Source organism: Phyllostomus discolor, chromosome 5 (genome assembly GCF_004126475.2).
Source record: "Phyllostomus discolor isolate MPI-MPIP mPhyDis1 chromosome 5, mPhyDis1.pri.v3, whole genome shotgun sequence".
In the NCBI taxonomy this organism is placed as follows: Eukaryota; Metazoa; Chordata; class Mammalia; order Chiroptera; family Phyllostomidae; genus Phyllostomus; species Phyllostomus discolor.
Window position 1 is genome coordinate 26,578,247 of NC_040907.2, and position 63,727 is coordinate 26,641,973.

At 53.2% G+C, this 63,727-nt stretch overlaps 3 protein-coding genes and 1 long non-coding RNA gene across 9 annotated transcripts in view; 1 reads left to right on the forward strand and 3 right to left on the reverse strand.

Annotated features, from left to right (window-relative positions):
* Positions 1-2,129, forward strand: part of PPIE (peptidylprolyl isomerase E) — a 15,742-nt gene extending 13,613 nt beyond the window's left edge. For all 6 annotated transcript variants that reach the window (XM_028511801.2, XM_028511799.2, XM_036025819.1 and 3 more), the window contains 2 exons: positions 1,390-1,532; positions 1,713-2,129. In XM_028511801.2, coding sequence (XP_028367602.1) covers positions 1,390-1,532; positions 1,713-1,781 — 212 coding nt within the window. In that variant the 3' untranslated portion in view covers positions 1,782-2,129. The remainder of the gene's footprint in view (positions 1-1,389; positions 1,533-1,712) is intronic.
* A 1,895-nt stretch (positions 2,130-4,024) lies between these two features.
* BMP8B (bone morphogenetic protein 8b) lies at positions 4,025-36,620 on the reverse strand. The gene is made up of 7 exons (XM_028513073.2): positions 36,267-36,620; positions 24,163-24,352; positions 23,622-23,770; positions 13,658-13,852; positions 12,748-12,827; positions 11,839-11,949; positions 4,025-7,639 (listed from the first exon to the last, which is right to left on the reverse strand). The coding sequence occupies exons 1-7, from the start codon at positions 36,598-36,600 to the stop codon at positions 7,490-7,492; spliced, it is 1,209 nt and encodes a 402-aa protein (XP_028368874.1). The 5' UTR covers positions 36,601-36,620; the 3' UTR covers positions 4,025-7,489.
* On the reverse strand, positions 19,145-21,590 carry OXCT2 (3-oxoacid CoA-transferase 2). The gene has a single exon (XM_028513072.2). It carries the CDS (start codon positions 21,470-21,472, stop codon positions 19,934-19,936), a length of 1,539 nt encoding a protein of 512 aa, XP_028368873.1. The 5' UTR covers positions 21,473-21,590; the 3' UTR covers positions 19,145-19,933.
* A 15,798-nt stretch (positions 36,621-52,418) lies between the features above and the next one.
* Positions 52,419-54,125, reverse strand: LOC118500429. The gene is made up of 2 exons (XR_004902987.1): positions 54,068-54,125; positions 52,419-52,637 (listed from the first exon to the last, which is right to left on the reverse strand). It is a non-coding gene; the product is annotated as an uncharacterized LOC118500429 (long non-coding RNA).
* Between the last annotated feature and the right edge of the window lie 9,602 nt (positions 54,126-63,727).

Sequence of the window (63,727 nt, forward strand, 5' to 3'; positions counted from 1 at the left end):
GTCTCTGCTGCTCTTCCCACAGTTAGTCTCCCTGTCCTCTCCCCTTGTACCCGCCACGGCTTCACACACCCGACAGCTCGTGCTCTTCACCCCACACTCTTCCTCCCCTCTTGCTGTTTCAGTCAGTGACTCCACCGTCTACCTGGCCTAGGAGTCAGACCTTTGAGACCCACCCTGCGCTCTCCTCCCTGCCAGGGCCCTCCAAGCTCACTTCCGGCTCCGCTCTCGCCTCTCGCCCCTCGTAGTCTAATGTCGAGGTAGCCAGAGCGGTCCTTTCAGATGGAAACCCAGTCCCATCATCTTCCTGGGGCCACATCGCCCATAGGATCAGTTTGAAAGGGCCGACCCACCCGGTCCTGGCACCTCCCCATGCCCGCTAACTCGCAGCTCCATCCTCTGTGTCCCCCTGCAGGCTTGCTGTTCCTCAGACCCACAGCTCTCTCCCCTCGGGGCCTCGGCCAGTGCTGATTCCTCTCTGGAGCGTTCTTCCCCCGGTGTCCGCAGGGCCACCCCTCCCTCCCTTCAGGTGCCACACATGTGTCCTCTTGTCCGAGGGGCCTGCCTTGGTCTCCCTCTCCATTGGGCGTTACTACCATCTCACTTGTCTTTTTGAGTCAGCTTCATTTTTTTGCCACACCCTTACTACCTGCAACTGTAAGGTTATTTTTCTGCTTGTTTTCTGTCTCCCCCTGAGAATGGCAGCCTCATGAGCACAGGACATGGGTATTTCTCACTTGTGTCAGCATCTGACCCACAGCAAACCCAGTTTGACCATCGGACACAGTGCTCACGGGGCTGGTCTGTTCCGTGTCAGACACCCTGCTCTGCAGCCTCGCTGAGCGGGACGGGACACAGCCCCACCCCCAGGGAGCACAGGGTGCCGAGGCCCCGCTGTGCAGAGCAGCTTTCTCACCGCCACAGACAGGCTGCAGCTGCTCCTGCTGCCCCTCAGCCCCCAAACCTGGGCCCTTAGACTAAACTCAGACATGTGTGGCCCCCCCCTTAGAGTCTCCCGTGATGGTGGCACCAGCCCACATGACACACCCAGAGGCCCCTGTGTGACTGCCCCTGCGCTTCCATTCTCTGTGTTGTCTGCCCCTGGCTCCCCTGTCACAGCACGGTTGTCTTTTGAGTGACTTGCTCTAGACTGAGCTCCCCCAGAGGCAGGACCCAGTCCCCAAGGCTCAACAGGGGTGTGGTCGCAGCGCAGGCAGGCAGTATTTATTGAGTGAGTGACACAGAAAGGACAAACCGGTGTAAAGTTGGAGCAACCCTGCTCCCCGTCCCGCGTACTGTCCGTGGAGTGGAGGACAGGCACCTGCATGGTCCGTGCGTCCCAGAGTCGGCTTGGCGTGGGGGAGGGGACTGACCTGCGCGTCCCTCCCCCAGGCCTGCTGTCCATGGCCAACTCCGGCCCCAACACCAACGGCTCCCAGTTCTTCCTGACGTGTGACAAGACGGATTGGCTGGACGGCAAGCACGTGGTATTTGGGGAGATCACGGAAGGCCTGGATGTCCTGCGGAAGATCGAGGTGGGTGACTGACGCCCCGAGGGGCAGCGAGAGTTCGCCCTGCGGCCTGGAGGGAGGGGCGCAGCGGCTCGAGGAGGAGGCTGCGGGGGGGGGGGGGGGGGGGGGGGCTGTGTGTCCCCGAGGCCCCCTTTAATCTTCCCCCTCCCTGCATGCTTTCTCTCTCCTGTTCCGCCCACAAAGGCCCAGGGCAGCAAGGACGGGAAGCCGAAGGAGAAGGTGATCATCTCCGACTGCGGGGAGTACGTGTGAGAGGCGCTTTCCCTGCGCTGTGCCTGCGGGTCCGGGATTCGTTCGCCCCGGGGATCCAGCACATGTTAAGCAGGGGTCCGTGACCTGGCCCCTCTCAGGGTCAGTGTGGAGCAGCTCCCCTGCAGGCCGGCCTGGGCTTCCCCTGGCTCTTTCCCAAGCGTAGCGGTGGCCCGGGAGCCGGCACAGGCGCCCCCATCCCCGCCGTGGGTGGCTGGGCATGGCCTTCGTAGGCCTTTGCCGCCAGGGCCTCTCCTGGGCCCACCGGTGTGGCTGCTGGACGTTTCTTGTGGTAAAATGAAGCATAATTTATTTTGCCAGATATAATAAATCCTCCCCCAAAGCTGGTGACTTCAGTCTTTTTTCTTTTGAGTCCTTCAACTGATTGTATGGGGCCCACCCATGTTATGGAAGATAATCTGCTTTATTTCAACTCTGCTGATTTAAATGTTAACCCCATCTGAAATCTACCTTCACAGCAACATCTGGACTGGTATTTGACCAAAAACGGGATACTGTGACCCAGCCAAGTTGACACATAAATTTAACCAACACAGTCCCAAAAATATTTACTACCTGAACTTTCGTGGAAAGCGTGCTGACCCCTGAATGAGACACATGGTCCCCCTCCTCGTGCTGAGCTCTGGTCCTACCCGACTGTGCGCGGCCCCTGCTGGGAGCCAAGGCGGCCTGGCTTCTCTCCACTCCCTTCCATGTTCTGGTTGGCTGGGGGGCTTTAAAGGTCTTTCACCTACGGAAAGTTCTGAGTGGGGTGGGCCTGCTGCCCTCTGGCCCCGTGCTCCGAGGATGGATGTACCTGCTGAGGGATGGTGGCGCTCTGGCTCTGCCTCTGGCTCCCATATATCCAGTGGACTTCCAGCCTTCGGCTGAGCACCCTCTGCTGCCAGTGGCCAGGTTCCTGTCTCCTTATGGCTGGGATGTACCACACGCTTACCCCTGAGCTCCCAAGAGACCCTCCAAGCAGAGGGCCCGGTCAGTGTACAACACAGCCACTCAGGGCAGGCGTGGCCGTGGGCAGGCCTGGTGAAGTGGGCGGGGGTGTTCGTGGTGACTGCAGGGCCCCTAAAGAACCAGGAAGTGTGTGTGAATTCAGCACAGCTAGCCTCTGGGGAGAGGACTGACTCCTGCGACTGTGACCCTGCCGCTTTCTGCTCTTCCCTGAAGACCTGAGGTTGAGACTGGTTTTCCAAAGTTTGGGGAGCTTGGCAGGTTTGCAGTCACTGGGTGCCACTGCCCCTCCCAGGGGTCTCCTAGGGTGTTCTCTGGTGCCATCTCACTGTGTCCACACTGGAACCTCTACAGAGAGAGAAACCAAGGATCGGGATGTGACTACAAAGGTCACCTGGGACAACGTGGCAGAGCTGTGTCCAGAAGCATGGCCCGACTCCCACCCCCCGTCATAATGACATCCTGGGAGGTTTACTGGGCCCCTGGCTCAGTCCATAGCAGGGGGCCAGGGACCCGGCGTGGCTGGGCAGCAGGAAGGCCCCAGAGCCTGGGGAACAGTAACCTGGCTGCCTACTATGACTACTCAGCAGAGCACTGGCCCTTGTTGCTCAGGGGGCTCTGGCCAGTGAGGAGTGGACACCAGGGCGCTGCGGGGCCTTGGCTACAGTCTGAAGGGCAAAGCTGCTGTCCTAGGACTGCTTGGCTCCCTGTCCATGTCGCTACTGTTCAGGACTGAGGGTGTGGGGCTTGGTTTTGCCAGTTCATTCCCTAACAGCTTTAGGGCCGGGCCCTGGCCTCGGACTGGCCTCTGACGGCTGCACTGAGGGAGAGACCCAGGGCTGTGGCCCCGGGATCGGTCCTGTGGCTGCTGGAGTTCCCTCCAACAGCCTATCTGCCTCCAGGTGCTGCTGGCACGAGGAGTTGTGGGACCTGCTTTTTCAGTGGTGAAAACATTTTCATAGAGTTCAGGTGATAGAAAACTAGAAAGCCATGTTTTCAAAAAATATTTATTAAGGGGGAGATTTTCACCATATAAGAAAGTGGGAAAAGCGTATCTTGAAGTAGTTAATGCATGATACCAATCTTGTAAAAATACCTACCTATAATACGTGAACCTCTATATGTTTATCCTAAGAGGAAAAAAAACTAGAAATAAATTCACAAAATATTAAGTGTTTATCTGAGTCTTAGAACTATGGAGACTTGAGTTGTATTTTTTTGTTTTAAATTTCTTTCCAAAACTGCATTATTTTTATAGTAAATGGAAAACACATTAAAAAATGGTTAAGTGTTTACACAAGGCCTTTGCATAAGTAGGAAAACCTGAGAAGGACCAGCCCCTGTTTAAATTGCTCAGGGGCCCTGGCCAGGGAGCTCAGGTGGTTAGAGCATTGTCCGGATACGCCAAGGTTGTGGGTTTCATCCGTGGTCAGGGCGCACCACACAGGAATCCACCAACGAATGCATGAATAATTGGAACAGCAAATCGATGTTTCTCTCTCTCTCTCTTCCTCTATTTAAAATCAATAAATAAAAAAAACTTAAGACATGGTACACATAAAAAAAAAAAACTGAGGCACTTGTTGAGTACTGAGCGCCCTCTACAGGACCGTGGGATCCCTGCGTTGGGACCACTGAAGTTGCACAGCCCTAGCTGTAGCTGGCAAAGCTGGGCATTTGCCTCAGGCCTTCCAAGCAGGTGAAAGTTCAAGTCCTGCGCCCGACCGATTGCAGTGTGTAGATACTTTAGAAGCCTAGCTCTGAGATAAATACACCATCACCTGTAGGACACATTCTGGGAGGAGGTTTAGTGGACAAGAATGGAAGGGGCACAAAATTAGCCAATTCATTTGTAATAATACCAGCAGGGACCAGTTGTTAAGCATTTATAAACCAGGCATTGTCCTAAATGTATATGTACACATCTCATCCCTAGAACAGCCTGGAAGGAAAGAGCTCATCTCCTGTTGTGTGGAGGAAGAACCAGGATTCAAATCTATTTGGCTCCCCAAATCTATACTCCTGCTATGCTGCCTCTTCCCTATTTCCTAGGGATGTTTCCAGAACCTGTGACCCCTACCTTAGTTAGAAGACAGCTTGATATTGAGGCCAAGATTGCACTGCAAATATCAAGGCTGACGTGCATTGCTCTTTAGCCTGTTTTTCCATGTGCCCTCCCTTCCTGTCAACTGTCAAGTGACTTCTCGTTGCTGTCAGCGGGTGTGCACTGACCACCCTTATTTATCCTTCTGGTCTGGTGTGACTAGATAAACAAGCCATGTTCCGAGCAAGAGAAAGGGAAATCGTGGCTCCTGTGCTGTGTACCTGCCAGCCTGGGCCACCCTCTGGAGCTGCCATTCTTGGCTCAGCAAATAAGATACCTCATGGGATACAGTGCATGGGCTTTGTGTCCACAATTATTTCACTGCTCAGGGCTTTTTCTGTTGGATTTCATTTGGTGCCTAGGTCTCAGAAGTTGCGGGAAGTCTGGTGGCCAGGTAGGCACACAATGATTTATTGTTTTTCAGTTGTTCTGCAACTCCTATTCATTCCTGCTGTGCACAGCCTGGTTGGTAGGGAAGGTGAATGCCATATCTACAGACCTTTGGGTAATCGGACAGACGTTTCTGGTGCACCCCTGCCTATGCCAGGCCATTGCTGGGTATGAAAGATACCAGGAGAAGTAAAAACTTAGCTGTCAAAATAATTGGCTAATTTTAAATTTGCAGTCACCTAAAAGACAATCCTTGATGTTGAGAAGACAGAGCCATCACATAACTACTGGAATCGCAAATAGGTTCCATGTTTGCCAATTCGTGATGGCCACCTGGTTCGTGACTCAGACTTGTAATGGCATCCAGGGCTCTGCATTCAGGGTCATGAGGCTGCATCTGGGCTCAGTGCTCAGATGCCGACTCCTTGGTTGAAGGCCCGCTGGAGATCAGGAAGTGCCCTGCCTTCGTGTTAAAGATAGGAAGTGAGGCCTGCAGGAGGAAGCCACCTACGAGTTGGGTCTCCCGACATCTAGACCAAAGCTTAAATCCCTGCACAGATGGAGAGCTCACTACCTTACAGTATGGCCCCTTGGAAGGGTATCTTCCTCTGCATTTGCTCCCAGCACCCCTCCCAGGTCCAGGTGTGGAGGCCGCTGTCCTGCAGCATGGCCCCAGCCTCCGGCTCCCCCTGCTCCAGGTCTGCTGTCCTGGAGCCTGTCCTCAGGGTGCAGAGTGAACCCCTGGGATGTGCGTCCTTGCACACACAGGTCGTTCTGCCTCTGTGGGCCATGCCTGTGGGTTGGGGCGGGCCCAGGGTTTGCTATTAATGACACAGTATTTCAGGGTTCGGGCAGCTGGACTCTGTCTGGTCCAGCAGGTAAATTACAGGTTTAGCAAGTCAGAAATCAAATAAACACCCCAACTGCCTCTGCTGCTCCGAGGAGAACAGTGGTTTCCGGGAACCTCCCCACCCAGCTCATCCTAATTACTGCCTGTCACTCCCCTGGGACAGGGGCCTTTTCTTTGGCTCACAGGAGCCGCAAAAACAGGATGGGGCTCCTGGGCACAGGGGATGACGCAGACTTTGGTGACCAGCCTGTTTTTGACAACTTATGGACACAACAGGTGCTGGCAAGTCCCTGCCCTGGGCCGACACCGGGCCACAGGCTGCCCAGTGTCGCAGACACACCGCCCCGGGTAGACCGCATTGCTCCTTAGCAGGAGACGGCAGGGAGGCTTTACTTCACATGCCACCTCAAACGCACTGGCAGTGGCTGCCCGGAGCTCGTGCTGATCGCGCTGCAAGTCTATCAGATTTGGAGGTACAAATATCAAGATCGATTACTGCTGTCTGCCATGTAGAGGGAAAAGGAAAATTATGTCATTTGTGCCAGGCACTGTCATCCTGGCCCACCCAATGTATTCTTGGCTCAGTAAAAAGATGACTTTCCCGCAGAGCTGAACTCCCCATGGTTCAGCGTAATGACACACAGATGGGTCAGTAAAGCCCCAAAGATTTTTTGTTTCTCCAAAGGCAAAATTTCAATGCACTGCACATCTTCCCCAGAAAGCGGACAGATCAAGGACAGGAAGACAGAAGATAAATGCCATTGGCCTTAGCCCTACACCATGTCGTTCATTCAGCTCTTTCTGGAGTTGCCCACCTGCCTCCCCAGGGTCAGCAGTTTGCTAATTCAGATCGGCAAATATGGAACACGGAGGGCAAGTCCCTGCTCTTTAACAGAAGTGCCCGGCAGCGCCTAGGTCTGCCCCTGAGAAAGGCAGGCAACCGAAGGTGGCCCAGACCTGTCTACGTACCCCCGCCCCTGTCACGGAGAGCAGAGGGCCTGAGGTGGGCACCTCGGGCTCCGGGTGCCCCTCAAGTCATTCCACATCTGTCCACAGCCTGGGCCAGCCATGAGCAAGGGCAGGTCCTCAGACAGGACTTTTGTGCCAACCCTAAAGTCAGCACATGTCACTGGGGGCGAGGGCTGGGAAGGAACCTGGCTTGATGACTGAGACCACCGGGAGTGGAGGCCAGAATCTATCACAACCTCGGGCAGGGGAGGGGGCAGAGGGGCCTGAAAGGATCCAGCCCAGGTGGGAAGGAGGGAAGGCCATGGTCATGTGGATCTCTGAGGCCTCTCTGTGCCAGTCCTGTCTGTGGTCTGACTGGGTTTGAGGGTCTTAGCCTCCGGAGAGGGGCTGGTCTGGCTGAGAGGTGCTGCAGTGGCTGGGGGCGGGGCCTCAGTGGCAGCCACAGGCCTTGACCACCATGTTGCGGTGTTTGCGCAGGATGACGTTGTTGCTGCTGTCGTAGTAGAGCACGGAGGTGGCGCTCAGCTTGGTGGGCGCGCAGCACGCCTTGGGGACTGCGTCTGGCTTCATCAGGTGCACCTGGCCAGGGAGGGGGTGGCAGGCAGAGGCGTGAGCACCAAGGGCTTCTCCCAGGCCCGCCCGGCCCCTGCCCCCAGCTCCCACCTGCCCCAGGTCTCCAGCTGCCCGCCCCTACCCTGTTCCACTGACCACAGCCCTACATGACCCTACTCGACCCCTTCCCTGCCCTGCCCCAAGGCCCTCAGGGCACAGCCTGGGCACCTGCCTGCTCCCTGCCGCACCCACTCCCCTCAGACCTGAGGACCCTGCTGGTCCCCAGCACACAATGCACCTGGTGGCGGGTCCCTCTGCCTGAGGTCCCTGGACCACCGTCCCTCCAGGGTCCCCTCCACCCCTCCCTCCTCTCTCCCAGAATGTCCCTGATCACATCTTGTCTAGGCTACCTTAGCTGTTTACTGTCTGTCTCCCCCTCCTGTGACCCAGCGAGTGTTCACAGGCCAACGGGATAAAGCCTAGGCTTCTAGGTCCACCCCGGGTGCTCGACACCGTTATTTCTGGGAGCTCTTTCATTTCACCCTCTGACAGCTTCTGAGGCAGGTGTCACTCTGGCAATGATGAACCTGAGGGCACACAGGCCACGTGTGCTGTGGCCCAGGAGGACTTGGGCCCAGGTGCAGTGACCCTGCTCCCCCCTCTGAACCGGCTTCACCCACCACAAAGAGCCTGCCTGAGGAGCTATTTCGGCCTCCATACAAATATTTATCCTGAGACTTGGCAGCTTGAGCTGAGTTTACACTGGACTCCTCGTCAGGGCCCCGAGCTGATGGCCCGGAAGGCGGCCCCGAGCTATCTGGGGCAGGAGAGTAAGGAAACCTGCTTCCCTCCATGGGGGTGGGGGGCAATCCGAGGGCCCAGGACCACCCAGCTATCCACAGAGGCCGCAGAGCTGGACCCAGACGCAGCTGTCTGATGGGGGGACCTGTCTGGCAGCCTGGCCCCTGTTCCCCAGTGCCCAGCCTTGTCCCCGAAGCCCCAGCTCTGAGCCCGCCGGCCAGGAGGACTGTCAGCTGGGCACTGGGCTGGCCTGGGCCCAGAGCCTCTCTACGGCCCACAGGGGAGCCGAGGCCTCTGAGGGGATGTCCAGTCAGACTGGGACACGGGGGCCACTGCTCCCCAACTTCCCAGCCTCCACATGTGATGTCTGGCCTTGGCATTCCCAGACCCACGTGAAAGGAGCCAGGCAACACACCCCGGTGTGCCCATCATGGGTGCTCAGTGGCTGAAAACCGGGGAAGGCCTTTGCGGACCCAGGGCACTGGAGAGTCCCGAGAAAGGCTGGGACACTGCCTTTCCGTGACTCCACCCAGGACCAGAGCTTCATCGGGTCAGAGACAGAAAGAGAAACTGCCCTTTAGGGTTCCGTGTGACACCAAACATCGATTTGTAGTCTAATGTGCCATTCCATTCAATTTGTTTTTGAGCCACGAGGAGACCAAATCAGAGGTTCTGTTACTACGGGTATAAATCACACATCTGTGAGCCTCAGTTTTCTACTCTGTGAAATGGGTATAATGGTACTTTTTCCATTTCCAACACAAATGTATCTCACACACAAGCTTGTAGCTGCCGTGCCAGGACAGGGAGCACAGAAATGTCCCAGACATGGTCCCTGCTCTCATCCTTGGTGGAAAGGGAAGGCGACACAGGGGGAACACTCCAACAGACAACAGGATGCACGATTCTGTTGTGGAAACAAGAGGGCACCACAATCCCGATAGGCCCCAGCACTTCGGGGGCTTCTGTGCCAGCGACCACCCCTGGCAGGGAAGGACCACAGCTGAGGCTCGTGGGGCGGTCAGGAGTCGGCTGGACTTGGGGCAGAGGAGCAGGCCCTCCGGGTGGAATGGCAAGTGCAAAGCCAGGAAGGCAGGGAGGTGGACACCTGCGGCACGTGCTGGCAGGGAGCATGTGCAGGGAGATGAGGGCACTGGGGTGCGTGCTGGGGTGTCCTCCAGGCTGGCAGAGAGGCTAATGAGGGGCCCCAGTCCGTGGCTGAGGACTCAGACTTCCTCTTGAAGACTATGGGAAGTGAAGGGAAGTTTCTCAGCCAAGAATGAGGTCAGATTTGTGTTTTAGTGGGACCCCCACCCCCACCACCGCCCAGTTGCTGCATGGATAATACCCTAAGAGTGAGCCTGGAGGGACACTTTCCCTCTCTAGGTCCCCAGGACACCCCAGCCACCCACCCGACTTGGCCACATGGGGTCTCATCAGGCCTCACATGTGCGTGTGGTGGCAGAAGTAGATGAGCAATCCCCCAGATTCTCCTCCCACCCCACAACAACTCCGCCCCACGGGCCTCACCCACTCCATGGCTCAGCCTTCCCCTAGAGGCCCTGCTCCCTCCCCTTGTCGCTCCCACCCAACCCTGAGAGCCACCCTGCCTCCCCCACCTACAGGGCTTTGGCTACCTCTCACTACCCTCCAGCCCCCCTGGCCCTCTTGTCAGGTGACCGTGGTGACCGCAGCCCCACTGTCTCCTGGCTTCCTGCACCCTCCACCCACGGTCCAGTCCTCTCACCACACCCAGAGAGATGCTTCTAGAACAGGGGTGTCAAACTCATTGTCACCGGGGGCCATATCAGCCTCACAGTGGTCTTCAAAGGGCCGAATGTAATTTGAGGACTGTATAAATCTAACTACTCCTTAACTAGGGGCAAGGAGCTCGGTGCTGCCACCAGGTAGAAACAAGATGCCGGCCGGATAAAACAAGGCGGAGGGCCGGATTCAGCCCGCGGGCCTTGTGTTTGCCACCTGTGCTCTAGAGAGTCAGTCAGATTGTGATGCTGCTCCCTAAAACCCTGCAATAGCACCTCAGGTTATTTGGGATGAAATCCACCCACCTGCCACCTTATCAGGGACCTCACGGCCTGTGTTAGGGGCCCCAGCCCGCCCAGCGTCACCTCCCTGGGCCCGCCTGCACTCCTCTCCAGCCCCGCCTCCACGCAGGCCGGAGCCCACCCAGCTGCCCCTGCCCTGGGGCCCGGGGGTCTCTGCCCGGAGCGTTCTTCCTCCTCGTGCAGAGGCCTGGGCTCCCCTCCTCACAGGACCCGGCTCGTGTGTCAATAACAGCCCCCCCAGAAGGCAGCTGCTGTCCTGTCTGCACCCACGACACGCTGAGCACTCACTCCTGCCGACCCGCAGTAGGGACCCGAAGCCTGGACAGAGGCATGGTTGGTGGGGGACAGGCTGGAGGTGCAGGTGCAGTCCTCACCCCACACCCCTCACAGGGCCCGGAGACGCACCGGCATGTGGGACGGGAGGCCTGGGTGGCCATTACACACAGCCTGTCACCCCTGAGTTTCACCAGGGAAGGCAGCCCCGGGTCCAGCAAATCCCATCTGACGTTGAGAAAAGAGGCAAAGCAGCTTTCCCCACATCCACTTGCTCTCCCCCTAGAGCATCGCCTTGCCAGCCTCTTACTACGTAAACATAAGGCAAGGGCATCCTAGGAACTAGGAGTCTAGGTGAACGTTCTAGAAAGAAGTCTCAACACACATGCATGCACACGGGCGCGCGCACACACACACACACACACACACTGTGTAAAACACTGAGTAACAAGCGGCAGTGATTGTCCTCATAGAAATTATTGCTCAGCAGTGCGGTCACCCCAGGCACCAGCACACCCAAGGCCGCACCGGCCGTGGGAAAAGGAGTGGGAGGATCAGAAGAAAGGGCCAAGGGGAGTGACCGGAAGGGCAGCCCAAGCCCAGAAGAGCCCTGTGCACAAGGGCTCACGGGTGACTCTCCGCACTCCCCATGAAGAGGGTGAGTGGACACACACACCTGCCTGCCCCGCGTGTGCACATGTCACAGGAGGTCAAACAAGCTGGTGTGCGGAGCACACGTGTTCAGAGCACATGGGTGCCCAGGTGGGATGCCTGTCTGTCTGGGGGCGGGGTGTGCGTGGGACCACCAGCAGGCTGCCCTTAGGAGTCTGGGTCCCACCACATGTACCTGCATGTGTGTGCACAGGTGTACATACCAGCAGTGAGTCTACACATGCACACAGCGTGGCCACACAGGGACCAGTGCCTGCACAGGTGTGGGAACTCAACTGCACCTGCGTACGGCCGAGGTGCCATGCGGAGAAGCCTCCCTGAGACCCCAGCAGGTGCGCATTCCCCTCTGCTGTCTGAACCCCTCTCTGCAGGGCACCCTCCCCCGGGGCCCAGGCAGGACAGGCTGGTACTGACCAGGGACTGCACGATGGCGTGGTTGGTGGCGTTCATGCAGGAGTCCAGCGGGAAGGAGCACTCCCCTTCACAGTAATAGGCCGAGTAGCCTTGGGGGGCGATGACCCAGTCCTGGGTGGGCGGGAGGAAGAAGGTGAGTCCCACCATGTGGCCCCTCCCAACCCCTCTACCCAGCACCTGTCACAGGAAGAGTCAGGGCTGCCCCTCGCCCTTCCTCACTCAGCCTCAGGGACCTGTCGACCCACCCTCGAGCCCCTCCTGGGGCAGGCCCACCAAAGCCTGCCATCCACCCCAAGACCCTCGGCAGACAGGCCTGGAAATGAGCTCTGTCCCTGTCACCCATCCTCAGTGCTCAGCATCATCCTCCCCGCCTGTCCTCCTCGGCCCACGTGTCCTGCAGCTGCCATCGCAGCAAAGGCACTGCCCCCTGGCTTTGGTTTCCTGTTGAAACTCTGATGTTTTATGGCTCAGGATTCAGAGGATCTCCATGTTCATAATTTTTACCGAAAAGCACTTTGTTACAATAAAAGCAACATATTCACCTTTTACAAAACTTGGAAAACACAGAAAAAAATAATACATGAGACAATAAAATTCCCTATAATTCTACCTCCTCCCGGAGCCACTTACACTGTTGAGGCAGACAGTGAGGGGAGCCCTGGCTGGTGTGGTGCAGTGCACTGCGCACCGGCCTGCGAACCAAAGGGCCTCCACTTGGGTCCCAGTCAGGGGACGCGCCTGGGTTGCAGGCCGGGTGCCCAGTAGGGGGCGTGTGAGAGGCAACCACGCATTGATGCTTCTCTCCCTCTCTTTCTCCCTTCCCCTCTGAAAACAAATAAATAAAATCTTTTTTTTTTCTAAAAAGCCTTAAAAAAAAAAAACCGAAAGTGAGGGAAAAGTAGCGATTACCAGCCAGCCGAGGTCCTGGAAGCTGACATAGAGCTCGTGCCGACGGCAGACCTGCCGGCCGTGGGAGCCGTGGGCGTCATCTGCAGGGGACAGACGGCGCAAGGTCTTTTCTGGGGTCCCGCTCTGTGCGGCTACCACGGGGGCTCCCAGGGCGGGGATGCCCTGGGGGGCACACTTGTGGGATGAATGAATGACGGGAAGCTAAACCGTTTGGTCTCATCAGGCCCCTCCCCGCAGCGCTGCTGGTGCCGTGACCCAACTCAAGGGCCTCCGGCGGCTCCAGATGGCTCCGGAGTCGCCCCACGCTCAGCCCAGCCTCCCGGACTTCTGCCCGTGGGCCCCCGGATGCTCCAGAAACTGCCCCAGGTGCCTTTCTGCCATCAGGCTGGGGCGCCTCCTGCTTCCTTCTGAGACACGCCCCGCCCTCGCCCCCTGTCCTGCCGCACCCATCCCGCGGCCGAGGGGCTCCGTGTGAACCGGCCAAAGGGCCGGCACCGTGAAGGAGAGGAGGGCACCCGGGCAGGGCAGGCCCGTCCCGATCCCGAGGGTCTTCGCCTGGTGGGGGGACCTTTGCCTCAGCAGCTGGCGTCCTGCAGGCTGCCTGGGAAAGGGCCGAGGGGCGTGGGGCGGCGCCGCCCGGAGAGAGGACCCCCCCGAAGCTGGAGGAGGCGTCTGGGGAGGCCTGGGGCGCAGGGGGCGGCAGAGAAGGGGCTGCCGGGTGGCGGGGAGGCCCGAGAGACAGTGCAGTGGCCGGTCCACAGGGGGCCTGGGCAAAGGGGGGTGGCAGGCAAGGCGGCTGGAGGCGTGACCATCGGCTTGAGCCCTTCTGAGCACCAGGAGACCCCGTGGCCACCCCTGGCCCTCGGCCAAAGGCCCTCGGCCCCCCAGACCCCGGCCGCGCGGGTCTCACCGAAGATCCCTGGGAGCTTGTTCGGCTGCGGCAGCTCGTTGCTTTTCTTCGGCAGCCTCCGCCTCAGGGACCTCACTGCCCGAGGGACTCGGGTGGGGTTGGGGCTCTCCCTGAAAAAAGTGACCATGAAAGGCTGTTTGGAGCGCGGCGCCCGTCGCCCCAGCAGACCGGCCAGGCCAGGATCCACGCTGCGCCCTGGGACAGAGAGAGGAGAGAGAGGGTCACTTGGGGGCGGTGGCTCCGCGCGGGCACGCAGCCGGCGCCCCTGACGGCCCGGTGGGCGCGGAGCACGAAAGCTGAGGACCTCGGCTTCCTCGGCTGAGGACCGGCGCCCCCTGGCCAGCCCCGGCCCCGGCAGGCAGGTCTGAGGGCGAGGGTGGGAGGAGGGCCTGGTGAACCGCAGGGTCAGCAAGGGTGACAGTCGGGTACACGGCGGAGCCCGAGGCATTTCACAGCCTTCCGTATCATTTCGCCTGAGGGTCTCGCTCGTCTTTACAGTAGTCCCGGACCCCACGTGTCACTGGGAACCTCCACAGTCACGCCGTGGTCTCCCAGAGCCCCACGGCCAGGGACCCACCTCCGTCTGAGGACTCCTGGCCCCCCATTTCTGGGGTGTTAAGGTGGGATGATGACACCCCGCTGATGGGAGCCACTGCCAGGGCTGGGCCCGTGCCTGCCCTGCAGGGCAGCGCCCAAGAGGGGGCGCTCTCTCTTCCCCGATGCCACAGACCGGCTCCGGGCTCAGAGGGGCAGAGGCACTGGACTCAAGTCCCGGAGCTGGGGTTTAACTGACATCGGTCTAATTCCAGAGCCCAAGTTCTTATCCACAAGACCCCGTCAGTGGTTTAAAAAAGAAAGAAAGAGAGGGCTGCGGGCAGGGACGTGATTGGCGCCTCAGCCCCAGGAAGAGTGAGGTCTATAAAAACGGGATTTCACCCACAGCCGCTTCAAGGCTGAGGCCGCCGTGAGGAGCACTCACTAGCCTGCAAGTGTCGGCTCCGCCAAGGAAACCACCTTCCTGGGCCTCTTTGTCTTCCCAAATGAGCCCTTGGTGTTTTAATTGTCAACGCAATATAGTAACGACTATAAAAAGGCTTTTGAGAAAAACTCATACACCATCATTTTCTTGGAGATGAGTTTATCGTTGTACATTTAGGTTACTTCCCAGCTTTCATTATAAAGAAGAGAATGAGATAGAACCTCTTCATTTTCTTTTCCTGTGGGATTCTAACAACCGGAGCGTGATTACCAACTCATTTTTCTGTTTCCTAAACCACAGGCAACTGTTCCACTTCCGTGTGCATTTCCTCAGTGCTGCATCCCTGATACACACGCACACACATGTGTCTGCACACAACACACACAATTTGCATACAGTGTGCATACGTTCACATATGTAGGTATATATATTTCTTCCATCAGCAGGTCTGACGTGATTCTGCATCACACACTACAGGTCAAGGACATCGCCTGCCCCGCCCACAATCCTGCTCAAAGGTCGGCTCTCAAATAGCTGAGCTTTAGACTGAGTTCATGGGCCTCAGTGAATTGAACAGCTAATTAGTCCTGAGAGCAGCCTTTGGCCTATGCCTTCACCTGCCACAAAGCCATGCACCGGGCCCATCAGAGGCCCCACTCAGGGCCGGACCTGCTAAGACAGGGGCTGCAGCTGCAGGGGCTGTTGCTGGAGGACCCGGACAGAAGCCACTTGGAAGAGTTTGGGTCATGGCAAGTTGCAGTCATGAGGAAGCAGCGGAACCACGAGGACACAAGCCGCCAGACACATGAAAGGCCTGGGAAAGGCCAGTGAGGCCATGAGGAGGAGGCAACAGTGCAGACAGGAGCGCCCGGCGACTGTCATCAACACAGCACTGGAGTGGAGCTCCAGTGCAACCCAGCCAGGACAACCTGCCCTTCGCCAGCATGACCTGCAGAGGCCTGGCTGGGGGGGCGGGGGCAGGGGACTGACCCCTGGTCTTTCAGAAGGCCCACTCTGGGAGGCCTGGGAAAGGACCCCCAGGACCTCCTCCCAGAGCCCGGAGCTCCCCTCCCAAAGGGCTCTGCTCTCTCCCCACCCCATCTTGAGCAGGGCTCCCCACTTCCTGACTGTGATGTGGGTGGGGGGGCTAGCTGTACATGAACACACCAGGTCTGGCAGGTCCCTTTCCAGAAAGGCAGTGGGGGGAGCTTAGGGGACTCCGGGTCCTGGGTCCCTGCCTCTAGACCTGACCGTGTGAGGGTGCTGGCAGGCATCGGGTGTGTGTGGGGCCGTGCCTGGAGGTGCGGGCCACACAGGGCTCCCCCCTGAGGTCCAGACGGACAGGCTGCTCCTCTGAGCCAGGTGGGCCCCATGAAACTTCCAGGTTCACCCATGTCAGAGTCCGCCCCATCGGGGCCCTGATGTCCTGGCACCTCACTAGCCCTCTCCTGTCCCAGGGCAGGAGTCGAGCCCTAACTCATGCCCCTCCCCAAATATGCCAGGCCCAGATGGCTGCCATCTCTCCCCTAGACTCTGGGTGGCCCTGGACCCTTTCCTGCAGCCCCTGCCCTGGTCATGGATGTGACTCTGCTGCCACGTTGAAGGGCACTCAGGGTGCATGGTTGACACCTGACAGGAATCCCAGCTGTGAACTGGGTCTGTTTTTGTCCTGCAGGTGTGACTTCATTGCCCGAGGACGGGAAACTCAATCCTTTTCCTTCTTTCTGCTGCTTAGCAACCCTGTAACTGGTCTGCCCTGGAGCCTCTGCCTGCTCCTTGCTGCTGATGGAAAGTTCCCCTGACACCCGGGGCACATCTGCCCAGAAGCCTCCATGGGTGCCCCAGTTCACTCAGTGACATTCCATGCCACCTACCCCTATCTGGTCATGGTCCCTGGCCACTCCCCCCACAACCCCAAACTGTTCCCTCAGTGAGCACTGTCTCCCACCTCTCCATTCCAGGATCCGTCACTTCCCTGGGGAAGAGGCCCCAGGGAGGCCTCCCTGAAAAGCCTTCCTTGTCCAGATGGAATTTCCCGCTCTTACCTAAGGGGCTCATGTTGGTCATGCGCCCCCCAGAGCTATGCTTAGGAAGTGCAAGCTCCATGTCAGGTTTTAAGAGCCCTCCACCCCCCAAACACACCCATATAAGCTCACTTTTTTCTTCCTTGTCTTTGACACTAAGGATTCAGGATAAAATACCTCACAGCCGGCTCTTGGATTACAAAAGAGTGTTAACGAGCACCCGGATTGGGCTCCACAACAGAGAAGAAGGATCTACGTGTCTGTTCAGGACGACGCAGGAACACCGTGAGTTAAGATGAGCAAACCCGGACTTCTGGCCAAGATGGAGGCGTAGGTAGACACACTGCCTCCTGGCACAACCAAAATAAGGTCAGTAGCAATTTAGAAACAAGATAACAACCAGATCTGACAGAAAATTGAACTGTATGGAAGTCGGACAACCAAGGAGTTAAAATATACACATTCATCCAGACTGGTAGGAAGGGCGGAGTCGGGCAGCCGAGCGGAGAGCAATTGAAGCACAAAAAGCCGTGGCACCAGGCTCGTAAGGCATCCCGGGCGCAAGACCGCAGCGGACGGACCCTGGGCGTGCAGGCGGCTGGCAGACCCAACGAGGTGGTGACTGTGAAGCAAGGCACTGCACATAAGGCGGCTGGCTTTCCGGGCAGTCCCATATTCACGCACAGATAAACCAGGTGAAATTGGGCAATGAGACAGACCGCACAACCCAGGGTCCCAGCGCCGGGAAATAGAGCCTGGGACACTGATTGAAAACACCTGTGGGAGGTGAGGCACAGGGAGAGACTCCCAGCCTCATGGGAGAGTGCATTGGAGAGACCATCCGGGTCCTGGAACATGCACAAGCCCACCCACATGGGAATTAGCACCAGAAAGGCCCAGTTAGCTTGGGGGAAGTGGTGGAAGAGAGTGAAATCTGACAGAGAGAAGGGCAACTGCCATTGTTCCCTCTCAGACCCCGCCCCCACATACAGCATCACAACCGAGCAACTGGGTTGCCCCGCGCTAGTGAACACCTAAGGCTCTGCCCCTCATACCTAACAGGAGCAACAAGACAAAAAAAAAAAAAAAAAAAAGGCCTGAATGGAAGAACAGATCAAAGCTCCACAGCAAATACAACTAAGTGACAAAGAGATAGCCAACTTATCAGATGCACAGTTCAAAGCACTGATGATCAGGATGCTCACAGAATTGATTGAATTTGGTTGCAAATTAGATGAATAAAAGCAGGCTACAATAAATGAAATGAAGGAAAATGCACAGGGAACCAACAGTGATTGGAAGAAAACTGGGACTCAAATCGATGGAGTGGACCAGAAAGAAAAAACAACCAAACAGAAAAGAATGGAGAAATAAGAAATCAAAAAAATGAGAGGCTTAGGAACCTCCAGGACATCTTTAAATGTTCCAACATCTGAATTATAGGGGTACCAGAAGGGGAAGAGGAAGAGCAACAAGTGGAAAACTTATTTGAACAAATAACAAAGGAGAACTTCCCCAATCTGGCAAAGGAAATGGACTTCCAGGAAGTCAAGGAAACTCAGAGTCCCAAACAAGCTGGACCCAAGGAGGAACACGCCAAGGCACATCATAATAACATTAGCTAAGATTAAAATGAAGGAGAGAATCCTAGAAGCAGCAAGAGATAAGGGGACAGTAACCTACAAAGGAGTTCCCACCAGACTGTCAGATGATTTCTCAAAAGAGACCTTACAGGCAAGAAGGGGCTGGAAAGAAGTATTCCAAGTCATGAAAGGCAAGGACCTACATCCAAGATTGCTCTATCCAGCAAAGCTTTCATTTAGAATGGAAGGGCAGATAAAGTGCTTCTCACATAAGTTAAAGGAGTTCATCATTACCAAGCCCTTATTTTATGAAATGTTAAAGGGACTTATCTAAGAAAAAGAAGATAAAAACATGTACAGTAAAATGACAGCAAACTCACAATTATGAACAACCACACCTAAAACAAAAACAAAAACAAACTAAGCAAACAACTAGAACATAAACAGAATCACAGAAATGGAGATCACATGGAGGGTTAGCAACAGGGGAGTGGGAGGAGGAGAGAGGGGGGAAAGGTACAGAGAATAAGTAGCATAGATGGTAGGAAGAAAATAGACAGGGGGAGGGCAAGAATAGTATAGGAAATGTAGAAGCTAAAGAACTTGTCCATCTAGTTCATGGACATGAACTAGAGGGGGGAGTGTGGGTGGGAGAGGGGGTGGAGGGGACTGAAGGGGGGGAATGGGACAACTGTAATAGCATAATCAATAAAATATATTAAAAAAAGGATGAGCAAACTCGTCTCAGTCCATTGGTTAGGTTTCTAGAACTCCTCCCGTCACACACCACAGCCTTTGGCAACACGCAGGTGAACGATTCATGGGGGAGACTTCCTGGTGGCTCGTCAGACTGATAGTCCCTTCCCCTTCAGTACCTCCCATTGCCTGGTCACTGTCCCCCTCAGCAGGTCCCGCTTTCCTTCCAGAGACACCTATTTAGCAAGGAGGAGGAGACATGTGGGGCTGGAGAAGGTGAGGCTGCGGAGAAACAGACTTTAGCCTCAGAATGAAAGGCCACGAAAGAAAACCCAGAAATGGCAGAAGTGGCCCTGGCCGTTGGAGCTCAGTGGACTGAGCACCGGCCTGAGAACCAGAAAGTCGGTTTGATTCTCGGTGATCTCCCTCTCTTTCTTCCTCCCTCCTCCTATCTCTAAAAATAAATAAATCAACCATGAAAAAAGTAAACTTGAGAGAAACTAGAGGTAAAAGGAAGATGGTCAAAGGAAAGAATCTTGCATTCAGACAGCAGGTCTTCAGAGCACAGACGGACTTTCACGTTCGTGTGTTTTTCACGGAGCCAGTGAAACGGTGCGTCAGCTGCTCTCTGGGTGGGCTGCTCCCTCCCCATTTTCCCACACTCGTCATTCATTCATGAGGAAGAAATCCTTCCTATGGGGAACAGGTTTGACATAAACATCGCAGGGGACAGGGCAGCCCATTATGTCCTCAGCGCCTGTAGCAGAGCTTTCTGAGTCCTCACAGAACACACAAGATAAACGTCTCTGTTCTCCTTTTGTTTTATTTAAAGTCATTTCCCTCGAGAGAATAGAGTCTTTCTAGCCCGAGATGCCAGGAGAAAAGTGGAGAGACTGCTTACGAAATGGAGAACAGTGATTCCCGACTTCCTTCGGATGACATCCTGAGCTTAAACTGAAAACCACCGTCTCCGAGCGCAAGGCCTCCTTCCCGGTCAGGGCGTCACCTGCTGCATGGGCCTGATGTCGGGTGAGACGGCGAAGGTGCTCCCCGTGCTCTTTTTGATGTCCTCCACGGTCAGGCCCTCCCAGAGCTCCACCAGCGTCAGGCCCTTCTTCTTGTGCACGTCAAACACGGCCTTTTCCGTGATGATGCGGTCCACGCACCGCTTCCCGGTCAGGGGCATCGTGCATTTCTCCAGGATCTTGGGCTGGTTGGCCTTGTTGCAGTGCTCCATGGTGACCACCACTCTGGTCTTGACGCTGGACACCAAATCCATCGCACCCCCCATCCCCTTCACCTTCTTCCCGGGGATCATCCAGTTGGCCAGGTCGCCGTACCTGGAAACCTGCATGGCCCCCAGCATGGTCAGGTGCAGGTGTCCGCCTCGGATCATGGCGAACGAGTCGTCGCTGGAGAAAAAGCAGCCCCCAGGAATAATGGTGACCGTCTGCTTGCCCGCATTGATGAGATCTGCATCCGCCTCCTCCTCTTTCAGCGGGAACGGACCCAGGCCCAGGATTCCGTTTTCACTGTGCAGGTGAACAGTTAAGTTGGGGCTGATGTAGTTACTGGCCAGAAGGGGGATTCCTATGCCCAAGTTGGCGTACATGCCGTCCTCAAATTCAAGAGCTGCCCGTTTGATGATTCGTGTTCTTATGTCATCTGAAGACATGGCTTTTTTATCTTCCTCTTTCCGGACTGTTAAGTGCTCAATTACTTTCTTGTACTTCTTCCCCTGTATCACGCGATCGACGTAAATGTGAGGAACATGAATGTCTTCTGGGGCAAACGACCCCACGTCCACAATTTCTTCAACCTCCACCACGGAGATGTCCGCAGCTTTGCACATGGGGACATTGAAGTTCCTGGCGCTCTTCCTGAAGATGACGTTTCCCGCACGGTCGGCCTTCCACCCTTTCACCAGAGCAAAATCCGCCGTGATGGCATGCTCCAGGAGATAGTGCTGCCCGTGAAACTCCCTCACCTCTCTGGGCTGACTCATGATGGCGATGTGGCCGTCGTGGTCGTACCTGATGGGGGCGCCTCCTTCCTGGACCAGGGTCCCGTAGGCCGTGGGCGTGTAGAAGGCGGGTACCCCTGCCCCGCCAGCGCGGATGCGCTCCGCCAGGGTGCCCTGCGGCGTCATCTCCAGCTCCAGCTCTCCCGCCAAGAACTGCTGCTCACACAGCACGTTCTCGCCCACGTAGGAGCAGATGATGCGGGTGATCTGCTTGGACCCCATTAAAAGGCCCAGCCCGAAGGTGTCCATGCCCACGTTGCTGCTGACCACGGTCAAGTCCCTCACGCGGGTCTTGAGCAGCGCCCCTATCAGGTTCTCGGGAATCCCACAGACCCCAAAGCCGCCGACCATGATCTTCGCTCCATCGGAGATGTCCTTCACAGCCTCCACGGGGTCCGTGTAGAACTTGGCGCGGGCACGAGCGCTAGTGACAAAGCAGCAGAAATTGCCTGAGCGGCAGGCGGGGACACAGTGCCTGAGTGAAGCCCCCAGGCGCTGCAGGGCAGCCATCCTCTGATGTGACTCTAGGGCCTGCTCAGGACTGGCCCTGCCAGGGGCAGGCAGCCGCGTTTTGCGCCCAGGGCTACGCGTCACAGAGCAGGAAAAGCACCCAGCCGGTGATGCGCCAGCCAGCCACGCCTCCTACTCAAGGGGCAAGAGAGGCGCTCAGCCTCCCCGCCCTGGAACAGCAGACAGCGAGGTGGAGGAGGAGACCTGGCCCAGGACTGTCCACTCTGACGGCGGGGGCGGGCAGGGGGCGTACCCACGAAGCCCGCCCTGATTGGTCTTCCCTAGTGGCATCACTCGGAGGAAGACTCAGTCGCAGGGCCCTTCGGGCTCCATCGCTGAGCTCCTTCCCCAGGTGGCCTGCTCCAATCTCAAGACTCTAAACCCACTTCTAGGCCAGTGGTTCCCACACCTGTCTCCAGCACGCACCTGTCCAGGAATGACACGTTCGTGGAGCTCTGCCAGGGCTGTCAGTGCTGTGGGGCCAGAGAGAAGTCTCCACCCCCTTCCTCAAACCCGCGCCTCCTCTACTCTTCCCCAACAGGCAAGGGGAAAAATCTACATATATAATTATATATAAATACATTTATATGTTTACATGTAAATACATAAGTACATATATACATATATATTTAAATCCACTGGCACGCAGAGAACAAACTGCCGGCTGGCAGAGGCTGTGGGGTTGGGCAGTGGGTGGAGAAGGTGAAGGGACGGAGGAGCACAAACTGGCGGCGACAGAACCGTCACGGGGCATCAAGTGCCGCGTAGGAATGTCTGCACACTGTCACACCTGCAGATGGTGCCGGGGGTGCTGGAAATGCCCGGGGAACCCTGTGTAAAGTACCTGCTTGTCTAAGCACTACGCTGCACACCTGAAACTAATACGAAATCTACTGACTGTAAACTGTAATAAAAACAAATCCACCGGCTCCATCCATGTTACCCATGATTCCTCTGCCCTCTTTTCTCCGTTTCTGCTTCTCCCAGCCCCCCACAGCCCTCACCTGGACACCGTGGCTCCCGGGGCTGCTTTGGCTTCACGTCACTCTTGTCCCCCACAGTTTGCATGGCCTACTGGAGTTGGGGGGTGTTTATTTTATGCACATGACACATAAAGTTCTTACTTTACACTGGCTGAGATCTACAGAAAAATGGCAAAGTCGGTATAGAGACGTCCCAGACACCCAGACGCAGTGCTCCCTGGGAAATGCTGACATTTCAGTTACTGTGAGACGTTTATCACAACTAATGGACCAGTGTCAGTGTCTCCTTATTTTCTGAACAGCACTGTTTATTCCGATTTGTTAGCTTCCCCCAGTGTCCTTTTTCTCTCCCAGGTCCCCATCCTCAGGCACCTCTGGGCTGTGACAATTTCTCAGGCTTTCCTTGTGTTTGGTGACCTTGACAGTTCTGAGAAGTACTTGTCCAGCATTCTGCAGGCTTTCCTTCAACTCAGGTCTGTCGACGTTCTTCTCATGGTTGTTACACTGGGGTTACGGGTTGGGGGTCTCACCCACTCATACCCAGGGTGCACAGGAGCCACGTGACTTACTCTCGGGAGCCTGGGTCACCTGGCTGCGGTGGTGCTGGCCAGCTTGTCCACTGTCAAGCGCCCTCCCCTCCCCCACACTCTGTCCTCTGGGAAGCGGGTCACTAAGGACAGCCCACACTGAAGGGGTGGGAGTGAAGTCACACCTCCTGGAGGGATCTTCTATGAAAAGCTGAATCAGATCCTGCACCCTCCACAGCTAGTAAATTCAAAAAGCTCCCTGAAAACTTCAGCCCCTCACCCTGGTTTACCCTAACTCAGAACGCCCCCTGCCTGCCTCTCTCAGTCTCCTCTCCTCCCAACCTCTCCCTGACCCGCTCTGCTCCAGCCATGGCGGTCCCCTGCTGTGCTCACACATGCCAATCTGGGGCCCGCCTTCCGGCTCTCTGTCCCCACTGCCCAGGACAGAGGAGGCTCTGCCCCCAAACACCTGGTGGATGAGTGAATGTGTGAATCCTCCTGCAGATGAAGGAACCAGGCTTGGAAGGGAAGGTAACCCGCCAAGGTGACAGCGGGAAAGCTGCAGAGCTGGGATTCAACCCAGGCCTCTCTGATCGCAGCCCCCAGGGGAAGGTTCACTGCCAGACCCCGGAGTCTTACCGTCCTCTGTTTCCACAAAGAGGCGGAGTCCCAGGTCCTTGTTGCGGTTCAACAACCAGCGGTCACTGGCTGCTGTCACGTCCAACACCAGCCAGCCTTCGTCCTCAGCTCGGAGCGTCTGAAGATCCAAAAAGAACAAGTCAGACTCCCTGTGGATACGAAAGAACAATTAACCGAAGCCGGCACAGCTGCCTCCGTGTTTCCAATGCCCACCTGGGGGACCCACCTGGGGGATCCACCCTCCTGGCTCTGAGCTGGGTGCCTACTGCCTTATCTCACTGCATCGATGTGCAAAAGTGCCGCTGCCCCTGTAGACAATGGGGAAACTGAGGCTTGGGAGCTCAGTGACCCGTCCAAGGTCCCACAGCCAGGACGGCAGGGAGGTGGCTTGAAGCCAGGGTGCCAGGCCTTGGAACTAGCATCCTTCATCAGAAGGGTGTGCTCCCAGGAAGCTCCCCACCTGTCCCCTGGGAAAATTCCCCACAAGGCTGGGCCAGACACACCGACAGAGGCCTGACCGGCAGGCTCGGGGGACAGGCACCTGTTGGCTTGCTCCCTGACCACCTCGAACATGCTGACGTGCAGGGTCCTGTTGAGCGGGTGGGTGCTGGGCAGCTTGTAAATCCGGAACTCAGCGGCGGTGACCGTCTCCCCCGCCGGGATCTGGGTCAGGTCAAAGCGGAACTCCTTCCAGTGGGGTTCCTGGTGGCCCAGGGTGCGGTCGAGCTCCACTGCAAGACACGGCAGGCTGGTGTTCAGTCCCGGTTTTGGGCTCGGGCTCCAGGGTGGCAGGGCCTGGTGGGAGCCAGGGGCCCGGGCTGCCTGTGGGGAGGCATTTCCTCCTTGGGGAACGGGCTTGACTCCATCATGCTGACCTGTGAGCCCCGCGGCGAGGTGCCCAGCACAGCACGTGCCACACAGTCGGGGTCAACAAGGGCAGCTTCTCCTCTGGCCCCCAAGCCTCCAACCCAGCGGGGCCCTGCTCAGCCCCTGCTGGCTCTCACTCTGGGACCCACAGATGAGGCAGAGAGGACAGGTCCCTCCTCTGGAGAGCTGGACTTCAGCCCCAAGGCAGAATAGGCCACGTGGTGGGCACGGACTCGGCCGAGTGCATTTCAGAGGCTACCGATGTGTGTGGGTGGGACGTGGGGGACGGTGAGCGCTCACAGCTGACACTGGGCCTTGAGGGGTGACGGTGAACTTGCCAGGTCACAGGAAAAGGATGCTGCTATAGAAGAAGGGACCTGCGTGAGCAATGGCCTAGAGCTGAGGGACTGATGGCACAGGCAGGAAAACAACCACCATAAAACACAGCAAAGGGCCAAAGGATGGTGGGTACTTTGGAAGAAGGATGAGGGAAGGCCAGAGGGAGATGGAAAGGAACAAGGAGAAACAGGCAGGAGTGACAGCTCCTGGAGAGGCCCTGTCAAGTGCTGGGGAAGTCCCATGGTGTGGTGCGATCAGAGCAGGCTTCCTGGAAGAGGTGACATCTGAACTGGACTTGGAAGATGGATGGAATCTTGGCAGGTGCAGAGGTGGCAGGAAAGGCATTCTAGGCAGAGGGGACATGGAATGCACAGGTTGAATGGGCCAGAGCCACCCACACATCAGTAGGGTTGATTATGGAGTGAGTCTGGCTGTGGCCTGACTGCGGAGGGCTGGAGTTCTGGCCTAGGAGCATGGGCTGTGCCTCTGGCCTGTGGGGGCCAGGGTTCCGGCAGCAGGGCAGCAGGTGACTGGCATGGAGTGGAAGCTGTGCATTGAGGGGGGGGTGAGGCACAGGCTGGAGGGGGACCCGAGGTGGCCCCGTTGCGGGGGCTGGTCCAACACTTTGGGCAAGAGGCCTCGGGTGTAGAATAAATCCCACATATCCCCAGCTGCCGGAAATGCCCAGGACAGTATATTTAGGGCCGTCTCACTTTAGCCTTCTGTCACTTTCAAACACTAAAAATCTGTGTTTCCGGAAAGCAGGGGCAGGAGCCACCCAGCACCTTCCCCAAAACCCAACACTGAGATTTTAATTATATGTCTGTGAGTCTTTTTAAAAATTCTCTCTCTGGCTCCTGGGCTCAGTGACCACAAGTCACCGGGGGGAGGGGTGTGTGGATGTGGGGAGCACTTCCTGTCCTCGCGGTGGGAGCCTGTCCGGTGATGGGCGGGGCAAACAGCTGTGCTGCGTGGGGCCAGCGGGCACCTTGTTTGGGCAGGAGGAGAAGACAGTTCCATCCTCAGACTCAGGACAGGAGGAAATAAAATGTCCATCATCAGGGCGCTGGACACGCACCAAATACCCTTGGGAGCCGGGCTGTCTCAGATACACAGGGTGGCCTCGGGTCCTCCACACTGGCAGCAAGCGGAGGACAGGGTTCTGGACAGAGGCACACGCACACACACACATGACTTTGGTGACAATTCCTGTGAATTCAAGAGCACACAGGCCACATCTGCAGGACGAAATAGGTCCAGGCTGTTGGCTGTCACAGGCTGTGGCACGGAGAACGAAGGGACGTCCTTCCTTCACACCCTTCCCCAGACCCTGTCACAGCAGCGCTCTGTGGTCTGTCTCCCGGGCGCAGCAGGGTCTGACGGGCGGGTCGCAGGGAACCTCTGCAGGCCTGACGCTGATTTTCCTGTTGGATCCGGGGACTGGGGAACGACCCGCAGACCTGCCAGTGCCACGCAGGCACCAAACCGTGCGGCCTCCCTCCTTTGCTGGGTCAAGGCCGCCTCGTTCACCTGAACTGCCTCTAGTTCCAAACTTCCGTTCTGGGCGCTCTGATAAACCACCCAGTAGCTCCAGCACAGGAAACGGCCCACCCTGGCTGCTCCAGGCAAGCTCCGGAAAGTGGGACACTTTTAGAAAAAAAGATTTTCGTCAAAAATTGGTGAAATTTCCTGCAGTGTGGAATTGGGGAAAGAGAGCAACTCATTCATCAGACAGCCAGTGGGGAGGGCAGGAAGAGGACACCTGTGGATTTGCAGCTTTTTTAGTGGCTGTTGCTTTGAGTTAGGAGACAGATTTCCCCGAAGGGGTGTTCTGGGAAAGCATTTTCTGGCCCCTCTATTTCCTCCTCATTAGCGGTGCACATCCAGCCTGCTTTAGCCAGTGCGGCAGCTCCGGCAGCATGGAGCACTCCAGCCAGTGGTCACCGCAGGCCTGGCCCTGCAGGCACGTATTTCCCCTACTGGCTGAGTCTCCTCCTCTGTGAACTGGGAATACAGACATTGCCCGGCTTTCCTCACAGGCCAGGAAAGGACTTGTAAACAGGCCGTGGACTGGGTGGGGCAGCCATTCAACAGGAGCTGAGGATAAGCCTGAGTTGCAATCTCCTGACTCTGGGCCAAGACGCAATACTGTCAGAAAACCCAAGGCTATGGGATGGGGGGAAGGGGAGATGCGGAGTGATGTTTTTCTAAATAACTGTACTCATTTGCTGATTTATTTATGCATTAGTTTATCAGGCTCAATTCATCATCAAATGTACCAAGTTCTTACTGTAGGTAAGACCCTGTTCTGGACACTGGAAATACAGCTGCAAAGAGGACAGATAAGTCAGGTGTCTGCACTCCTGGAGTTTACAATCTAAAGGGGGCAGCAGAAGATAGACAAACAAAAAAGCAAAATGGGGGCTGTCACAGCTGTCGTAAGTGAAATACAGAGGGTTATGGGACCAAGAAGAAAGGAAAGGGGTGGGGGCTCCTCCCCACAGGGCGGCCAGTATGGCATTGTTCTGAGAAACAGGCGGGAGTGAACGTGAACGTTCGCCCACCTGGCTGGTGGGAACGCTGTGGCGAGGGACCTGGCAATCCCTCCCTGCAGCACCCCAGCGAAACTGCATAGGAATTCACCCTTTGGCACAACCACCCCAAGGACACAATGGCAAAGTGTGAGAAGCCGTGTGCACAAAGCTACTGTTGGGCACAGGGAACAGACAAGGCTACGCCTGCTCAGTAGGGACCTCTAAATGTTTATTTCCCACAAAGTTATAAACCCTGCCAAAAACTTCAAACACTGAACCAGCTTCTGTCCGGGGAAGCAGCAAACGAATTTAGTTCCTGAATGGCCTTAATGTGGCTTCCGGAACAATCAACAATCATGAATCACCATGCACTAATGGGACTCAGGGCCTTCTCCTCCAGCCTGATTAAACAGCCTCCGGGCCCCGTGTTTTCGGGAAGGGGCCTGCCGGCAGGATGTGGCCTCTGAGACCCTGCACCCGCCACTCACGGGCCAGACCTCCAGAGGCCACACCCCGTGTGCACCAGCCCGACACCAGCAAAGCCTTTGGCTATTTTCGTGCCCTGGACAAAATTTAGAGTCACCCAGATGACCTGAGTCTATCTTGTTTCTGTCCAAAAAGTAAGACTGCAAAAGAACCCCTCTTCCTCCAGCCCAGAGCAGCTGTTCAGACAATAGAATCTTCTGACCTGTCCATCTGTCCTTCCTGCCCTCGAACCATTCCCCAGCCCTGTGGGGCCCCAGGAGGGGTCTAACCTGGGATCCACGTTCCAGGACCCCCCAGCCCCCTGAGCTGGCCTGGCCCCTCCACTCGTCCTCTGGGGTCTTCAGGCTGCAACACCCTCCCCCGATCCCTCCTCACAGCCGCTCTCCCCTGGGTGGCCCCCGTCCCACGTCTGAAGGCCGATTTCCTCTCAGTCCAGTGTGAAAGCCCCTCGTCCTCCTCGGACCCCACACAGATTAGCCTGCAGGCACCCCCTTTCCCCGTTCTGGGGCCCCTGACGCTGCTCCATCTGCCCCCATGGGTGGAGAGCAGTGTGAGGGCGGGAGCCCAACAGTGTGCAGTGGAAGTGGGAGGCTCCGTCCCCTCCTTCCCAAGGGCTGCTGGTCCCCAGGACAGTGGCTCAGCGTCCAGCACCACCAGCCCTCGCTGCGGGTCTGGGAGTGGCTTCCATGTCACTGTGTGTGTCTCCATCCGAGGCCACTCGTGTTTCTCACTTTCCTGGGGGACTTGACAGCCCTGGGGTGGAGGGCAGGCTCCCCCAGGGCCCCACAGATGGACAGACGGGCTGGGCCCATCATGCTGGTCCTGCTGGTGACAGAGGCCAAGGGGCCCACTTCAGACCCGAAACAAGGCCCGGGTCCCCACGGCCTGCGCAGGCCCACGGGGGAGCCGCAGAATCCATCACCTGTGGGTTCCGCACCCTGAATGGCTTCCTCCCTCCAGAAATCTCAGCGCTGCCCGAGAGCAGCCCAGGTTTCGTCGCTGAGGTATTTTTAGTCAGTCCTCATTACCGACTGTTTTCAGAGCTCTCTCCATAAATGGCTCTGCTCTCATAATTACCAGTCCTGGCCTCAGACGGCTTCAGACCCCAAATTAAAAGGGAACACCCGCACACTCCACCACATCAAGCCCGCCAAGGCCCGAAATAGACCCAAGGAGATGTGAGCAAGAGGATGCGATTCCTCCCGTAAAAACCCGGGAGAGAACTGAACTGTGGGCGTTTTCCAGAAAGCTGTGGCCTGGCTGACACATCCCCCTCTCCCGGGGCAGTGTGTCCCGTGAGGCGGTGGGCCGTGCGGGCTGGGCCTCCACTCCGTGCCCCCCCCCCGGGGAGCCCCCACCAGGAGGCAGGGGGTGGGCATGTTCTGCGGTCAGAGCTGGAAAGGCCTTCGGGGTCACCCTGCCTAGAAGGGGAAACTGAGGCCCAGAAGGGGCAGAGACTTGCCAGGGGTCGCGTGGCAGGTCAGAGGTCCTGCACGTGCACTTTCAGACTTGGAGCCGATGTAAAACGAGGGGCCCTCGAGTTCCTCTGGGCGGCAGCACTGGGGTCAAGGAGGGGGTCCCCTGTCTTCATGGTCCGTCTGTCCGCAGGTGCCCTGAGAACGCCTGCTGAAGCCACCTTCCTCCAGGCAGGACCCTGCAGGGACTCGGGGTCCCAGGGGAGGACCCAGGGACATGCCGCACCCATTGTCACCTTCCAAAATGACGGAGAGGGCTGGCCCCGCCGGCCAGGCCAGACTCCTTCACCTGGTCCTGGCCCTGCCTCCCACTGAATTCCTCTCTCCTTCAACTCTGCCCACAGGCCCCGAGCGCCTGACTCACAGAGACCGGGGTGCATGGCCCGGGGCGTTGGGGGGCGGGGGGAGCATGAAGAGTCACATTTGGCCCCTGTTCCCAGGTGGTTCGTGGTTTCCTGGGGAGGAGGACAGAGAAGGCAGGCATGTCCCTGAATCTGTAGGCGGGAAGCGACTAGAACCCTGAGAACCACACACACAACGGAGCGCGAAGGCTCTAACCACACAAGATGCCTTGGGGAGGCGGTCAGAGACGCTTTTCTAGAAACTGTATTTGAGAGCAGACTAATTCTGACAAGCAGAAATGGAACAGAGAGTTCTAGTCGAAGGAAGGGAGGTGGGAAACAATGTGCCAGCTCCCACACTTAAGAACTGACCTGTGTCAGGCACCATAACGGGCGCATTACACATGCCATTTCTGTCTGTGCTTACCCAGGCAGCGCAATCCCAGGGCCGTGCGCTCCCCTAGCTGGGGAGGGGCACCAGTGAACACCGCAGCCCTCGTCACACTGGCTGCCATTTAGGGCAGTGCGAGGCATTTGCTGAGTTTTTAAGTGTTTTATGTACTTAACCATTGTACTGTGACACAGGTATTGATCGTCTCCATTGTAAAGGTGGGGAAACTGAGGTGCAGAGATTTTAAGTAAACTCTTCACCATATCACAGCTCTCTAGTGGCAGACCCGTGATTAAAAACCCATGATTAAAAACCCAGTGTGTCCTAGTCCAGAGTAATTGACCACCCTGATCTCCTGCTCCCAGGGCCCACCCTCCTGATGCTGTGACCCAGTTTTCACGGTGGGTCTGGGTACCCAGGAATTGGGTCAGTCACTTGTACTCTTTGAGACTCACCCTCCTCTTCTATCTACTGGGGGCAATAGTAGTCATTTACCCCGGAAGGGTGAAAAAACACTGAGTAGAGGAAGGTTGGGGAGGAGGAGTTAAGTCCTCAAGGATTCGCAAGACACACCATCCTGGTGGCCAGAGAGGGACCCACTTTCCCTTCTCAGGAAGAGAAATGCCTTTGGAAACCATCAATGAAATGGAAAGACAACCTATGGAATGGGAGAAAATATTTGCAAGCCACATATCTGATAAGGGGTTCATACCCAAAGTATGTAAAGAACTCATACAACTCAATAGCAGACGACGACAACAAACAATCTGATTTAAACATGGGCAGGAGAACTAAATAGACATGTTTGAAAAAAACAAGACACACAAACAGCCAACAGGCAGATGGGAGGGTGCTCAGCACCACTAATCACCCAGGTGAGGCAAAACTGCAGTGAGGTATCATCCAAAAGGCACGGCAACAGGTGTGAGCGAGGACGAGGAGAAAAGGAAACCCTGTGGGCTACCGGGGGTGGGGGGGCGGGGGAGCGGTGCACACAGGTGCTGCCACTGTGGAAATCCTCCTGGAGGCTCCTCAAAAAATTAAACACAGAACGACTACATGATCCAGCGATCCCGCTTCTGGGTGTGTGTCCAAAGGAAAGGAAAACACAATATTGAAGATACATCTTCACTCCCATGCTCGTTGCAGCATTGCTCATAATATCCAAGATATGGAAACGACTCAAATGTCTGTCTATGAATAAATGGATAAATAAGATATACATTTAATGGATACTGCTCAGCCAGGAGAAAGAAGATTCTGCCATTGTCTACAACATGGATTAACTTTGAAGGCATGATGCGAAGTGAAATAAGCCGAAGATAAATACTGCATAGTGTCACTTACATGTGGAATCTTTTTTTAAATGTCAAGCTCATAGAAACAGAGTAGAAAAGTGATTGCCGGGGCTGGGGGTGGGGGAAATAGGAAGAGGGTGATAAAATGGTACAAACTTTCAACTATAAGATAAATAAGGTCTGAGGATCTCCTGTCAAACATGGCAACATGGCTAGGTGATAACACTGTATTGTATAACTGAAATGTTCTAAGAGAGTACAACTTAAATGTTCTCACAAACAAAGATTACTGTGTGAGGTGATGCATGTGTTCATAAATTGGATGGGGGGACAATTCCTTAGCAATGCATACATACATCAAATAACCACAATGTATACTTCAAATATCTTACAATTTTATATGTCAATGATACCTCAGTAAAACTGAAATAATTAGTTTTTTTTAAAGAGAAATACCGGACATGCGGTCACCCTTATAGTAAATGGTTTAAGATGGATAAAGGAGGTACTATTAAATAAAAGACAAAGTAGCAAAACAGTGGGCATTAATGTCCCACTTTGTAAAAAAATAAAATAAAATGTTAGTATCTGTATCGATTAAATATCAGCACTAGTTGAGGAGCTATACCAAAGGATCAAAATGATCATTTTCTCTGAGGTAGAGAAAGGGTTATTAAGGGTTTCCATATTATGTTTCTAAACATATAATCTAGGTTTTCTATAATGAAATTCTATAATAAATCTATATGATATGAATTTTCTACAATGAGCATAGATTAGTTCTATAAATCCCAAAACAAAGAAACTTTTTACACACGATTCTCAGTTTACGACGTGCATTCAGTACGGTCCGAGTCAGCAGCACTGACTGGACTTGGGATGGCCCAGGCCTCAGGGTGGTGGAGAGGCAGCTTCTAGGTCGGAGAAGAGTGGAGGATGTGTGGGCAGCGAGACCACCTGCTGTGTGGCCTTGGGAAAACTACCTAACCTCTCTGAGCCTCATTCTTCTCTTTAAAACCAAGATGTGACAGTACCTATGAGATGGAAATGGAAAAACAGATGTGGGGGTCTGGGCACAGGTTGGTCTCTCAGTGTCATTTCACACATTCACTGAACAGCCCCACAGGGCGGGTACCGTGAGGGTCCCATTTTATAGAAGAAGAAACTGAGGCTCTGAGAGGTGGGCTAGAAAGTCCAGACCACATTCAGAGTAGGTGACTGAGTCAAGATGCAAATTCTGTCTTAAGTCCCAGGTCAGAACCCCGACCCCAGTCCTGTCTGCTTTCCTACTGTCCATCCTGTCCTGGTGTCCAGATAGGGAGTGTCATTGTCTAGGAGTGGCAGTCACCTTTGTGGTTCTTGTCTTTGTTGTCTGTCTCTCCCACAACAAGGCCTGCTCCCTGAGGGGCAGGGACTTTGTTGGTTCACTATCATACCTCAGTAACCAGAACTGTGCCTGCCACAGAACAGGTACCACGTGACTATTTGCTGAGTGAATTGGTGAAAACAAATGAAAGAATTCCCCAGTGAAGAACCAAAGAAAGTGGCCCTTCAAGATCACAGGGCTGAGCAGGACCTGGGCCACACCCCTCATTCCCACTGACACTGCCTCTCCCGATCCAACAACCTCAGTCTGTCAGTACCCCTGTCCTCAGCCTCCAAGACCCCAAACAAACCAGCCCGGTGCAGGGAAGGGTCAGGATAAGAGTGAAGATGGTTTGTTTGTTCCAGGCTGCACCTCTATCTGCACTGCTGTTCATGCCTCAGTTTATCAGTCTGGAAGATGAACACCAGACACCACACTGACATGAGGTGGAGGATTCAGGAGGAACAAGCAGAGTTGGTCCCTCCTGCCTTTTTTCCCTCAGGAGGGGCTGGGCCAGCCCGACAGAGACACAGGGTCATAGCTGGGAGGCCCCTTGTTTTCCTGACCCCATCACTGAGTCTTAGAATGGACCGGAAAACAGAGGCATAAAGGAGAGAAGGAGCCTGACTTGGGGTAGGGAGGATAAGAACCTGGGGAGTGCTCCAGTGCACAGCTGTCCCTCCCTGAGCAGGGGCGACACTAAGGACAGGCTCTATCGGCTCCACATGGATATCTGCATGCCCGCCCATGACTGTATCCTGGCCATAGGAAGACAAGATTCTACAAGGCTGAGATTGACAGAGAGGCCAGGCAGGGCCACCAGGTCTGGCCACAGAGACATAACGACATAACCCATGGTCCAGAGACCGAGGAGAGGCCCCTGGCCACTGGGTCCCACAGGCTGCCATTGATGGTCAGGGGCCTGGCCGGCACCAGGCCTGGCTTCTCAGGAGCCAGATGAGGCCGATAAGGGAGGTGGCTTGGCAGGCTGCTAGTGTGGGAGACTGGGCGTGGGCGCTGAAGGTTCAGGGGCCTGGGGCCTGGGCCTCCAAATGAGGAAAGAGTCCTGCTAGGTGTCTAATCCCTCACATCAGCCTAGGTAATTACCAGTTAAAACCACTCTCCCTGAGACTTCTACCAGTGCAATTAGTACGTCAGAATAAAGAAGGCCCTCTGACAGTCGGCTGGGCCCGCCCACAACTGGGCTTCCGCTGAACAAGGACAGGCTTGTTGATCCCACGGGCCTCAGATCTTAATGAAACACGCAGAGATGGTGGGGGAAGAAGCTGGGGCTGGAAACCACTGCCTGGATGATGTCATGTACTTGCTGTGTGGCCCTGGGCTGGCCATTCAACCTCTCTGAGCCCATGAAATGAGGCTGGATGAAATGAGGACTTACAAAGCTATAGAAATTCAAGTGCTAGTTTTTATTCTAAAAGTGGGTGGAGACACCTTTGGTTGGCTTTTTAAATCTTTTCTGGGTTGCACATGTGTATAAGACACATGGGGACATTCCTGTCACATCCATCCCCGGGCTGGGCACCAGCTGGGAGGAACCAGCGTCTGCAGTGATGAGGCCCAGGTTCATCCTTAGGGAAGGGGGTGACTTTCTGCTCCTCCCACGCATCAACCAATCACACGACAGACAACTCGGAGGACGCACTGCTCACTAGGAGCCCCATCTCACAAGGAGGGACCTGAAGTTCAGATTGGGGAGGGACTTGCCTAAGATCACACAGCAGAGTCAGGAGGGGAACCAGGTCTTCCTGAGCTCAGGGCACTGCTTGGTTCACAGCCGCCGCTCCCACTAGGGCTGTGCACGCCTTGACCCAGGGGATGCTGGGGGAAGCAGGACGTGGGCTGGGCGGTGACTCACTCTAACAGATGGCTCCCTTGGGGGCATTTTCCGGGTGACTCCATCCACAGCTCTTCTTGGTCCTGAGCCCTGGGTCAGCTTGTCCCAAGGACAGAACTCCAGTCTCAGTCCCACATACTCTCTGTCCCTAGTCCCCACCCTGCCCTCTAACCAGGAAGGCAGCATCCAGGACTCGGTGACCCAAGTCCTGTGCCTGGTGTTGGACTCTCAGCAGAGGGTAGCAGCTGCCTCCTGCTGCCCACTCCCCCACCTCAGCCCACCACCAGCTCTGGGCTGAGAGGGGCAGAGGCCTGTTTGGCTGCGCCCTCTTCCCGCCCTCCTGTAGGGAGCAAATGGCTGAGACCCCACGCTACCTGCTGCTGCTCCAGGGCCTGGGCTCCTCTGCCTAAACCCCTCTGAAGGCTCCCTGCACCCTGAAAGCCTGCCCTCCCGTCAGCAGAAATGTCCTGGAGAACTAGACATAGGGCCACACAACCTGGGCTGTGCTGGCTCTGCCACACAGAGGCCGAGCCATCCTGGGTGTGACACTGCCTCCCCCAGCCTCACCGTCCTCATCTGGGAGAGCGGATGAACATCTTGGCTGTTAACTGGGTTGTTGGGGAACAAGAGTGGTGCTGCTGTAGCCAAAGGGAGGCCGGTGGCCTCGGCAAGGGTCCTCTCCGGCTCTCAGTCCCTCAGCTCTCCCCACCTCAAGCTGAGCTGTAGCCCTTGGGTCCAGTCTGCTGTCTGCCTGAGCCCCTGTCCTTCACTTGCCACACACAGGAGACAGAGTGGATGGGAGACAAATATTCATGACTGTAGATTAAAGAGAGTTTAGGTAATGGAAAAAACATGTTTGAGGACTTAAGGGTAAATGGCTCCAACATTTGGCAGCAGAGAGGAAAAGCTGAGCTTTGCCTGGGAGAACAGTGAGGGCCCAAGCTGTCTGCCGGGCCATTCCACAGATCTGGACACTCGCTGCATGTCAAGCCCTGTCCCAGGTGCCGGGCATGGGTGACAAGACCACAGACTGCCCTGCTGAGCTGAGCCTACTCCTTCCCCACCTGACCTCCTGATAGCCACACCCCCACCTACCTTCCCGAGCCCTGCCCCAGGGAAGAGGCTGCTGTGGACTCAGGACATCTGGGTTTTCCTCTCAGGCTGTGGTCATTTTGGTGATGTGACCCGGTTTTCTACAATGAACTTTGTCCCTCTCCGTAGTGCTGCCCTTATCATAGTGACAGCATCACAGCCTCTGTTTACTCATCTGTCTCCCCAGGACCAGACTGTCTTCCTGGCACTGCCCAGGTCCACCTGACATTACATGATTCCTAGTCTTGGGTGTGTTTGGGGGCGGGGTGACTGTACACGCCCCTGGGGCTCACATTCCTGCGTCTGCCCCGCCCGACCCACAAACAGCTCTCCGACCCACACACCCCTTAGACCTGGCCACCTGGGCAGTTCACACTCCCCTATGGGGCCCTGTCCACCACACCGAACGTGATTCCTGGTTTGCTCCAAGGGACACCCACTGTCCAAGGTTGTGCACTCTCCCCTGCAGCCTGTGTTCCTCCCCAAGGAGCCACGGGGCGGGGGGCGTCCGGACACTCGCTCACCGTCCCCTCACGCACATTCTCGCGGAGGGCTCACTGTCATTGAGTCATTGACTCCCATCCCCAGATCCTGCACTCACCCATGTTCACAAAGCTCATGACCAGGTCGGCTCGGCCCAGACCCCGCTCTCTGGGGCCTCCGTCCTCGTCGTCGTCGCCGGCCATGGCGTGGTAGAGGTCCAGCATGAAGAGCGGCGCGGACGCGGGCAGCCGGGCGGCAGCAGGCGGCGCGCGGGGCCGGGGTCGCCCGGGCAGCCCAAGCACCGCCAGGATCTCGCGCTGCAGGTCGCGGCGCTCGCGCGGACCGAGGCGGCGCTGTGGGCAGCCGGCCGGGGGGTGCGGGCTGGGGCCGCCGCCACTGAGCGCGCAAAGCGCCAGGCCAAGGAGCCACAGGGGCCCGGGGCGCGCGGCCATGGCGGGCGGGACCGGCGGCGCTCACTAGGCGTGCATCCGCCTTGCGGCGGGCCCGGGGCCGAAGGACACCAGACAGCGAGCGGCGAGCTGGCTGGGGTTCGCGGGACGGGGCGGGAGTTGGCCGCGGCCGCAGTGCCGTCACTGGACAGCCAAGCGCGCGGCACCTGTCGCGGCTCTGGGTTGGGTGGCTGTGGCCGCCAACACCTGAGGCAGAGACTACTTGAAGGGACCGCACAACGTCGGCCAATTTCTCTGCCGCCGCTGTGCCCTCCGGTCCGGCTGCTGCCGAGGCCCGCGCAGTCCAGGCGCTCAGCAAGGTGGAGACCCACGAGCTCCTGCTCAGCCGGACTCGCACGGCCTCTTCCCAGAGCCCCAGCCGCGGCCGCTTGGGGTCCGCGGCCCAGCCTCCGGGCCCCGCCCCCTCCGGCCCTGGCCAATGGGGGGGTGGGGGCGGGTCCAATGCCGCTGAACCCGTCCGCCCTCGGAGAGCTCTGTGCAGTAATTGATGTCATGGGTGGTGGCGCCCGGGAGATTCGACTTGCTAATGGTCGGTGGGCGGGTCCGACGAGGGGTCCACAGACCAGCGGGCAGGGTCGTCAGGGTCATCCTGGGCTGCCCTCGCAGCCGCTGGCCACGCCATCAGTCAGTTCCGGGACTTCAGGGTAGCGGCCCGGTGGAGAGAAAGCAAGAAACTTGTGGCCAGTGCCTTTGCCGGGCAGGAATCCCGAGTCTTGGTCTGGCCAGCGAGTGACCCAGCGGCCCCGCCTTGGTGCGCTGGACCCGGGTCCCCAGGACCCGAAACAAGGCCTCAATCCCGTTTGGAAGGGTCGGACGGTGGGCTCCTTCTTCTGCCAGCACAGTCGGTTCCAGGTTCCCCGCCACCCCACCTCCCCACCGGCCACCCGACGTCTTTCCCGCTGTCCCCTTGCGGATATTGCTGCGGGCTTCTCCCTTCCTGACGCGTCAGTCTCTGCTCCCAGGGCGCTCACCCACCTGGCTCCCGCGTGCCCCCGCTAACGCCCCAGAAGGGCCGTCTCTGCTGTTTCAGGGGCTGCGCGGTCACTGCCAGCTGTCTCTGTGTCCCCTGCGAGCCCTGGGCTGACCCAGCCTTGGGCGGGAGACGCGCACCAGCCTCCAGCCCAGCCGAGGAGCTCCGGGGCCCCTCCTGGGCGCTGGGGGACGCTTTGTTGCTTCCGTGTTGTGAAGGCTCTCAGTGTCTTCTTCCACCCTTGGCAACACTAGGTATTATTGTTAAATACATAAATAAACAAAACTCTGCCAACATGACAGATAAGAATAGTTCTCTGCCGTTGTACGGTGCACATGGCGGGATTACTCACTGCTCTCTTCTTGAAACATTCCCCCTCCCTTGGATCCCTGCTTTTCCTCCTTCCCCCTTCCTGCCCACTTTCTCAGCACTGACATCCCCACAGGTTCTGTCCGCGGTCCTGTTCTTCGACTTTCCGCTGGGCAATGAGCTCCTCCACCTGAGAGACTTTGGCGCCATTGTAGGTCATCCCTAAATCCCAAATACATTCCAGCGCTGACTCTACTCCTGGAGGTCAGAAGTTATATCCAATCACTGATTAGACGTGATCAAAGCCAGATGCCTCCCTCGTGATGGTAGTTTGGTCTACCACTCCACTTTCTAATGCTCCGTAGATTCCTGGGCCTTTCCACGTCCTCCTATATACATGGTTCACATAGCATCTTCTCCACCCAGGATGGCTGTGACAGAATCCCACTGGCCTCCTTGGTTCTCATCTTGCTCCCACGCCTTCCTCACTCCTCATCCCCCAGACTATTTCTCAGTAAAAATCTGACATCCATGGCCTTTCACTGCTAACAGCAGGATTTCCCAAACTGAGGTTTTTGAGGGGGTTCCTACAAAAAAGAGTCTGGTAAACACTGTTTGCTGCATTTCCTCTAGGGGAGCCCTAATGCAATCAGCAATTTGTAAGCTCTGAAAAAAACCTGCATTAAAGAAACATGCTTACCTTTAACTTACATTTGACCCATGACTGTTGGGGTTTCCTGGAGACCAGGAGGGCACTGTGTGATCAAGTGCCCAGTACTCAGTGTTCTGGCTTCTGCCACCTGGTCCCTGCTGCTGACCCCCCTTCACGGTCTTGTCTGGACACTAACTGTGTACACTTTACTTCAGTCACCTAGGACCACCTGGGGCCCCTCGCCATCCTGCTGTTGACATGTCTGTTCATCAGCACACGTGGTGTCCTTTACCAAGAACATCCAGATCTCCTTGACACACCTGGTCCATGATTACTTCTCTATAAGATGCAGCTGAAGCAACCACTTGTCTTCCCAATGCCGTGTCCACCTTCACGGGCAATTAAATCTCTCCCCTCCCAACTCACTCGTTTTATCAAACCGGAGGACTTTTGTTCGTTCCCGTTTGCTCCCCCCACTTCCTCTCTCCACTGTGAGCTTCTCAAGGCAGAGACTGATCTTGGGATCTCAGTGTCAGACTCATGTTTAGGGTCTCGATAAATATTTGGAGAAACCTCCAACCCTCATGAATCCTCCCATCAAGAATTGTTTAGCCCTGACTCAGTTGGTGGGCATCGTCCTGAAAAGCTAAAGGTCACCAGTTTGCTTCCTAGTCAGGGCTCATGCCTGGGTTGAGGGTTCAGTCCTCCCAGTCATCAGGGCAGTTATGAGAGGCAACCGACTGATGTTTTTCTCCCTGTCTTTCTCCCGCCCTTGCCCTCTCTCTAAGAATAAATAACATCTTTTGAAAATTGTTCATTATTGCATGGAGGCAATGAGCTGAAGCACGAAACTGTGTTGGGGGGTGGGGGCCGCTGGCCGGCCAGTCTCAATCTCAGTTATGTGAGTGGTTCTCTTGCACACGAGCCACAAGTGCAAATCCACGGATTTTCACCTCTGAAACCACAAGATTACCTTCGCCATCTCCAAGACCTACCTCTATATAAAATAGAAAAATGAACCAGTAATTTAAAAGAGTAGAGAGAATAGTTTTCCATCATAAAGATACTACAGGAGAGCAGATTATCCAGCGTTAGCCCTGACACCCTCATCCCTCAGTTGGTGATCTGAGGACCTGTCTGATCCCATCACCGGGTCCTGTCCTGAGCTCCTTCTGTCGTGACTGTGTCAGACCCAGAGGCCACCACAGGGCAGATGCACAAGAATGCCTCATTAAATGACTGCTGAGGGACCTCACAGGTGACTCACTCACTTTCCAGGCTGGCTGTGTCCAAGAGGTTGGGAAAACCCAGCCTGTCATGTTCCCAAGGTGTGCTGACGTGGTAAGTGGAACAAATAAACATAATGAGACGGTTCTGTCTTCACAGGGAATCTCCAGGCAATGGGTCGGGTCGCCTCCTATTAAAGAACTAGATGCTCCAATTAAAAGTCGGAGATTGTCAGATGAGTTGGGCGGGGGGGGGGGGGGGGGGCGGGGGGGAAGCAAGAACAAATGACCAGTTTTCTGTAAGAGATGCAATGGAAATATAAAAACACACGTTGAAAGTAAATGGATGGGAAAAAGATACATCATGAAAGTAAAAGAGAAAGAAGGCTAGAATGGCTATAGTAATACCAGGTAAATTAGTCTTCCAGATAAAGGGTGCTATGACCTGAGTAAAAAGACAACCCGCAGGATGGGAGAAGATATTTGCAAATCATATATCCAATGACATCCACAATATATAAAGAACTCCTCCAACTCAACAACAGGAAAACAAACAACCAATTTCCCCTGGTCTGTGTGTCTCGGTTGGTTGGACGTTGTCCTGCAAACTGAAAGGTCGCCTGGTTCGACTCCTGGGTAAGACCTGGACTGCAGGTTCATCCCCAGTCGGGGCGTTGTCTGGAAGGCAATCGATCGATGTTTCTCTCCCTTCCTCTTTCATTATTCCCCCCTTCCCCTCTCTCTAAAATAAAAAATAAAAATTTAAAGAAAACAACCAACTTAGATATAAGTAAAGGACTTAAATAGGCATTTCTCCAAAGAATATGTATGGATAGCCAATAAGCACATGAAGAGATGCCCAACATTACAAATCATTAGAGAAATGAAAATCAAAACCACGATGAGACACCACTTTACATCCATTAGATGATCATCATTTAAAAAAAACAACAGAAAGCAGGGAGGGGTGGGGAGAAAATACAGACAACTGTAATTGAACAACAATAAAATAATTTAAATTTTAAAAGTTTAAGTTCCAGTATACAAAACTAATAAAAGTCAAAAACTCTTGTTTAAAAAAAATAAAAATAAAAAAACAACAGAAAATAGGAAGCGCTGGTGAGGATGTGGAGAAACTGGAACCCTTGTGCACGGTCGGGGGCATGTGAAGCGGTGCAGCCGCTGTGGAAATCGGTGCGGTGACTCCTCAGAGAGTGAAACACGGAATTATCATAGTGATCTAGCAGTTCCGCCACTGGGTATACATCCAAAATAATTGAAAGCAGGGAGTTGCATAGATATTTATATACCAATATTCATAGCAGCATTATTCACAATTTCAAAAGGCAACAATAATCCAAATATCCATCACAGGTGAATGAATGAGTAAAATGTGCGATATGCACAGACTGGAATATTCTGCAGCCCTGAAAGGGAAGGAAGCTCTGACACAGGCTACAGCATGGGTGAACACTGAAGACGGGCTAAGTGAAAGAAGCCAGACACAAAAGGGCAAATATTGTGTGCTTTCACTTTTCTGAGACCCCTAAAGGAGTTGAATTCAGAGGCGGAAAGGAGAATGGTGGTTGCTGGGGCCGGCAGGAGCCAGTGATGAAGAGCAACTGTACATGGGCACGGAAGTTCAGTTTGGGGTGACAAGAAGAGTCGTGGAGGTGGGCAGGAGTGGCTGTTGCATGACACTGTGAACATACTTAATGCTACTGACTTGTACATCAAAAAATGGTTAAAGTGGTCATTTTTGTCATGTATATTTTACCACAACAAAAAAGTGACCAAGAGTAACATCTAGACATTTTTACTCACATTTTTACTCTAGAGTGGAATACACAGAGCGCAGGGGACAGGTTAGGGTAACTCTAACATCCTACCGTTCAACACCTGTGCACACAGACACACCTTAATGACAGCTGTACACACTCCTGAAGTGGAGGGCAATGGATGAGGGCAAGATGATGGCAAAGAGCTCAGTGGGTTGAGCGCTAGCCTGAAAACCGAAAAGTTGCTGGTTCGAATCCTGATCAGGGCACACGCCTGGGTTGCAGGCAAGGTCCCTAGATGAGGGCATGCGAGAGGCAACCAATCTCACACATCAGTGTTTTTCTCTTTCTTCCTCCCTTCCCCGCTCTCTTTAAATAAATAAATAAAATCTATTTTTTTAAAAAAACCCTCCACACCATCATGTGACATTTAACATTCTCAGCCTCTGACTTCTCACATGTAAGACAGGATCATAATTATATCAACCTAGAGAGCTGTGGTGATGGCAGGACAGTGACCCCTCATTCACCAAAGGGCCCAGGGCATGGAGTCCCAGGGTCCCAGCTCCACCACTCACCAGCTGTAGGACTCTCAGAGTCTCACTGCCCTGGCCTCAGAACACGCATAAATGACACATGCCTCCGTTGGCTGCTGGGCAACTTGCCATGAATACTAAAATAGCAGCAACAACAATAATATAGCCACCACTTCTTGAGAGCTTCCTCTGTGTTAGGTGCTTTGCACGAACCCTTACAATAGTCTGTGAGGGAGGCGCTCTCCCCACTCGGCAAGAACTTGGTCATGACTTAGGGATGATAAGCCTTGCTCGGAAATGGCAGCTGTATCCTTTCTGTGTGGCCTGTGTGAAGCCACCGGTGTGTGTGGGGTGTGGGGTTCACAGCTGGGGCCAGAGCTCAGCCCCAAACCGGAATCCATGCCCACTGTGTCTCCCCACGGCTGCTGAAGGTCACCAGGGTCTAGGGCCACCGTCCAAGCTGCTGGGAAGTTGCAGTCTCGGGCTCTGGTCCCACTTTTGCTCCTGATAGGCTCTGCCACCTGGGTTGGTTGCTCACACTCCCTGGCCTCAGTTTACCTTATTGTAAAGTAAGGAATAGGAGTCAGATCCCCCATGATCACCAAGACCTCTGACCACAAAGAAAGGCTAAGGGAAATTCAGGAAACCATGGACCCTGCTTCTAAATTCCCAGCTTCTCTCTGCCCCCTGGTGGGCACCATCAGCCTAGCACCCGGGAGAAAATGACAGCCTGCCTACAGTGACTCTCAGGCCTTGGGGACTAACTTTGACTTCTGCCAAGGTTCCCACTCCTCTGAGCCCTGATCCCCATCTTTACACGTGGATAATAAAACACCCACCTCTCTGGGCCATGGTGAGGGTAATGCGTGAGAAGTGCTTGGACGGAGGCGAGCACAGCCCAGCCAGTCAACAGAAGCCAGATCCCACCATCAAGAGGGCAGACCTGTCATCAGGGAAGAATGTAATGACTACAAGCTTATAAAACGTGTTTGTTATTAGAAACCAAAGTTGTTTGCTTATGCTGTAAATGGGTTCGTGGTCACTGTGATAATTAACCCACTTCTGGTTAATTAAACTCAGCAGCCTCATTTTACTAATTATTTTCAAAACACCAAGTATAGAATAGTTTTTCTTCCTTTTTTTGCTCTCTTCCCTCAGCTTTGGACTTTATCTTTATTGTTTCCTTGCTGCCTATTTTTAGGGGTTCGTTCCATTGCTCTTTTTCACCATCTTAATTGAATGCCTTGTTTATTTCTAACACTTTACTGACACAGAGCTTACCCAACATAAAATTCCCCTGTTCACCTGTACCATCGAATGATTTTTAGTGCAGTGACAGAGCTGTGCCACCGTCACACAACAGTTATAACGTTTATAATAACTTGTAATGGAAATAATTTATAATATTTCCATCACCCACCCCCAAGAAAGAAACAACATACAAACTGGTGCCAATCCACTTTTGTTCTTTACAGATTGGCCTTTTCTGGACACTTCCCAAAAATGGAATTATGCAATACATGACATTTTGTGTCTGGCTTCGTCCATGTGATATAATGTTTTGGAGATTCATCTACGTTGCAGCATCTAGCACCTTCATTCTTTGTTATTGCTGAGTAATACTCCGTTGCATGGACACACCACACTTGTCCATCCATTCACCAGCTGATGGCTATTTCTACTGCTTCCTTTGGGGACCTATTGAAAAGCCTGTGTCTGTAACTCCAGTAGCTGAAGCCTCCGAGGGTCTGTTTATTGTATATTGGTTCTACTGGTTTTGTTCATGTTAATTTAACTCCGTATGTGCTTGTTCAGCGTGTGTATCCAACTCCTGTCCCGAGTTCCCTGCAAATTTTTGGAAGAACAGCAGGCCCTCAAAGAACGACATTGTTTGGTCCAATGCTGTTTGGTTGTAATGTTGATGAGATGCCTAGGAACTTAACTCTTGTTTATATCAATCAGCCTGTGGTAAAAACTGGCTTCATTGTGCATTGTTTTGCTTAAAGTTCCATGATGCGGACCCCAGCTCATGGGGTCCACCACATTGTGGATGAAACACAAGAAATTCACACGGACTACCGAGTCCTGTGGAGGAAAAGGGATGATGTGGCTTTTCTCTCAAAAGGAGGAAAAACCTCACCCCTCACCTTGACCAGCCTTTATTTCTTTTCTGGGCACATTACATGATGGTCCTCATTTACTATGCACAGGTTCGCTTTAGGTGGTTACCTTTTACAGAAAACAAAGGAGAGGATGCCATTAATCACATCACAGAAGAAGGATATTTGCAAATGCAAAGGGAAAAGTGGTTGAACCGGTTATGCTCCATACTGGGGAGGTTTAACATGGATTTTAGGAAGTTACAGTAAGCACTTGCTGTCTCAATTCAAGGTGCAGGAGTTTTAGCAAAAAGCAAGTCTCACAGCAGCCTAGGTACAACGCAAGCCTGATTCCCCACAGGAGAACCTATCCGTGGCCGTGGTTCCTGTGTGTATCCAAGTGGGAGCTGGGCCCACGCCACGCAGAATGGTCTCCTAGAGTTCCAGAACCTAATGGCAGTGTTAAATAAGGACCTACTGCACCACTCGGCTGCTCAGCCGCCCCCTCAGGGAAAAGCACAAGGCGCACCTCCTTGCGCCTCTTCCCTTCCAAGGGACTTGCCTCAGCTGGTAATTCTTTACTAACTTGTTGACATACCACTGCCTTTGTGTTAGTTGTCTATTGCTGAAGAGCAAATTACTACTACAGCCCTGGCTGGTGTGGCTCAGTGGATTGAGAGCCGGCCTGCAAACTGAAAGGTCACCGATTAGATCCCCAGTCCGGGCACAGGCCTGGGCTGTGGGCCAGGTCCCCAGTTGGGGGCATATGAGAGGCAAGTGATCAATGTATTTCTCGCACACCCATGTTTCACTCCCTCCTTGTCTCCCTCCCTTCCCCTCTCTCTAAACATAAAAATAATTACTGCTACATTTAGCAGCTTCAAGTATGAAATTAAAATTTATTACTTTATACAGTTTTTGAGTCAGGATCCAGTCACAGCTTAGCCGGGCGGTTCTGGCTCCGAGTCACTCTGGAGGCTGCGGACATCTGAAAGCTGGACTGGGTGGGGCTGGAGGACCCGCTTCAGAGAGGGTGCGCTCACACCTGGCGAGATAGTGTGGCTGCTGGCAGCAGGCCTCAGTCTCTTCACCTCATAGGTCTCTCCAGAGGGATGGATGCTTGCGTGTCCTCATAGCACGGCAGCCGGCTTCTCCCAGAATGAGTAATCCCACCGTGAGAGCCAGGAGGAAACCTCGGTCCCTTCAGCGATCTGGATGCTCACCGGCATGTCACTTTCTTCTCATCAGTAGAAGTAAGTCAGGAAGCCTGACCCGCCCTCCAGGGAGGGGAAAATAGGCTGGGCCTCTTGCAAAGAGGAATACCATACATTTAGGGACATATGTCAAACTTACCACAGTTGTTAAATAGCATGATTTTGAAATGACTTTGTTCAGGTTTTCTAGTTGTCCTCGGGAGTCAGATTAGTCAGAATTCCCCAGGCTAGCCTAACCTGAAGTACCAGTCTATTAACTTGTTTTTTTTTATTCCAGAAATACAGGTTATTTGTTTTATTTTATACTGATTCTTGCCTGCTAATAAATATTCTAGGCTCTTCAGGTTTTAACACAGTCATAAAAGATATTCCAGGCTGTGACTGATTATTATTGGTATTTCTTCTTTCTTCTTCCTCCCAGAAACAAAAGATTCATATTCAAGATTTTTTAAAAAAATTAAAGGTCCAGAATTTCTTGTCTCTTCATTTTGGTGTTTGTTTTTAAAGTTTTATCACAATGCTTAAATTTGCAAATATCAAAGCACTGCATTCATCCAAATTAACAAGATTAAAGTGAACTAATAAAAGTTCAGTAAAAACTAAAATAATTACAAGCAGTGGCAACTAGATAATTAAAGGATTATGACAAACTGGTGATTCTTCGGAAATACACAGTGCTCTGTAAAGAAGGCTCTGCACAGCCCCGGCTGATGTGGCTCAGTTGATTGGAGCATCATCCAGTGCACCAAAAGGTTGAGGGTTCAATTCCCAGTCAGGGCACATGCCTCGGTTGCAGTCCAGATCCCCAGTTGGGGCCACTCAAGAGGCAACTAAAACCAATGTATCTTGCACACTGATGTTTCTCTCCCTCTCTTCCCCTCTCTCTAAAAATAAATAAAGCTTTAAAAATGGTTACTTTTAATAAGTAAATAAATAAGGAGGCCCAGCACGGTCATACTGTCGTGCTGCTCACTGGCCTTGGCTGCCGTCCCAGCTAACACTATTGTGTCTAGGGCTCCTCACGCCCACACGGCAGCAGGCCTGTTGGGTGAGTCCTGACGCCTACAACCATAGCTTCTGGAGTTAATCACAGAATCGATACCGGTAATTAAGTTCATGAACTGTTACAGCTGCCATCGTGCTATTTGCCAAGCGCTGTGAAAGCATTTCAGTATTTTAACAACTGGTACAGCCATGCCTTTGATACTCTTGCCTACTCATCAGCCTCAAATGTGTACGGTTATCCACTGCAGCCATGCTTGCAATGGCAAAAGCCTGGAAACCAACCGAGTTCCATGAATAAGGAAGAAACCGGCTAAATAAACTATGGAACGATGCATGACCCATGACCCATGGACATGAACTAAGAGGGTACTCCTGGAGGGAATGGGGGTACCGGGCGGAGGGGGGCAAAGTGGGGTCGGGGGATTGGGACAACTGTAAGAGCATAACCAATAAAATATATTGTAAAAAGTGAACAGAAATAAACTATGGACCAGGCCCACAGTGGAATACGAGAAAGTTGAAAAAAAGAACAAGACTGGTTCAGCTCCAAGATATACTGTTAAGTGAAAAAGGTAAGATGCAGAACATAGTATACCCTCCTTTGAATAAAAAGGGGGTGGAGTAAGAATATATATTCAGCCCTGGCTGGTGTGGCTCAGTGGATTGAGCACTGGCCTGTGAATCAAAGGGTCACCAGTTCAATTCCCAGTCAGGGCACACGTCTGAGTTTCAGGCCAGGTCCCCAGTAGGGGGCGCACAAGAGGCAACCACACATTGCCATTTCTCTCCCTCTGTCTCCCTCCCTTCCCCTCTGTCTATAAATAAAATCTTTTTTAAAGGGGGTAAATTTTATTTTAAAATAATATATATTCATACATGCTTGGGTTTATTTACATGAAAAGGATACATAAGGAACTACTAAAGTTGATTTCTTATAGGGGATGGGAGAGGTAGAATGCAGACTGCGTTAGCAGGGAGACGGCTTACAGCATCTGAGAGGTACCCTTCTATGTACGGTTTCTGAATGTTGTAAACATGTCAGTTAGCCGAAACATTCAACAGAATTCTTAAAAGGGTTGAATTCATGAATGTTCTATAATCCCAAGGAAGTTATTTTCCTAATAATCTTGACCTCAGTTCCCCCCAGTGGCCCAGAGGACTTCTGAGGGCCTCCCCTCATGGGCTGCCTGGCTTTCTGGACTTTCTGTAGAACTTGGGTCCAGCCAGAGGGTGGGAAGGGTCTTCCTCCCCTTAAGCTGGGGCAGGGCTGTCCACACTCAGCCCTGCTGCTGCTCCCTGGGGCCCTGAGCCAGAAGGCGTGTTCTCCACAGGTCCTGCAGCCGGAGGGGAGTGGGAGATCACACTGAGGAGGCAAACGAGCTCTGGGCCTCACTTGCCCTCACTGGTCAGAGGGTGTCACGGCTGCCAGCGTTTGGGGTGACAGTAGCGCCTTGGATCTCTCATGACACCCCATGCCTCCTCCCCCAAGGGCAGACGTGACCCCCAACCCACCCACTGCACTCAAGGCAGAATCCTCCATCCCAACTGAGTGGCTACTGTGAGCCAAATACTTCAGTACACACTCGCTTTCATCCTTACAAACACCCGATGTGTGGTGTTTGTGCAGGTAAGGAAACTGAGACCCAGAGGTTTGGGGCAGAGGTGGGGAAGGGCAGGGAAAGACTGTCAAAGTGCCAATGAGGGAGGCAGGACCTCTGGGCCTGAGTGGAGGGACGCCGGGAGCCGGGTGTAGTCGAAACATAGAGAGCAAAACGGCGCAGGGGGACGCAGGCTGCAGGGGTAGGCGGGCTCCCTAGGGGCCACTTGAGGGACTTGGACGACTGTCTGAGATGAGGCATTTGTGGGTCTGGCCTTGCAGTGCGGGCAGCTGGGGTCCCTGAGGGGAGCTGCACTGGAAGGGTGTGTGGGGTGGCGGGTGAAGCCGCTGAAGGAATCCAGGAGAGAGGTGGTGAGGCCTGGCCTACAGGACGGAGAAGGGGCGGGAGGGGCGAGAATCAGCAGGCCTGGTGACTGACTGCAAAGGGAGGTGGGGAAGGAGAAGGGGCGATGAAAATGATTATTAACATTTATTGGGTACATTCCATGGGTGTGGCTCAAGAGTGTCATATGCACTATTACACTTAATTCTTACGATATCCTGATGATGATGGCACTGTTATAATCCCCATTATACAGAGGGGGATTGGAACTCTGACCAGTGGGAACCCTGACAGAAGTCACAAAGCTAGTGCTGGGAGTCAGTATTAGCGGGCTGTTCTTTCCTCCTGCATGCTAGGCTGATCATGTCCACCAGGGGGCAGAGAGAAGCCAGGAATTCATTAACAGGCTCCATGTTTTCCCTGAACTTCTTGGTCTTTCTTTGTGGTCAGAGATCTTGGTGATCAAGGAATCTGACACCTACTTCTCACTTTTCAATAGGATAAACTGAGGCTGGGAGGGAGAGTGGCCGACCCTGGTGGCAGAGCCTATCAGGAGCAAAAGTGGGACCAGAGCCCAAGACTGCAACTTCCCAGCAGCTGGGCCCCAGCCACAGGCTCAGACCCTGGGCACCTGTAGGAAAACTCAGTGGCCTGGGCGGTAGATTGCGGCATGTCTCTGGCCCCGGCTGTGAACCCCACACACACCGGTGGCTTCACACAGGCCACACAGAAAGGATACAGCTGCCATTTCCGAGCAAGGCTTATCATCCCTAAGTCATGACCAAGTTCTTGCCGAATGGGGAGAGCGCCTCCCTCACAGACTATTGTGAGGGTTCGTGCAAAGCACCTAACACAGAGGAAGCTCTCAAGAAGTGGTGGCTATATTATTGTTGTTACTGCTATTTTAGTATTCATGGCAAGTTGCCCAGCAGCCAACAGAGGCATGTGTTATTTATGCGTGTTCTGAGGCCAGGGCAGTGAGACTCTGAGAGTCCCACAGCTGGTGAGTGGTGGAGCTGGGACCCTGGGACTCCAGGCTCTGGCGCCCACACCTGCCTTAAAAGGGGCTCTGCCTTTGGACAATTCTCTAACTCATTCATGTAGCAAGTATTTGTGCAGAATGCTGTCTGAGCCTGGCCCTGTGGTGGGCATGGGGTGCCAGGCCCTGGGCCCTAGGCAAATGATGGAAGTGGAACAAGCAGAAACGGGTTGGCCAGCCCAGAGCATAATGAGGAGCTCCCAGGGTCTGGGCACTGAGCAGTGAACCTGGGCAGCAGAAGGCCAGGCCTGTGTGTGCAGTCTCAGAACCAACTCTGCCTGCCAGGGGCTTGCTTGTCTTCCACCAAGAATCACGCACTGGAGGTCAGACGACCCCCATGGCAGTGGTCAGGAAAGCACAGGGTCGGAGTAAGACTCGGTGCTGGCCTGGGGCTGGGAGTCGCGCTGGGGGCTTGAGGCGAGCCCCGACTTTCATGAAGAGCTGCAGTGAGGTGGCCTCTTGTGCAGATCCATGACCCTCAGGTCTGGCTCACGAGAAAAAGCGAAGGAAGAAGGAGGAACTGGCCATAGGCCCCCTGAGGAGCTTCCAGTGTTTTGTTCAAGATGTGTCCCACAAGCAGCACATCACCACCCTTGGGGGCCCAGAGTCTTCACTTTTCATTCTCCCAGGCAGGCCCCTAGGCCACATCTACTCCCCCAAATGCCTACTATTGATTACACTAAATCCCTTTGCAGGGCCATTGAGTATTCCTCACAGACACACAGTCGGCACCTCTGGAAAGCCATTGCTACAAGGTGGACCTCCTGGCAGCAGAGCCCCTGGGTGGCAATGGGCCAAGGACCCATGCAGTGTAGGGTGAGATGAGGGCTTTCCTCTGGGACGCCCGCCACCAGGGCAACCAGGAAAGTGTTCCAGGCCGGGCATGGAGGCCTCTCCGCAACCTCCTGAGGCCACGTAAGGACCCGACCTGGCCTGGCCCGGAGGTCAGATTTGTCAGCTGAGGAGCTCCAGGCACAAGGAGAGGCGGCCAGTCATGGCGGGAGGACTCCTTTGTTCCAGGTATTTTCTCAACAGTGGGGCCGGGCTGCCTGCCAGGTGCCAGGGCGCGGCTCTGGCCTCCCGCCGAACAAGCAGCTTTGCCGCCAAGCCCTGTACCTGGCTCAGCAGCTCCTTCCCGCGCTTCCTCTGCCAGGCCCGGCAAAGTGAGAGGCAGGGCCCGTGGGGCAGACAGAGGGCCGGGCTCCCTGCCGCCCGGCCTGGGAGGGACTCACTCAGAGCTCTGCATGGTGTCTGGCACTTAGAACTGCTACATCCTTCTAGGAGAATGGGTTAAAAACAGGAAAATACAAACTTTTGCTCAACAAAATATGATAAAAACTGCACCGTTGAACATGGCTCTGCATAACTCCGAGTCCCAGCTCACCCCTGACTAGCCACATGACCACAGCAAGTGACTTAACCTCTCTGTGCCTCAGTTTCTTCATCTGGAAACTAGAGACTGTCACTGTACCTACGGCATCGGAGTGTTATGAGGATTTAACAAGTTACTGCATGTAAAGCTGTCAGAGCAAAGTCTGGAACATTGTAACAGCTGTGGAAGATTTTGCTGCGATCGCAGTGGTGACATCGATGAGGGTGGGTACACAGAACAGAAGCCACTCGGGCAAGCTTAAGCAAAGGAAAGGAAATGAATGCAAGTCACTTGGAGCCCAAGGATAGGGGGCAACCAAGCCTCAGAAAGAATGAGAATTAAGATCTTAACAGCCATTGAGCAGCCAGGAAGCTCCGCTCCCCTCTGGGTCTCAACATCCTCCATGTCTCTGAACACATGGCCAAATATGAGCAGCCGTGGCGTCTCAGGTCAGGCAACCAGCAGCAATGGCCGGGCATCTCTGCACACCAACAGCACAATCATAGGGGAGAGCACTCGTTGCCAATCTGGGTTGCACACCGAGAGCACATCAACTGTGGCTAAGGACAGGGACCCAGTGCAGTGGGCAGTTGACTGCCCAGAGAGTGCGGCATGGGCGGGGCAGACACTCCCCAGAGCCTCTGTCCACTCCAGCAGCGGTGCTCTGGAGTAGAGGGCTGAGACTTGTGCACTAGTCTGGCTGTTGCCTCAGGAAATCTCACGTTTCTGGTGACTTCTGGTCTTCTGTTCACTCAGTGCATTCTAGCCTTTATTATAGCACTTAAGTTGTGTTATAATTGTTTGTTTATGTATCTGCCTTCCTCACTAGACTGTGATTTTCACTCATTCTTTCAATATAATAATTATCTACCAGGCACCAGCCATGTGTTAGGGATACAGCGATGAATCCAACCAGCTGCCCTCCCGGCGGCTCTCACTGGCTTCGCCTGTCGTCGTGCAAAACGGGTCGGCTGCCCGTCCAGTTCTGGCCAAGTTCAGGGCTGGGGCTTTCTTTCCCACAACATCAGTGTCAAGATCCCACCCTTTGTGTTAGGAGGCTTATAAAGTTCCTGGGCTGTTAGGAAAAGTGGGTTTTCACAGAAATGGCTTGGCTGGGCCACGGCATGGTGGGCACCACTCCTGCATGATGAACTGAGGGCAACAGCAGGCAGCTGATGAGAGAGGGATTCCCCAGCAGGCGAGGAGCAGAGCAGGGATTGTGGCTCCCTGGCACTGATGACACAGTGCTGACGGTGCTGATGCCGGGGCCACGGCTGGCTGCCGGACCTGGCTTGGCTGCCTTAACGCACCCGGCCCTCTGCGGGGCAGCCTCACGGGGCCCACTCGGCTCCTCCGCATCTTTGCTTCCATCTCAGAGCACTCTGATCTCCTCCAGGATCAGCCCCTGTCCCAATCCCCCACCTGAGCGACCCCGAAGTAGCCTTCCCGTGACCAGGATGGTCCTGGCCCTCACCAGTCCACTAGTAAGGCGCAAGCATTACACCCTGCTTCCTTTAGGACCACCCGTGTGGGCTCTCAATATCTCTCTTCTCTGTAAAGCCCACCATGTAGCTTTCCATACCGTCCATGTAGGTGTCCACACCGAAGCCTGCTTTGGAAGTTGAAAAACAAACATCACTTTTTTCCTGTTTTTCTCTGCATTCTTGCTATAAAAGGACTAATTCTTGAAGGCAATGTCCCTTCAAGAATGCCCCTGACTGACTAGGGGGTGGGTCACATACAAGGAAATGGGTCTGGGGGAAGGTGCAAATACTACTATTTCAATATGTTTCCCACCCTGGTTGGTGTGGCTCAGTGGACTGAGCACTGGCCTGTGAACCGAAAGGTCGCTGGTTCAATTCTCAGTCGGGGCATGTGCCTAGGTCAAGCATGCCGGGTCCCTAGTTGGAGGCGTGTGAGAGATGACCATACATTGATGTTTCTCTCCCTCTTTCCTTTCCTTCCCCTATCTCTAAAAATAAATAAATATTATTTTTAAAAGATTTTATTTATTTATTTATTTTTAGAGAGGGAAGGGAGGGAGATGGAGAGAGAGAGAGAAATATCAATGTGCGGTTGCTGGGGGTCATGGCCTGCAACCCAGGCATGTACCCTGGCTGGGAATCGAACCTGGGACACTTTGGTCCCCAGCCCTCGCTCAATCCACTGAGCTACGCCAGCCAGGATAAAATATTTTTTAAAAAAGGAAAGAGAGGGGTCACAGAAAGGTTGTCTGATGGCACTGACAGTGAGGTCATGAACCAGGATCGAGAATGGCGAGGAAGGGGCAGCATGGGGACTAGTGGGGGAGTGGTGTGTCCAGTCTCACACACGGCAAGTCTGGAATGCCCATGGGTCACCTGGACATCCAGGGAGAAGGTCTTGAGCCTGGGATGAAGCTTAGGAGCCACCTCTGAGCACAGGCTCTGGCCTGAAAGTTGGGGGACACCGTGGCCAGTGACACGGGTTTCCTTTTCTAGCTCACACTCTGTGATGTGGGGTCCAAAGTCTCTCCCAGAAGGCAGCTTCGAGCACTTCGTCCCCAGTCCTAGCATCCTCCTCATACCCCTCTTTGGACTGGGTGGCAGACTTGTTCCAGATGGCAGAACCCAATGGGCTCTTCCCGGGAGGTGGCGGTTGTCACCTCCAATGACACAGGCCACCTCACACCTGCCAGGGTCGTGCAGGGCAGCCCAGGGAGCAAAGGCCCAAGTAGATCTGCTCTTCTGAGTCGCTCCTGGGTGAGCTCCATTAGCTCCCAAAGGGCCACCCTGTGTATAGGACAGTTTAACTCCAGCTATACCTGTGGGCAGCACCCAGGTGTGACAGTGGCAGAAATAGCTCAGTGGAGTTTCCCATGGGTCAAACTATAAACATTCAAACACGGAATACAAAGTGCATGGGGTAAAAGTCACATATTGTGAAAAAACAAAGCCTGCTCTTCCTGCAGAACAGGGAGTGAAGCCCTGAGAGCAGATGAGATCACTCAAGGAGACTGGCCGAGGAGAGGAGACCCAGGGAAACCAACCTCTGAGAGCGGGCCAAAGCAGGGAAGGGGGCACGTCTACAAACTCCTACACCCAGGGCTGACACACATGGGGAGCGAGGGGGATTCAAAGGATTCTCAGTGAATTGATCCTTTTGTACTTTATCGTCTGTAGAATATGGTAAAGGAAGAAAAAGTGGAAAACTATGTGTACCAATAAAAAAAAGATACGTTTATTAGCCCTGGCTGGTGTGGCTCAGTGGATTGAGTGCCAGCCTGTGAACCAAAAGGTCGCCAGTTCAGTTCCCAGTCAGGGCACACACCTGGGTTGCAGGCCAGGTCCCTGGTTGGGGGCGTGTGAGAGGCAACCAATCTATGTTTCTCTCACTGATGTTTCTCTCCCTTTCTCCCTTCTTTTCCCCTTCTCTAAAAATAATAAAATCTTTTTAAAAAAGAAATCTGTTTATTATCCAAATAACTGAATGAACTCTGTAAGTTATACAAGTGTGAAACTGGATTCTACTCAGAAAAGGCTTAAAATGTAAATAGTATGAATATAAAGTTACCTCAAGAAAATGATGGTCTCACCAGTGAATAAAATAAATGCAAAAATAGGAAGCCAAGCCCCCAGCTGGTGGGGCCGTCGGAAACACGGGCGCCACCAGCCTCGGACGACAGCAGCGCGGCCACACGGGACAGGCGCTACAGCCATGTGCACGCCGTCCCACAGGGGTCCTGGGGTCGCACACGAGAGAAATCCGCTGAAGAAAACACGGGGCTTTCGATCAGGAAACGGCGGTCTCTCGGAGCCCACGGAAGCACCTTAGGCCTCGGCAGGTCAGAAACCAGGGCCCGGAAAACCTCGTTCCCTCCCCCTTGTCGGCATCCCTCACACACCTGCTTCTTTTCTCCTTCTCTGCATTTCTTCCTGCCCACGTGAACACAACAAATATTGATTTTGCGTATAGGCCCAAACACGGCTGTCCCACTTCCGTGTTCAAGTGCACGCAGCAAAGACGGAGCTGCAGTTTGAAATTCTCAGGAGCGTGAGTGGTCCTCCACTGGTCTAACCAGCAAGGACCCAGAAAAGTGCAGCTGCTCTCACCTTTAAGGGGTCTCTGATCTCCCCCCACCCCAAACAGGGGGACCCTCCATCTCTACGTAAATTAGTAAATTAGTGAATGTGCTTACACAAACAGGAGGAAGTGCCCCAAGGCAGAGATCAGAGATCATTAATCTACCCCAGACTTCTGAGCTCCCGACCCTGGGTCCAGCCAGCCAGCCGGAACATCAATGGGAACAGCCGGAACATCCGGTTCAACTTCTTCCTGCTTCCACATTCCACATCCTCACTATGCCTTACAGTCCACTCTCCATCTAGCAGTCTGACTGATCTTCCGATGTAAATCAGCGTTATTCTACCCCTGCTAAAACCAAATAGACAAAACAAAACAAAGAAAAAACCCTCTCCCACTTCTTCCTTTTGCAATTAGAATAAAATCCCAAATCCTTAACATGGTCTCTCAGCCCTACCAGAACTAGCCCAAAGCTGCTTCTCTGAGTTTACCTTGCACACATCTCCACATCATTCACTCTGCTGGAGCCACACGGGTCTTCTTGCTAGTCCTCCAACATGCCAAGTTTGTGCCTACCTTAGGACCTTCGCACTTGCTACTTTCTCTGTCCCATATTTCTTCATGGCTGACTTTACATCATTCCAGACTCAGGTGGTATCATCTCTTCGAAGGGTCTTCCCTGACTGTCCTATTTAAAGTAGCTCTGGCTGGTATAGCTCAGTGGATTGAGTGCGGGCTTGCAAACCAAAGGGTTGCCAGTTCGATTCCCACTCAGGGCACATGCCTGGATTGTGCACCAGGTCCCCAGGAGGGAGCATGTGAGATGTAACCACACATTGATGTTTTTCTTCCTCTCTTTCTCCTTCCCTTCCTCTCTCTAAAAATAAATAAATACAGTGTTTCAAAAAAATTAAAAAAAAATAAAGTAGTACCACCTACCCCAACACACACATGCCCTAGTCATTCTGTACCGTTTTTCAGTTTAACTGCATAGGACTTAGTACTTGTTGAAAGGGTCTTACTTGCTTACCAGTATATTTCCTTTCTCTCTGTATTAGAATGTAAGCTCCATCTGATTAGGGACCTCATCTGTCTCGCTCTTTGACATTTTCCCACCTGCAAAACTGAGTCTGGCATTTAGGAAACACCAAAAACACTCGAACCAAAGCCTGAATAATTTGGTTTCCATATTCATCTGGAGGCACCTCAGCACAAAGGTTTTGGAGCTGGACACCCTGAGCTCACCTCCCCCACTTCCTGTCTGTGTAAACTTGCACAAGTTATTTAAATTATCTGTGCTTCGGTCTCCCTGTATGCAAACTGGGGAGAACAGCACCCGCAGTACTGCTCGAGGACTAAATGGGTTTACACATGTAAAGCACTTACAAAATGCTGGTCACAGAGTAAGCATGGAATGTGTGTTTGCTTATTATTCATTATTCATCATTGGTCCATCCATTTGAATTCTTAAAATTCATCTTTCACTCTCCTGATCTCCCCATCTCCTCTTTTACTGTCATGTCTTTATCAGTTTCCTCTGTGTTCCGAGAGTCCATCTGAAGTTTGTTCCTTTGCTAACTTGACCCACTGGGCTCACCCTGGCATTCGTTGCTTCCTTGCAGTTTTTAATTCAACAGCCACATTCTAGTCTCCTCCACATTTCCTCGTCTCAGATTCCATCTGCAGGGTTGCTGGTTAGAAGTCAATTACGCACCATCTTTTTGAAGCCTATGGCCATATCAATCAGGCATGGCCTATGCTTTCTTATGTTCCTTGCCATAGGTCTCCCCACCCCCCCCACCCCCCTGCCGCAGGCAGCTCCTCTCAATTTTTCAGGGAAATGAAAAATCACCTTTTGCAACTATAAAATATTTTGCATATCCTTACGGGGTGAGTCTACAGCCTAGGATACGGACCAACCACCCCGGTTTGCTTGGACGAAGGGGCTGCCCAGGGCATGGGACTTCGAGTGCTAGAACCAGAAGCCCCAGACAAGACTGGATGAGCTGGCTCCCCTCCTCCAGCTGTAGACGGTATTGAGGAGGAGGACACAGACGTTCCTCCAAATCTGTCACAGGAGGAAACCAGTTTCTAGTGCTTAGCACTACTAGCACTTCCATGTGGCATTTCAACATGTGAAAGTCTCTCCAAAATAAAACTTCCTTTAACCCCACGCTTCCCTTCAGCAGCCACCCTCTCTCTCTCCTTTCGTAACTTACAGAGCGGACCACACTCACCGTGACTACCCTCCATCCTCCCACACTCCTCGAACTGCTGAGAAGTGGCTTCTAGTTGCTAACCATCAGCTGAGCCTTCTCTTACCAAGCTTACTGCGACACCCTTGTCATTGAAATCCATGGAATGTCTCTCACTCCTTATGTCCTCTCTACCCATCTTCCTGCTCTGCTTCTGTGACCCCAGCCTCCTGCCGCTCCCCTCTCCCCCTCCTCGCTTGCTGATGCAAGAGCCTCTTCCCTAACTGTCCGATGTTCCTCAAGTTCTGTTCTAGACCTTTTTTTTCCTCACTACACCCCCTGCTCGAGTGACCTCATCCTCCACAGCTTCAAATAACATCAACGCTGTTGACTTAGAGATTCCTATCTCTAGCCCAGAATTCTCTCTGGGTGCAACCTGAATACCCAGTTCTTCACTGTATTTTCCATTAGGATTCTCCGCAGGCACTTCAAGCTCAACGACACCCAGGCTGAACTCATCCTCCACCCTCAGCCCACTCCTGCTTTCTCCAGTGCTCCCCGTCTTGGTCAAAGGAACCACCAGCCATAAGTGAGAAACCTGAGCCTTATTCTTGACCCCCTTCCTCTCTCTCTCCACCAGCATTTAACCAATCACCAAGTCCTGTAAATTCTACCTGCCTAAAACTTTAACCAATGTCCCCCCGCCTCTGCACTGTCCCAACCAGTTCATTCTTCACATTGTACTGGCGATCTCGCCAGTAAACACATCTCATGTTGTTACCTGGGGGTTAATGACCTACGGGGCCCTTCATGACATGGTTCCTGTAGACTGCTCCTGCCTTTCTCCTAACACCCCTTACCTGACTCACTCCTGTTTTTACTAGTGTTTTTTTAGATGCCATTTTCACAAAGCCTTCCCAGACTTCCCCAAACCGAGTCAGGTATTATATGACCATGCATGTTCCCCACATGTTCCATCTCTGTTATAGGATTACCACATCACTGACAGAGCGTGGAAGGCTGGGAAATCTTTGAAGACAGGAATTGTCTTGTTCACTGATACATATCTCTAGCACCTAGCATGCTGAATAGTAAGCACTCATCAAGTCTGCTGAATAAATTAACAGATGCTCCTAATTATAAAGCTCTTATCTGTTCATTAGATTAGACTCCCAAAGTCCTCTACTTGCCTTCATGTTGGTCTAGTTCAAGCTATCATGGACCTGAAAAAAAAAATACAACTACTCTGTTGAAGGGATCATTCAAAATATCTAGAATTGGGGGTGGGTGGATGGAGGGGTTACAATAGGAGGAACACAGCCCCTAAGCCAGGAGACCAGGGCTCCAGTCACAGCTCTGCTCTTCTCTGTGCTCTTGTGGGGGACCCACTCAACCTCTCTGGGCCTCAGTTTCTCCACCTGTGAAATAAAATGGCTGATCTAGATCAGTGACTTCTGAAGTGTGTTCCACGGGGGGAGGAGACAATCAGAAGACTCAGAGGCCCCTGCGACCCACCCAGACCCCAAGCTACTCTGTTGCAATCTGTAATGCATATTGGGGTTCAGGTAAGATTTTATTTGGAGGAAAAAAAAGATCCACAGCTAAAACAAGCTGGGAAACAACTGAACCAGATGATCACAGACTTCTCTGTTCCTGTCACATGCTGATATTTAAGACAATTGAAAGCCGTGAGTGCCACTATCAAGCAGGTAACTCCAGCCCTGGCCAGGCGGCTCAGTTGGTTAGCGTCTTCCTCACACACCACGGTTGCAGGTTCCATTCTCAGTTAGGGCACATACAAGAATCAAGCAATGAATTCACAAGTAAGTGGCATAACAAATGGATGTTTCTCCTTCCCTCTCTCCCTCTCTCTCTAAAATCAACAAATAATAAAATTTTTTTTAAAGGGTAATTCTTTTTTTAAAAGATTTTATTTATTTATTTTTAGAGAGGAAAGAGAGAAAGAGAGAGAGAGAGAAACATCAATGTGCGGTTTCTGGGGGTCATGGCCTGCAACCCAGGCATGTGCCCTGACTGGGAATCGAACCTGCGACGCCTGGTTCACAGCCTGCGCTCAATCCACTGAGCTACGCCAGCCAGGGCTAAAAAGGGTAATTCTTAAAAAGCATGCAAAGATTCTGATTGTTGGCATTTCCATCTGCCATCAGGAACCCACTGGTTTTCATGGGATTCTACCTCCTTGTGCTGATCTACTAGAACATTTTTGAATCCACAAATAACGTTTATATAAAGATCTTTACCCCTCAATTCCTTTGGTATTAACAAGGAAGCTCAGGCACAACACATAGCCTAAATGATGTTAAGTCTCACTTTCAGGTGGCTCATCACCCCGTATCTGGCGACCCAGAGCCCCAATAAGTCACACCTGAGAATGCCCTGTCCCAAGGACCTTGCGTAGACACGGCCTTGCTTTTATGTGGGAAGCACTTAGTAGTTACCATGTGACACTGAGGAATGGAGTCAGACCTGTGCTTCCCTCCTTACCTGCCATCTAATGGCTGTGTCAGCGCCACGGACACCCACTGTGTGGTCTGTTCAGCATCAGTCCCCCACCCACCCTTTCCAAAAACTGTTTTCCCCCAGCCTCATTCTAGTCATGTGGTTCTATAGGGAGTTGCCACGTTCTTAGGTAGCCAACCAGCTTTCCTTAGTCCAGGAGGAAACAACAGAATTCAGCTCTGTTCAGAGTCCTTCTGTGAGATTTTTAAACTTGGGACACAGATCCACTTCTTTGCAGTGGGGAAAAGCTATGAAAAGTGAGATATGGAAACTTCCAATGTGCACTTGAAGAAAACTGGAAAACAGTGAAGTCAGCACGCAGAGGAAGGAGGGGCAGAGACAGTGCTGGTAGCATCCAAGTCCCTGATGGCGGGTGCTCCTGATGCCCAGCCGCACCTGACGGGATGCCCCTTGGAAGGGGCTCAGTTATTCAGCTCATCCTGGGATTTCACGAGCCAAGAAACCCTTCTCTAGAACATGGTTGGCACAGTGCTACATGACTCAAGTTGGCTGTTAGTCCTTACGACTAAATCGATACCAACCCTACATTAAGTCACTTAAATAGTATGAGTCTGTTTCTCCATTTGTAGAAACGACTTTAAAGATTTTTGGCAAGATCTAAGGAGATAGATCTAACTTTATGAAAACCACACTGACTGCAAACACATACGGAGTGACTACGACAGATGTCTAACGATGACAGTAATTGCAAGTGCAGGAGCTCGGACTCGCCCAAGACCATCCCTGCTGTGAGCAAACAACTGTCTTGCTGACTGGAAGCCAGCGACTCCGCAGTGGAGACCCACTGCCTGTCTGTCCGTCCAGCTGCCCTCTCCTCCCACCGACCCGCACATCCCCCTTCTGGAAATCACCCCACCTCCACTCCATCCACTTGGTTTCCTTGGGAACTGCCCTATCCTCTAAGACACCACATCTGGCTTAGTTGATGGGCCTCGAGGTAAGCTCCAGACCCAAGCTGGGCTAAATGTAGCTCTCCTAGGGCTTTAAAAAAAATCATGATACAAGTAAAAATTATAATCTTTAACTATTTTTAGTTTAAAGTTCAGCAGTGTTAAACATTGCATGCTGTTGTGCAACCAATCTCCTAACTTTTTCCTCTTGCAAAACTGAAACTCTATACCCACCGAACAACTATTTCCTCCTCTTTCCAGGCCCTGGCAACCTCTATTCCACTTCCTGCCTCTATGAATTTTGCAACTTAAAAAAAAAATGAAATCACACAATATTTTGTTCTTTTTTGACTGTCTTATTTTATTTAGCATGTCCTCAAGGTTCATCCATATTGAAAGATGTGTCAGAATTTCCTTTCTTCTTAAGGCTGAAAAACACTGCACTGTTCGCATAGACCACACTTTATTTAACGATTCGTCTGTCAAAGGACACTTGGGGGTTCTTTCCATTTTTTGGCTGTTGTGAATAATGCTGTGGACATGGGTGTACAAAAATGTCTTCAAGAGCCTTTTAGTTCTTTTGAATATACAAGGTCTGTCTGGAAAAAGTCCAGCCATTGTTCATATAATGAGAATGGTTTGTGCAATGACATTGATATAACCCTAGCAGCCAAGGAGAAAGGACTGGAATGCACATGCATGAACAATGACGACTTCACTGTACTGGTCAGCAGGGGCGGTAGATGCTGCTGAGTGAGCACGTGTGCTGTGTGGCCATCACATTCAAAATGACTGAGTGACTAGAGCAACAAATCTCCATCAAATTTTGTGTTAAGCTTGAACATCTGTAGAAACCATTTAGATGACTCAGAAGGCTGCAGCTACTGGCAACTGGTGACTGCCAGCTTCATCACGACAACATGCCCGCTCATGTATCATGTCTCATGCAGTTTTTTGGTGAAACGTCAAATCACCCAGGTGACTCAGCCCCACTACAGCCTAGATTTGGTGCCCTGAGACTTCTGGCTTTTACCAAAACTAAAATCACCTTTGAAAGGGAAGAGATTTCAGACTGTTGATGAGATTCGGGAAAATACGACGGGGCAGCTGATGGTGATTGAAAGAACTGTGCGAGGTCCCAAGGTGCCTACTTTGAAGGGGACTGAGGTGTCATTATCCTGCGTACAATGTTTCTTGTATCCTGTATTTTCTTCACTCAATGTCTCCATTTTTTATATTACATGGCAGGATACCTTCTGGACAGACCTCATATAACCAGAAGTGGAATTACTGGATCATATGGCGATACTATTTTTAATTTTTTGAGGAACCTTCATACTGTTTTCCATAGTGGCTGTACCATTTCACATTTCTACCAACAGTACACAAGCATTCCGATTTCTCCACATCCTCATCAACATTTATTATTTCCTGGTTCCTTTTGATAGGTAGGTGCCACCCTAATGGGTGTGAGATGTACAGGCACTTTTTGACTTCGAACCAGAGAAAGCATCAGTGTAATCTCTCAGATGTAAAAACTGTAGGAGGTAAAAGTTAGGTGCTACTGGCAGCCCCCGTCCCCCACCAGCTAAAGTCTGTTTGAGAGAAGGGGCAGAGGGAGTCTCCACAGCACCAGACTAGGTAGTACTAGTTGTACCTGGGGCCTCAAGGCTCTCCTGCCCTTGAATTTGAGACACTTCAATAACCCTATCACAAATTCGCCTTTCTGCTTAAGTTAGTTTGAGTTTGGCTTGTTTCATTTTGTGACCATGAATCTTAACATAAACGACTTAGGAGAATAGTTCTTTAAAAATCTTTTTTGCGCCCTGGCTGGAGTAGCTCAGTGGATTGAGCGCGGGCTGGGAACCAAAGTGTCCCAGGTTCGATTCCCAGCCAGGGTACATTCCTGGGTTGCAGGCCATAACCCCCAGCAACCGCACACTGATGTTTTTCTCTCTCTCTCTCCCTCCCTTCCCTCCCTAAAAATAAATAAATAAAATCTAAAAAAAAAATCTTTTTTTTGCTTTTTCTCAATTCCTTCTTCTAAGGAGATGGGCTATACACCATTTGTACATTTTTAAAGCCCTAAATGCCCTTGAAGAAGGAAGTGTAATGGTTTGGAGTCAGCCTACACTGTGCCAACCACCACTGAGCTCCCTTAATACGTGTGCCTGTTTACACAATGGGGTAATAAGCTACCTTGACCGTTGAAGAGTCGTTACAAGGCATGCAGGTTCTCAGTGTGGAGCAGCCACGTTTGCTTTGGGACGTGGAGTCGTGTCTGGCAGGAACTCGCCTCCACGGCTATTGAGCACCCACTGCATGCCCCACATTTGTCTTAAAATGGGACTGAGAATTTACTCTCCAGTGGGAACAAGAGATAACATGGGTCGTATGTGTTGTAGCAGGGAAGTGAGGAGGTAAAAGAATATGAGCAGACACTGGAGCCACCCACCTACTTTCAAATTCCAGCTTGCCCTCTGGAAACCTCTGAAACTCTGCTAGTGGTTTCTGCAATTGAAAAATGATGAGTCCACGGCCATACCACCCTGCACATGCCCAATCTCGTCTGAAAAATGATGATACCGCCTTATAGGGCTGTTGAGGACTGAGTTAGTATGTGTAGAGCACTCAGAACATGATTGGTGTGTAGTGCTGTATAAGGAGTTGCTAACATTGTGTGTTAACTGCTATGGAAATACAAAGAGAAGCCAAGGGAAGCTTTGTCTATAGAGAGGACATCAGACTTGGGCCTTGAGAGATGTGTAGGAGTTTACTAGGTAAAAAGTACGGCAAAGGGCATTTCCGGTGAAGAAAAGTGTTCAAGCAACCAAATGAACTCATGAAGAAGTCAACTGTATTGAAATAATGACGAAGAGCTGAAACCCAGTTGGGCGGCAGATAAAGCCTGAGGCACCGTTTCTGGCCATGGGCACTGTGGACCACCGAACTAACCAGGGCTTGCCCTGGTAACTTTTGGGAACTGACACCATAAGCAAAACCAACACGTCCATGGCATGAACAATTTTTCACCAATGAAGCAACTCCAATTTATAGCTACAACTTACTGGGCACCGCAGTGCCAAACGCTAGGCTGTTTTCAGAAGGACCTCATTTAATCCACAGGACGGCCCTGAAACGGAGGTGGCAACTCCCTTTCCTACTGAGGAAACTCAGGCTGTTGGAGCATCTTTCCCAAGGGTGGGGCAGTGTATCAGGGAAGTGTTCGGCTGCAAATACAAATAGTTTGTTTTCCCCCACATAAAAAGAAGTCTGGCAGT

What these genes read in the sequence shown, in the direction of transcription:
- OXCT2 (XM_028513072.2), bottom strand. Translation starts at nt 21,472, where the DNA reads ATGGCTGCCCTGCAGCGCCTGGGGGCTTCACTCAGGCACTGTGTCCCC.
- BMP8B (XM_028513073.2), bottom strand. Translation starts at nt 36,600, where the DNA reads ATGGCCGCGCGCCCCGGGCCCCTGTGGCTCCTTGGCCTGGCGCTTTGC. An exon ending in CAAGCTCCCAGGGATCTTCG is followed by an intron (nt 12,828 to 13,657) that starts GTGAGACCCGCG and finishes TGTCCCCTGCAG; the next exon opens with ATGACGCCCACGGCTCCCAC. An exon ending in TCCAGGACCTCGGCTGGCTG is followed by an intron (nt 11,950 to 12,747) that starts GTAATCGCTACT and finishes CCGCCCACCCAG; the next exon opens with GACTGGGTCATCGCCCCCCA.